The sequence below is a fragment of the Phyllostomus hastatus genome, unplaced genomic scaffold (genome assembly GCF_019186645.2).
Source record: "Phyllostomus hastatus isolate PE091 unplaced genomic scaffold, TTU_PhHast_1.1 phas_contig_29, whole genome shotgun sequence".
NCBI lineage: Eukaryota > Metazoa > Chordata > Mammalia > Chiroptera > Phyllostomidae > Phyllostomus > Phyllostomus hastatus.
In genome coordinates, this window is record NW_025333835.1 from 23597441 (window position 1) to 23669529 (window position 72089).

A 72089-nucleotide genomic window follows, 5' to 3' on the forward strand; every position below is an offset into this window, starting at 1 on the left:
ATGGAATTGTTGGCACTGCTGTGGTTTTCTTCTCGGGAATGTTTATTTTCCCTTGGTGCTTTAGAACGGCAAAGATGGTAGGAATGTAAGAATTCAAGAAACACTCGGTAGACACAACTGGTAGGCTGCATAGGATGGCATAGAGGAGAGGGGTCCGCATCACCCCCAAGCTTCTGGTGTGGGCAGTGGGGGCAATGGCAGTGAGTTACTCGGGGTGGGAGGACTGGAAAGAACAAACATGGTAGTGAGGTGGTGATGAGCTTCATTACAGAAACAATAAAAAATAAACACTTCCTTTTGCTGAGATTCTGCTTCATTCCAGGTAACGTTCTCAATGATTTAAATGGATCAGTGCTAATCCTCAGATTAAATTTTAAACTTAAGTGCATGTTCAGTGTGATGTGATTTCTGGATCATCTAATGACTACGTACAACAGGTAGTTAGATCTTCAAGTTTAAGATTCAGGAAAGGGGCCAGTGTTGACAATGGAGAGCTGGATATAGGTAATAGTGAATGACCATGAGAACCAATGCAATTACCAAGAAATATGTGTCCAAAAAAAAATCAGCCAAGAACAACCATCAGTATATAATAGAGGGAGCATGGGATTCCGGGCCAGTTGGATATTGGTTTGAATTCTAGTTGAAGTTTTGTTTTTCTGCTCATTTATCCTAATAAGAGACTCTGCTTCAAAATCAGCTCCTACTTCCTAGTTTTAACAGAATGATCCTGCCTTATCTTTCCCTACCATAATTTACTGGATCAGGGATTAAAAACCAGGCTCCTGAGGAGCTGAGCTAATCAGACTTTCTCTAGGGCATTTGGACTAAGTGACCCAGAAAACGGTGGCCTTCCACTAACTGTCAACTTCTCCTCCCCTGCTTCTGTAACCAGAACATTTTATAACCATTCCAAACAGGAATGGCTGTGAAAATATTGTTTACATGTTTGGATTCTTGAGTGTGAAATACTAGTAAGTCATCTGAATTATCTAGAAATTTCCCTTTGGTAAACTAATCAAGAGGATGCCTTCGAAGGATAAGACAAAGCAGTAAACATAATGGAGGCTGACAGAGCATGGCAGAAAAAGGATCTTGAACACAATACAATTTAGTAGAGAGGGGGCCCTGGGTAGTCATCGGAGACAGGAGAGGGCTGGGCTTCTGAGGACAGGGCCCAAAGCTTGACCCTATCCTGCCCCTCTACCGATCTCCCCATCATCTGGGTTGGGGCTGTCATCTATCTCCTGATGAAATGGAGTAACATCCTTTAGGAGCTGTCCCCACGTGGATCCACTACTCAAAAGACCATTCTTTCCTTGGCCTTTACACTGTTTTTCAGCAAATTTGCCTGATAAACTCAGAAATGTTTCTGTGACATACCAAATATGAAGGAAGTGAGGGAGAGGTGCCTCCATTGCTTTTGCCAGGAATCCCCTTTCTCCAAAGCTCAATATTCCAAACCTCCCTCAGGAAGTCTGTGTCTACAGTTGCCTTTGGCATAGTCAGAACATCATTGCTCAGTGCCTTACAACTTGCTCATTCCATTAGTTGGGTACATATGAAACATGACTCCTTTGTAATACTACCAAGTACTAAATCAACCTTCTAGGTCAATCTGCTTTCTTTCAGTCATCAGCAATATATTTAAGTTTCTTAAATTAAACATCACTTATAAAACAACTGAGTGAAAAGTGATGAAAACTAAGTGACCTTAGTTTTCAAAAGATGGCCAAAATTCATATTTTTGTATCTAAATTTTTATTTTGTTTATTTATCTTATCATATTACATACTGGGAGTCCCAGAAACCTTGTTTCTAGCATAGGGCAGGCAACTGTGGTCTACATTTCTATATTAAGGTGTGTCATTAATTTATAGAGTTTATAAAGCATTTCTACCCAGTGAGCAAGTTAGTTGCCTGCATATCATAGATTCCATTTTCTAAATGCCAACTTTTGCAATTTTCAGCCTTCTCTTTTGTGTAATAATAAACAATGAGTGATATATAATTTTTTATTAGGAAATGTGAGGGGACTTCAACATTAACTCTTCATGGAAAGCAATCTTGAAATGTGTCATCTAAGAAATCTTCAAAATTGGAATATTAAGACAGATTGCATATAGCTCTTCAGGGTGAGTGCTAATGACTTCACAAGGCTTTGTTATTCCATTTGTGAGATTGGACAATGACGGATGGAGCTAGTGAGTAAAGCGCTCTTAATAACCCTGGAAGTTCAGCTCCTTTCTTAATCCTAACTGATGTGCACAGAGTGAAATGCCTTATTATAATATTGTGTGTGTGTGTGTGTATGCCCCATAAAGGGCAAGAAAATCTGCACCCCCATGCAAGTCTTCGTTATTAAGTTTTGCTTATTTGATTGCTGCATCAATATGAACTGATGTCCATTTAGTATATGAATATTGAAAACAGATTAATACAATCAATACGGCCCATGCCCAGTATTGCCAAATGCAAAGAGACATTGGAAATAGAGAGTCTGTTTGGTTCCAGGGTAGAGTCTATAATCAGTTATTTCATTTAATCAAATTATTATTCTTTTATGTAGTAGGTGATATTCTGGGATTTCAAATATGTGTGTTTTCTTGATAAAATCTTAAAATTTGTAAGTGAAATATCTCTGTGCAAAAGCTTGGGGTCAGACAAGGTCATATAATCTATAGAATCTGAAAAGGGCAACAACTTCAAAACCCTCAGGTTATCTCCTTTGCCTAAGACAATATCTCTAGTATTTTCTACGGAGATGGGAAATTGTGCACCGAGAGATTTATTCTTTAGCTTTAGGCTTCTTTTTTTTGGCATATAAAATATAAATCTTGTTTAAGGGATATATTCTCCCACATGTACCTTAGCTTAAATAATCCTGAAGTACACTTTTAAGAATAGTTATTAATAAGTATCAGTCTACCATGTCTTTGGGTTAAGGTAGAGAGATATCACCCACTGTATGGATGGGGATGGGCTGGGACAGAGCCCAGGTTTGGTGTACCAGGTAGGGATGCAGGGAAGGCTTGGCTGGCCTGCATTTATTCACTCATTCTCTAAATATTTATGAAAGCCTGTTATGTGACAGGCATTATGCTAAGCTCTTGGGATACAAAAATAAACAAAATAAATGTCTTTCTTGTCCCTAAAAGAGCATATTGTCAAGTATATTAGTTTCCTGAGGCTGCCATAAAAAATTACTCCAACCTTGGTAACTTAAAACAGCAGAAATTTATTTTCTCACATTTATGCAGGCCAGAAAGCTGAAAGCAAGGTGTCAGCAGGGCCATGCACCCTCCGAAATCTCCAGGAAAGGATTCTTTCTAGTCTCTTCCAGCATCTAGCAGCCCCAGGCATTACTTAGCTGTGGCAGCATAAATCCAATCTCTGCCTTCATCTGCATATGGCCTTTGTTATTCTGTGGGACTCTGCCTTTCCTCGGTCTCTGTGACCTCCCTTCGCATAAGGACACCAGTCATTGTATGTAGGGATCACTCTAAATCCGGAGTGAGTTCCTCTCTAGGTCTTCAACTAATTACATCGGCAAACACCTTACTTCAAAAAAAAATCACATTCTGAGGTCCTGAGAACAGATGAATTTTTAGAGGACACCATTCAACCCACAACATGAAGGAAGCAAAGCAAACTACCCCAGCAGTTTGAACACAGGCTAATGCTGAGGGAGGAGAAATGGGCCTCAGCAGAAGGGGTGAGAAGGAGAGTGAAGAGTGTTTTAGGTGGAGAGTATTTTGAAAGACCCAAAGGAAAAGTATTCAGTGGTTCTCAAGAATTTCACTGTGGTGGTAACTCATGTATGTATACAGGGAGGGAGGAATTGGAATGGTAAAAAGTGAAGGTTTGTTTTGTTTTGTTTTGTTTTATTTTGTTTTGTTTTAAGGAGAGGCCAGCTTCAGGAAGCTTTAAGTCCTTTTTCCTGAGATGAGCAGGCAGCCTTTGCAGGATTCTATGTAGGATATCATTGCATTTCAGGAAGGTCACTGTGGCTATGTGCAGAGTGGGAGGGAGGGAGAGAGGTAAACTTGGAAATAGAAGAATTTAGGAAGGGATATACCACACTTTACACTGTCTCCCTGCTCAGCATCTGATCTCCCCTCAAAGCGTTGCATCCAGACTTGGCCAAAAGTTGGGCAAAGGGCTCAGGCTGGGACAATGACATGCTCAGTTCACATAGTTTTATCATGGAGATAAATGACAAAATATTTCAAAATATTGGTGTTCACTCAAATCACCAGAGGTACCATTTATTCCTGTGATCTCTATGCACCTTGGGTTCTTTCTCAAGCCAAATTACCCAGCCAGCCCTGTGACTCTGAGAACTACCTCAGATCCTTTCCCTACACCCACAGTCTTCCCTTGCTTGAGAGAGTTGAAGTCATTTCTATTGCTCTCAAAATGACACCCAAGTGAAACACCCTCACGGGGTCAAAGAATGGCAGTGACATAAGTTAGGACCGGGGACTGAAGTTATGTGGACAAATCTGAGTACCATTTAGGAGAGAGTACTGACACATCTTGATGATGGATTAGATAGGGACGGTTAGGGAGTGGAGTCGATGATGAAGCTCAGGGTCCCGATGAAGCACTCCGGGTGAATGGCAGCGCCATCCTATGAGACAAGACGCAACACAAGAAAGCCAGGTGGGGAATTTACAGCACACAGTGGCCAAAAAATGAATCTGAAGTGCCTGCATGACATCCAGGTTGAAGGTGACCCATCAACATTTGAATGTTGGCAAATGCCAAATGCCAAATGCCAAATGTTGGCATCAACATTTGAATATGTCCCGTGCCTTCAGGGCGGGAAGGTGGGAGAATGTGTACATCGGAGTCGTTGGTCTGCAGCAACTGGTACTTTAAGACCCTGGCTGCTACTGCCACAGTGGCAGCTCAGGAACCCTACTGACCTGGCACCTTCAGTCCTCGATAGTCCGCTCTTCGTCTATGGGGTTTCAATTACTTACTTTTCTTAGTAGTATTTTTTATGGATGCTTTAAAAATATATTAACCCTTAGATTATATTCTCTCTCTCTCCCTCCCTCCTGCTCTTTCTCTCATCTATAATCTATATAAAATCTTCACAGAATAAGCAATACAAATGCAATCAGAAAAATTCATTTTCTTTCCTCCTTTCCTGGCCAGTGTAATTTTTTCTCTGAGAATATGTCTATTATTTTCAATATTTGGCAAGGTTGAACATTCTCTACTGATTATATTGTCTCTTAATTAATGTCGAGGTTCATGAAATTTGGAAATTATTTTTCTTATTTAGTTCCAGATAGGATCTAATTCATGTTTAAAGCATTTAAGGGCATTCACAAGTTTATTGATGACAATTTTGATGCAGAGGTGTTTGCAGGTTGAAATAGACACCAGAAGAAACACAATATGACTTAAATTTTCTAATGTTGTAATTACATTGCATAAAAGGGAGGTGAAATAAGACACCAAACACAAATATGATTAGTGGTTCATTTTGCTTTCTTTGTAAATACTTTTTCATGCACAGTTACACTTACACCTGCATGCACTAAATTAATTTTTCTGAGTTGTTGAGTAAGGTGACGATGAATACCAGCTGAAAAATACTCTTCCGATTCAAGCCCAGATTGCTTTGTTATCTAGTTCAGTATCAGACAGGATATGACATAAAGCAGCATAAGTTTTCTCTTTATAATTTTGCCTTAAATCTCTAATTTTGTGAAATTTCAATTAATGTCAGAAGTATAAAACTACAGACATCGAGAATAAGTTTTCTTGTCACTCAAAGCTAGCTTTATTTGTTTCCCATATTTCTGACTGGGCTTAGTTGGTGATTATAACACTTAGCACACGAATCACTTTCTTCATCTTCAAAGAGCATTATGAACATTAGATAATTTTCCTCACAATGTTCTGCAAGGCAGGTGTTTTATTCCCACCCCATTTTACAGACCTGAAAACTGAGGGACAGAAGCCAGGTAAGTAGGTACCTTATGATCCCGAAATATTACAAAATAATAACAGCCTTTTGAATCTTAACCACCTTTTCTCTTTCAATTTTGGTTCTTTCTATGGACATTGAGCTACAAGAAAGAGATTGGGGAAAATGTAAACTCTGTGATGTTTTCAAAGGGAAGAAGAAATTTCACACCTTTTCAACTGCTGTTGAGCTGCAGGTGAATTTAACAGCTCAGGGAGTGCTAATTAGAGCCTATTATAACTTGATTGACCTGCATTGGCAGTAGCCATCCTTGTGTCCTTGCAAGATGGAGAATCGGCTTCTTCGCACAGTTCTGACTCACGGAGCTCTGTCTCCTGACTATGGAGCAGTGATAATTCAGAGGCAGCAATCAGAACTGGGATGTGTAAATCAATATTGAAAATGGAATTTCCCCTTGGTGAATGAAAAGCAACAGATCCTGTTCAATACTTCCAGCAGCCCAAATGTTTTCACATTTACTTCATGGGGATATGGAAAATGGAGGTTCATTATCTGTCCTAACTTCTTAATTAACAAAGTCAAAGAATCTAGAAGAAACAAGGTTTCTGTATTTGGCCTTCCTGGCTTTTGCTATTTACTATTTGTGAAAGAAATCAAGTAGGTATATTTACAAGGTAAATGCTTTGTACTCAAGTGGCAAAATTAGCTTTTCTGAATAGGTATATATATTTCAGTGCAAAGTGTTTTCTTTTTGCTTCATTTGACTATTTTCTTTATGATCTAAGGGGATTTTCTTCTGTCTGTGATAATTAAATTTAATATTGTTCTATATACTTGTTCTCTAACCTTTCCTCTACACTCCCACATTTCTATTTCCTATCGCACAGAAACTTGTGTAAAAAGACATTTCTGTTTCATCCACTGTCTTCCTTCTCACAAATAATTCACCCATTTCCTCTGTTACAGAACAAACAAGGGGGGGCCTGGGACGATATACTATTATTGAAAGAAGCCCCCAGGTCCGCCGCCAGAGGAAAGACATCTCTCAATGCCAGAGATTCGTGAAAAGGAAAAGAAATGTTTATTTAATGCTATACAAACTTAAAGTAGTGACCTAATGTCTTTATCAAAAATCCTAACACCCACAAACAGACACAGTCCTTCCTTTCCCCTTTGCCCAGTCCAGAATACCGTATCTCAGGAAAGGAAATAGAAGTCCATGGCTCAGGCAGTCCTCTGGTTGTTCCCAGTTAGTACTGTCTTGACTGGGAGACCTCCCTGGGTTCCTGGCACCCTCAGCTGTGTCACCGGGATCTCTACTAAAACCAGGTGGTGGTTCCCCCTTCTAAAGCTGCGGGGGTCCCCACTCTGGCAAAGGCACGTGGTCCTCTCTCCCAGGGCCACGGGAGTCCCCACTCAGCCAAAACCACGTGCTTCTCCCTTCAATGGCTGCCGTGTCTGGGTTTAAATCCCTAAGCCAATCTTCCTCTGCAGCCCCATTTCCAACTCCTCCTATACTCGGCCACATTTGCCTTCAATCTGCTGTCTTTTCCAGCTTTTCTGGTCGCCATCGTGAGTCTGGGCAGGTGTGACCCCATGTCATGGAGCCAGTCTTCTCCGAGCTCCCACATAGGTGCTGTAACTTGGGGGACCTACCCCCCAGTCACATCTTGGGGGGAGGTCCCCTTCCATCCCCCTGGCCTTGAGCATAGCCATAGCTATTTAGCATATCTAAGTGACCAGCCAAAGGCTATAGGTATGTTAAATGACCATGCCATGGATTAGCTGCAAAGCTGCCCTGCATGTTCTTGCTCTGTGTGCTCCTTCCCCCAACTCATACCTGTGGGGGAAGGGGTGAAGACACCTTAAAATCTCCTGGACACCTTGAGTTCTGGACCCCATTTCAAATGCCTATTTGGGGTCCCCCCTCTTGGCTGCACCCTGTAACACCTCTACTCTTTTGTTTAAAGAGTTCTTAAATTGAGCTGTAATTGACATACAACATGAGTTTCAGGGGTACAACATAAGGATTGGATATTTGTATATGATTTGAAATTTGTATATAAAATGAATCTAATTAATATCCATCACATCCTTTATTACTAATTTACTAAGGATCTCTAGGGTTTGGGGCTAAATATTGAATGAATATTTAGAAATTAACTCTAGAAAATCCTAACATCTTTTCAAACTGCCCTTAGTCTCACCTGCTCCAGTCTACCCTTCATTTTGCTTTGACAAATACTTTCCTTCAACCCACTGCCCTTGTAACATTCATTGAGCACTTGCCTTGTGCTGTCCCCCCCAGACAATGGCTTGAGGAGAGTGGAGCCCCTGACTTTCTCACTGACCTCTGCCCTTCCACTCTGCAGAAAGTGCCAGGTACATATCAGGTACTCAAAACATAGCTGCTAAATGACTAAATATACAAATTGTGTTTCTTGCTATCATCTTTATAGATTATTTCTTCCAAACTACCGGCCAACCTTCACAAACATGGTATTAATTCCATTCATTATTAACTGCATTCAATTCTATCAGGTACTATCAGGTTCTTGTGAACTCAAAGCAGAAGTTAGCCTGGCTTTGGGGGCAAAAGAAGAAAGAGCCCAAACAGGTGCAATCAAATACATGCCATCTTGAGGTATTTTGCATTGTTTTTCAGCCAAAGTAACTTATAGTTTCCCTTTTCACATATATTTCAGATTGATGATGTGCCTCTTTCCTACCATCTGTCCAGAGAAACCTGTAATGTACAATTTATCTCACATTTGTCTGTTGTTTTGCAGAAGATTTAATTTATTTATTGTACATCTTGTAAATTCTCATCAAAGATTTGCAGTTGAAGTATAGTTTATATGCTATTTTGAGTATTAAATTAGATAATAAATACCAAAGTCTTCTGAAAATTATAAAGCAGTATTCCAAGGTTAGTCATTAATAACATTATTATTATTTTTTATCTGCTATACAGGCCTAGTGCAGGACAGACCATGGTCTGCATATTCATTCAATTTGTTTACTGACTCAGCAACAGTATGATTAAGGTTCTTACATTTCTGGTCCTGAGTCATGAACATTTCTTCCTGACAATTTGCTTGTGTATCACTTCAAAAGGCAAGCACATTTTTCATTCAACTAAAAACTCACTCATGGGTCTCAATCCTTCACTATTCTCTCTAACCCATCAGGCTGCATTCTAATGTATTTTAACACATATACTACTTCCCCTAAAGAATAAAACGTCAATTTAAGGAAAACACACACACCAGAGTGTAGACTTGCTCCAGTGAATGAGTTAAAGCTGTGTTTGCTTTGGTATGTAAAGCAGAAGCATATGCTTTGATGTTAAGAAAGTTGTCCTAATGACTGGCAATTATGTATAACTATCATTTGACAGTAAATATTCTATAGTATTCTCATTCTTGGGGGGAAATTCTTCCTCCCAGACCCACATTTTCATGAGAGCCGGGCTGCAGCCAGCCAGAGTTCTAGGGGTTTAGGACAAGAGGAGTTTTTTTTCCATTGTTCTTCTTTTTAATTACTAAAAATACATAGCGGAAGAAGTGTATGTTATTTTCTTGTTCCCAAATTTAAAACAGTACATTCAAAAAAATCAACATCAACTAGAAAACAAGAAAATGATAACAAAATTGCATCCTGTGGTCATAGGGGATATTTTTTCACAAACTTTCTTAATAGTGTGAATTTTTTATAATAAAAATTACAATGAAAAGAAAATATAATTATCTACCCCTTTTCCTTGTTTAATCAGGCTTTGTTCTTGATTGTGACCTTCCAAAGCACAAGTCTACCATTTTTGCCCTTCCCTTTCCCATATAGTCACCGATGAACTCTTTTTTTCAGCTCGTCTAAGTTCACTCAAAGATCGCCTCATCCCCCCGTCCTCCAGAAAGATGTCAAGTAAATTTCACACAAAATACTTAGAAAGGGAAAGATGCACTTCCCTTTTTGATTTCTTATTTTTTTCTTTTTACTTGTTTCACTAACTTTGAAGTTCTTTTACTGTCTAAGATCATAGGGATAAAACTAAGGCTGTAATATGTTAAATTCTACTAACTTGCACTGAGAGAGTTAATTCAAACTCTGAAAATGCCCAGCTTATTTTCAGGGAGTAATTTATATTATGTGATTATTTGATTCTATTAAAAAGAAAGAAAAGAAAAGAAAAGAAAAAAGAATTATGGGAAGCAGTAAAAAGACAATTGTATAGGTGCATTTTATTTAATTTTTTTTTCATTCAACAATTAATACAGTATTACATAGTCTGAACTTCTTGCTTCATTAGGATTTTCTACATTATATATACCCCTGGTCGTTTTTTGTCTCACCTCTTTTTAATTGTACTGTTTTTAAAAAATGCCATTTTTTCTCTTTGCCTTCTTTGTATTTGCATTAAATTCTGTTCTACCCAAACTTGAGTCTTCTTGAAATCTTATTATCTCTTTGCTCTGCCTTACTCTCATGATTTTTGGCATAGTATTCCATACTTATTTTTTCAAATTTTTATTTTCCTATATTTATCTCCCCTCATGGCTTTCTCCCTACCAGTCCCCAATTTTCAAATAACTCACCACTGATATTACTGTATTTTAAGTCACATCTAATGTGGCAACTAATTTATCTCTCCTTTATATAATTCTTCTAATAGGATTTTATCTTTATTATCCACACTGTTAATTATTTTGGCTATCTCAAAGACTAGATTTGAATTTTAAGGTGGTTCAATATGTAATATTTCTTGGTCAAAATTCTATTCTGGTAAGCCCATATGTATCAGTGAGGGTTCAACAAGAGAAACAGAACTAGTAAGAAATAGATTACAGATAGAGATAGGCAGATAGGTAGACAGATAGATGATAGATAGATAGATAGATAGATAGATAAGAATAGATGTGTGTGCAGTGTGCAGACTGGCTAAGCAAGCCTGAAGGCTGCAGCACAAGCCGTTCGGACAGTAAGGTCATGACCAGTTAGTGCCCCAACACTGAAGCTTGGAGCCCACCGACAGGCAGTCAGCAAGGAAAGATAACCAGCAGAAAGGAACGCCGAGAGCATGTGCTAAAGCTTGCAGTTCAGGCTCAGGGAAGTTCTGAGACCTCTTTCAAAGTGCTTCACTTTATTTGAACACTGTAGTCCAGTAGTAAAAAAAAACATGTGACATAAAATAGCTATAGGAAAATAAAAATTAGAAAACAAGTTTTGGAACATTGTATCAAAATTATAATGAGAGAAGGTCAGAATAAAGAGATCTCAAAATGAAGTCAAACGCATCCTTTTAATGAATTTACAGTCAATTGACTAGGAGCTTTTAATTACATCTACAAAATCCCTTCATAACAGCACCTAGGTTAGCACGCAGTTGAATCACTGGGCATGCGCACTGCCGAGTGGCTGCTGCTTCCTTCCTGGCCTTCGGCTCTTCTGAGAGACCACCCTTCTCAGTCCACCCTAACTGGAAGCACACCAGAAAGCAAATGCCGGGGACTGTAGTCCAGCTAGGCCCAGACGACACATCACAAAACCATCACAATCCATAGGACTAAGGCTTGACTCAGTATGTTTTGTAGCTTACTCAGTGTATTTGGGGCTCTGCGATTTATCTTTAACTGTTGAAAGTTCATAAAAGTGATGGAAAAAAAATGGTCATTTGTTTGTTTTAACTAATATCTATTGAATAAGTACTTAGTATGTAAGGCATTGTTTTAACATGTGTTTTAACAGGTGTGTTAATTCAACCTTCACAGCAACCTTATGAGGTAAGATGCTGTTATTATCTGCATTTTCACGTGGGGGTTCTGAGGCACATGTAGGCTAAGTAACTTACCCAAGGTCACACAGGTTGTAAGTGACAGAGCAGGGTTTTCAACAGAGAATCTAGCTCTAGAGTGTCTAAGCTTTCCCACAGTGTGAAAGCATCAAAAATCCTGAATTTTTAAATTTTGTCACAAAACAATTGAAATGTCCTAATTTAGTTCTAATTCTTAAGACTACAGTACTTACTCAGATTATTGCTCATATAATGAGGTGTCTGGTTGGGATAAGAACTCATCTGTACTTTTCTGCTAAGCCCCTCTACTTTATTTTTCAAAGTATGGGCACTTATTATATTTTGTCACCTATCTGGGCACAGCGAGCCCACTTAGGGAAATGCTTCTTCAAAGACCAGGGCCAGCCCGTCAGCTCTCCGGTCTCCAAGGATACGTACAGCTCACACTCCTGTGGATCAGACCTGGTTCCCTGCAGGGTGGAGAGCACTTGGTATGACATAAAGTCCATCATGCCAGAGCTAGATGCAAACCTGCAATGAAGGATGAAGGAGGCATCAATAAACTAAAGGATTTTACTGAAACCACTTACTGTAAGTGCGACGGACTTAGATGGGGTGGGTGACAGTGCAAAGTACTTTGAAAAATCACTGGTTCCCACTGTTTTATCTCACTCACACTGGAGTCATTCTTGAAAATAAAAGTACTTGGTGAGGCCAAGGATTTCCTTCCATAAGGCTTGCAGCTATTAAGGAATTGAAAAATGATGATGTCATTAGGCAGAGAGACTTAAAGTAGGGGGATGAGTCCAATCGCTGTATATCATATTACAGGATATACAACAATTACTCTAATCCTTAGCACATCAATTAACAACTAACCTGTCTTTTTTTTTCCAATGGAAGCAATATTCATAGTTGATATCTTCGTTCTTAGACAGTAAAAAGCTTGCTGTAAAATAAGAGATGTTAGGGGCTTCTTATGGAATGATGGAAAAATGGAAATTAGTGTCAAAATGATGTCATGGCTTCAAAACATTGTTGGTACAAGTGCTTGACAGGCATCCTTGACACACTCTATAATGACATAGTAAGAAAGCAAAAATAATGTGACAATGACTTTCTATAGGACTTATGAAGAATGACTGGATGGCGCTGCACTCCACAAGCTGATCTCAACTAGAAGATGCATTTCCTCTGCAAGACATCAATATTTATGAGATTTATTGATTATCTTGTCATGTTTAAAATATGTGCTTAACAGTATATTTAAGGGTCAATTGGAGTCACAGGGACACATATAAGAGTGCAGCAGCATCTACAAGCAGGACAGGAGAGAGATTGTGACATCCTTTGTCAGTTCTTATTAGTTCAAGCAAATTGTCTCTCTCTCCAAGAAAATAAATCATTGCAAATCTAAAATAATTCTCACAGAGAAAACATCAGGTCAAGAGGTTTTCATAGGCAAAAATAACTAAAAATATTTTTAAAACATAATAATAAATAATATTAATCTCATATAAACTTTTCCAGTAACCCTCTTCTTTAAGATTATTAGCATTGTATTACTTGGTAATATCATGGATTATTCCTGACTTAGTCCATCAAGGACTGATGATTTGAACCATCAAATCAAACTTTCACAGCCAGCCAGCTCAACCTCTCAGAGATGAAGGGCTTACTCAATATCATAAGGCTAGTTAGTAGTAGGAATGTTACTGGTACTTCTAACAACTAGGGTGGTTCATTTTTTTTATTCCAAGTTAAATCAATTTGGACTGCATTTGGCTGAACGTATGTAGTATGTACCACGAAGTCCAGAAATAGGCAAGTGTTATGCAGATCATCAATACCCTTGAGCATCCAGGCCTCTTCCAGCTTTCCCACAGTAACATGATACTCTGGACCTTGTAACCAAGAGAAGGCTGCTGCCCCTTTAGTTATCATGTCTGTGTTCTATAGGCAGCAAGAAGGAAGGAAGAAAAAGGGCTGAACATTTTGTTAACATTTGTCAGCTCTCAGTCATCTGGCCTCCTGTAGTTTCAACTTAAAACTTTCACTTTTAAAGCTTTATGGAGGAGACATCAGGGCAGAGTGGATTTAAAATGCAGGTTGGGGCAGCCAACCAATAATGTCAACCATACTTCCTGCTAGGGCTAAATAGTGTTCCCCTCAAATTCCTGTGTTGAAGTCCTAAATCCGCACATGGCCATATCGGAGGTAGTGTCTTCAAGAAGAAGTTTAAAGTTAAATGAGACCATGTGGGTGATACCTGAACCAATAGAACTGGCACCCTTGTAAGAAAAGGAAGAGACACTAGAGCTCTTTCTGCCATGTAAGGACACAGTGAGAAGGAAGCCCTTTGCAGGCCAGGAGGAGAGCTCTCACAGGAAATCAAAGCGTATCAGGATCTTGAGCTTGGACTTTTTGGCCTCCAGAGTCATGGGAAGATAAATTTCTGGTATTTAAGCCACCTAATCAATGGTGTTTGTTATGGCAGCCCGAGTGAGCTGATACACCCACCATACACAGATCTGAGCATTCACTTATTAAATTAGTAAGAATTTAGGACACCTATAACATTGCAATCATTGAGATACATGCAAAGAATTAAGATGAATAGGACACAGGCCTTTCTAGTGGGCAGGTAGCAAGACAAATAATCAGCAGTAGCAACTGTGTGATAATTGTCCTCAGAGGTAATTACAGATTGTTATTGATACACAAGGGGAGTGAACAGAATCTTTACCTAGCAGCCCAAGAGCACAGCCTCAAACCAGGTTTCTAAAAGTAGTTGACCTCTGAACAACAGGCTCATTACTTAACCTCTCTAAACTTCAACTGTGAAAATGAGGATAAAAATTAAAGCAACTGTATATATTTGTGATCAATTTAATGAGTTGCAGCATAAAAAGGAGATAAAGAGATATGCTGCAGTACCTACCAGACATTCGGCAAATGTACAGAAAATTTATGATCACATAAACTCAATCAGAGGTTACTATATTCTTCTGTAAATATTGCAGACATTGTGGGCTGTGTTGTCTCTGTGGTGTCTAACCACCTCGACCATTGTAGTGTAAAGTCAGCCTTAGACTTTAGCTAAGTGAGCAAATTAGCGTGCTGACTTCCAATAAAACTTTATTTACAAAATAAGTAAGTAAATAATGGGCCAGATTTTACACGTGTTATCACAGAGCCATAAGTGCAAGTAATTTTGTGCATTATTATGAGAGATTTCTTTGTATTTGTCTGAGAAATGTATATTGCAACATCAACAAAAGACAATCAATCTACTGAATGGAGAGAATATTTACAAGTCATATATCTGTTAAGGGGTTTATATCCAAAATACATAGAGAACTCATAAAACTCAACAAAAAAAATTAAAAAATGGTCCAAGAATATGAATAGACTTTTTTCACGAAGAAGACATACAGCTGGCCAACAGGTACATGAGAAGATGCTCAGCACCTCTAGTCATCAGGGAGTTTCAAATACGAACTGTAAGGAGGTATCACCTCACACCTGTTAGAATGTCTATTATCAAAAAGACAAGAAACAACAAGTGTTGGTGAGGCTGTGAAAAGGGAACCCTTGTGCATTGTTGATGGGAATGTAAATTGGTACAGCCAGTATGGCAAACTATATGGAGTTCTCCAAACAATTAAAAATAAAACTATCATGTGATCCAGCAACTCTAAATTACCAGGACATGGAAACAACCTAAATGTCCATCAGTGGATGAATGGCTAAAGAAAATGTGCTCATAAATGCCATGGAATACTATTAGCCACTAAGAAAAAAAGAATGAAAACTTGCCATTTGTGACAACATGCATGGACCTTTAGGGCATTTTGTTAAGTTAAATAGGTCAGACAGAAAAAAAGATAAATACCATTTGATCTCATTTATATGTGGGATCTAACAAATAAAAGTGAAAAAAGAAGAAATTAAAAATGACCTTACAGTTACAGAGAACAGATTGGTAGCTGCCTAAGGCAGGAGCTGGGATGGTAAAGGGGGCCAAAGGGGCGGGGGAGAGAGAGAGAGAAAGGGAATGAGAGAGAGAACTCAACCTTTGCTTTCGCCTTAAAGTTGGGAAAAGTATAGAGGCATATGAATATTTTGGCATACACATGGACCACACCTGTGAATGGTCAGTCCCTCAAATGTTTTCTCTTCTAGATTTATGTCTCTGGACAAGCAAAGGCTTAGCAGCAAACTGCTAGTTAAGTGAGCCTGCTTTCCTTCTAGTTAAATTGTTGTGTTTTCACTCACAAAACAAATCCTAGTTCCTGCCACATAAGTTCAAGAACTAGAAGGGTGGGAGTGGGGTAGGGGTTTTTTTTAAAGTGTAATTTTCTTCTCAGTTTGCCTTCAGTGAGTGCTGGGCACTCTCTCGGGCACTGGTGAAACCAAGAGTGAAATGCAACCGCAGCCTTCAAGGAGCTTCCAGCCCTTTGTGGGTTCACAGGAATGTGGTGACTGTTCTCTAGGATCAGGGCAAAATGTTTTGACAGGTTTCTTGAGACAGTTTCTTGAGAAATAGTTCAAACTTTCCTCAAGAGTACCAGATAAAAGCAGTGACAATTTCACTATCCTCTTTGATGACAAAGGGTGAAGGAGGCTTTTAGTGGTGGGCTATAATTTCATCATAATTCAAATGTTGCCTGTTCAATTTTCAATCTCATAACTCCATAGTCCTTTCCCTTCAATTAGCAAAATAAATCACTGGAGGGCCAGAGCTGACAACTGAAATTTCCAACTTGTGTAATGGATCTCTTTTTCCAGAGGGAACCTTCACATACTCTTTGCACAAGTTTTAAGCTTGTTTCCCCCAGCCCTTTGAGTTGTGTGTGGTTTTGTTTGCTTGCTTTTGAAAGACTAAAGAACTGTGGATAAAGTAATATGGTGGGGAGAGACCTTGAGGTAGAATATTATTATCTTGGGAGACAAGTAGCCCCGGGATTTGCCTTGCTTTCTTTTGTATAGAAATGAAGTATCAGCGCTGAGCCGTGTTCGCGAAGAGTCCAGATGCTCCGGTTCTTTTTCCTTTTGATGTGTATTTGTGTATGAAAGCTTCATTTTCTTTGTTCCGGTGATTGAGGGAGTTTGGTCCTTTCAGTATAAAGCATTTACTTTCATTTTCCTTATTGAAACGGATATTTATCCCATAGAGAATTGTTCATATTTGTCTGTGGGTTCTCCTTTCTCTATTCACACACCTCCTGGTTATACCTTTTTTCTCTCCTTTACCAGAAGTCCGCGTGGCACGCTTCCAATTGTGTTTATCCACTCCAGCTAATTGACAGCCACATAAGTGCAAGTAATGTGAAGTATTATTGGGAGAGATTTCTGTTTGCCTCTTTAATTAAGCAGTTGTTCACAGGTGCATACAGTTACAACAAAATTAATTGATAGCTTTATATCACACGTCTTGAGCCCACTGCTATTTGATGTTTGCAAACACAACTATTAGATTTGTCTTATCTTGTATACAGAGAGTGTTTCTCATTTTCTTCTGACAGAGGTTAGGACAGCTTGCCCTAAATAGCAGAAAATCTATCGAAGCAGCAAAAATAATTTTACTAAGAAGGAAACAAAGTGAAATAGTTATTTATGGAACATTTTATCACCACTAAGAAGTACAATAGAAGCTCTTTATGTTTCTGTATGAACTGCAAGTTTCCTGAATGTCAAAAATCATTGCTACCCGAGCCAAATAGCTTCCTGTGAAGGCTACGTGTTTATCTTTCAATGATACGGAGGAGTTACACACACTTACAGCAGGGAACTGGCATTTCCTGGGATTAATTTTATTAGTAGTCATCTTTCACTCTTTTCTGCATTTTGTCTGAGTACCAACAAGGCACCTTTCCTTTTTTAGTTCCTAGTGGGGCTTCCCCCCAAGGAGACGTATAAACAGATGCACTGCCATTATGTCTCCCTTTTGCCAGAAGGAGCAGGAGGTTGGCATTAGAAAGTATCTCATTCTCATTGCCCCTCATATAGGCAGCTTGGTAGAAAGATTTAAATGCAGCCTCTGAGTGAAACTTCCTGAATTTGAGCCCTGCCCTGTTATTTATTACCTGAGTGTCATGGGCATGTTATTTATCTTCTCTGTTCCTTCACTCACTTATTATGGGTGCATGGGGATAACTAAGTTAAGTACCTCATAGAAATGTAACAATCAAATGAGTTAAAGCAGTTCAGTCCTAGAATGGTAGATGCTGAATAAATTAGAAGATTATGTGATTTAAGCAGTTTATTTTAAACTTTTTTACTCTGTTTTCTCATCGTAATTTCCTGATCTGAAGACTGACTACTTTGTTAATCATATAAAATTTATAGGCATGTTATTACTTTTGTTGTAATCTAAGGACTCCCCTAATATAGCAGGTGGCGAGACAGGTAAAAACAAACAAACAAACAAACAACCCACAAAGGGCTTACCAAGTACATGGAGTGGGTGACTCCCCATCTGCAAACGTTTAGTAGCCCCAGAAGCCCTGCTTAGTGCCAAATTATTTGTCCCATTGTCATTTCATATAAATTTTAACACTTTAAGGTGAAAGCCAGAGAAAACCAAATTAAAATATGTATGTGACCCTCAGGAGGAATTCTAACTGCACAGTTGAACTGGGGACACAGGGTAGCTTGCAATAACAGATGAGCATAGCATCATTTAGTGCAAGTGTCGATGGAATGTGATGTCAAATATGAATGATTAGATTGGGGATGGAGGGCACTTGTTTATGAAGCCTTTAGGATGGTGAACTTTGACCACTGTGGCTGATTTGATCTGAAGCATAGTTACTTGGTGAGTGTATCTAGAAGCGCATGTAGGCAAAAATCAGCATAAAATCCTATTTGAGATGAAAACACAAAAGATCATACTAAAGACACTAAATCTGTCATCAGCTCAAAGGAATAAATTTAGAGTCTGGCATGGAAGATGGAATCTAAAAGGTCAGGAGCTAGACAAACTCAGGAGTGGACTGAGAGATAAGGAACAGGGCAAACCCCAGGCAGCAGAATGTAGAACAGGCTGAGAACAAGCCTGCACGATGCCTTGAGCTTCCTCTCACCAGCGCTGTCTGCAGGGTGCGTGAGTGGGTCCAACACAGTAAAGACAGCAGGTGCACAGAAGCGTGATATCATAAATTTTTTGCTTTTGTTGATTGTGCATTGAGCACAAGTTGAGTTTCCCTCCTTGGTTTTGACTCTAGGTTTGTGAATTTATGGGAGAGAACGAGAGGCTTGAGGCAGATGACGAAGGTAGCACATACATGCTACTGCTTTTGGAAGCGCAGATTAAGTAGGAAATAGAATTTTTGATATGCCAAACTTGATGCTGATCAAGACTTAAGATAGTGACCTATTGGTGCCATCTGGAGCCATACACCTGTTAGTTCTATCCAGACCGTCTACCCTTATCACCTAAGTCCTGCCCAAATGTGGGACCCTCTTCTCCTCCACACACAATTATTAGTCTTCTTTCCAGCTGCCACCCCCATTCTGATAGGCTCTGCCTCACCTGTACTTACTACCTATACCAGTTCTTTTACCATTATGTCTGGAAAACTTCTGCGTCCTAAACATCTGTTCTCAAAATAGTTTTTCATCTCCTTGCACATGAAACTTGCTCATCTCATAGGCCACTCTTTACATTTACAACACTTTCATTTTTCCTGTGTGGCTTTCCCAGGCACTCAGTGATCAGCAATGGTCCGCCACTCCACCTGTCATGACTGTCCTAAGTAGTGTCAGTTTCCTCACAGGGAAGCAGAGCCTGCATCCTCAGTGGTTGTCAACTCCCCTAAAGACCATCATCTCTTCCGGTCAATAATCCAATCCCGTGACCACTTGAACAATTTGCTCCCGTGAGCAATTTGAACACAGAGGAAATAGCTCCATTTATGAAATCTTGAACATTTTTGTTTCTTTTGTTGACCTTAGACATATAGACAGTTAGATATTCCTGCAAGAAAGTAGGTTCATTCAAGAACAATATAGAATTGCAATTTGGAACATTTGATCTAATGAACCATGTGCAAGTCCAGACAAAAACAGAGAAGAATGTTCTTTTATAGAGGCAATGGGGGATTTCAGAAGAGCCATTGTAAGCAGTGTCCATTGGCAGAAAGTGGGAGTTTGAAGTGCAATGGTTTTTCATTGGCTGGGTTGTAATAGCCTTTCATTTTTGAGCAGTTGTGGGCAAGCATATCTTCATTCTTCCTGCTGGAACAGTAGAATATAAAACATCTTTCTGTTGGAGAAGACAGTATGTCTTTTCCCGTTGGGGGTAGTGGACCAATGAGTGGTAGCATGAAGGCTCTACCCACAGGCACTTCCAACTGCACTTTAAACAAGTTTTCTGTTCACTAATCTTCACAATTTCATATACAGTTATGAAAATAGTTTACTTAAATTTACTTCCTTAAACTTATCAGATTATTACAGCATGTGAAACTGTCTGGGATGAGAAAAAAAGACAAGAGGAAATGAGTCAAACAATAAATCAGAAGAAAAATAAAATAAAGCCACTAGCAAGGTTAGTATACAAGTACATATACCAAAAATTCTAGTTGCTAGAGGTGAACTGATTCACAAAACAAAGAAGGAAATTTGATCACAGTTCCTGTAAGAGAAACACAATTCTTATAAGGAAAACAGTGTTATTTGATCTTTATGTGTGATAAAAGTGAAAATGTCCTCAGCATCCCTAGGGTTAGCCCTGCTAATGATTGTTGTTTCTTATTATGTTTTTTATTATGTCCCCTAATGATGTCAGCACCATTCTCTTGAGAACATGCAGTAAAAGCAATCATTATCCCCAAACAATGTGTTATAAATATGCAGCTGGACTGACCCCAGAATAAAATTGATAAAACCTAGAATAATCTGTGCTTCATATATCTTTCATGAATATTATTTATTGAAACGACTCCTTGAGAAGATTTGGACACTAGAGAGTTCAAGGTTAATATTGTCTGACAAAGAGAACAAAGAAAAAAAGAAAAAATATGAGAATTCTTTGTTGCCATTTTGAAGTGGATTTATATGCTTGACGCTTGACTAACAGAGAATAGGTTTGAGATATATTTTTTGAAAACTAGCCGCGCCACCTTTGCTTGGAGGTAGGCCAAAAGAGTGACTATGAGAAGGGCTGAGATTTTCTTAAAAAAATGTTTCTACCTCTGCTTCAACAAATAGACATAGAGCCTAGAAAATTTCCCAGGACATAGTAACTAGTTCTCCACACCCACCCTCTCCCACCATGGCCATGAAACATCTCACACAAAGTGTCTATTGAACATATCTCATTTTAAACAATGTAACTTCTGGTGAACCTTCAAGATAGATTAATTGGCAAAATGTATCCATAGATAACTGAATGATTTGACCCGTTACATGGAAGTGTTGGATATAAGCCAATAGCTGCTGGAGGACATCTGCCAAAACTTATGATTTGAGTTTTGAATAGTTGATCCTATGCCACTATTTCTGACAATAATTAAAAGGCAAGATCAATTATGTGTTGAGGTCATTTCTAGTACATGACAATCAAGCCATTTCGTCAATGTAGAAAAGAACACTCCCCCACCCTCACCCCCATTCTCAATATCTAGGCATCTCATCCAAAAACATATTCAAGTCACTAAAAAACAAAGGGAAAAAAATCCAAATTATGTGGTTGTTTTCATCTCATTGAAAATCTTTTTCCATCTTTCTCAAGACATTACAATGGAAAATCTGTACGAGCAACAAAAAAAACCCAAGTTTTTATACTATGTGCTTCTGCAGCTTAACTTGCTCACTGACACTCAAAGAACAAAGAGCGGTCTGTGAAAGCTGCAAACATTCTTAGGTCTTCCCAGCTCTCTACATCCCAGGCTACAAAACCCGGGGGTCCTGCCACTGCGGGACGACACTGCTGGTGCTTTGTGAAGCGCCTGGCACATGGTGGGTGTCAGTCTTACTTAGCTGATTAAAAGATGAGCTCTGTGATAAATTGTGGATTACCCAGTCTGAAGTTCATTTATTGTTATACACAACATTATCTTGAGAAACTTAAATCTATAGTTTGTCATCAAAGAGAATATTGGAACAAAATGTAGAAGGAATTTAACATAAGTGTTTTTTTTTAATTTTGGAAAAATGGTAAATAATAGCTCTTTAAAGTACAAGATATATTTGTACATTAAGTCCAGCTGCATGGGGTCTTAGACACAAGGTGGGAGTGGGGGGAAAGCAGATAAAATGTTAAGGATAACTAGCTCTCAGTGAATATAGATCTTTAATAATTCTAAAAGCAAGAAGATTTTATCTAGAAACTTTTCTAATTTACATTTGTAACATAGATGGTTTACATTAAAAAATGTACTCAATGAACAAACAACCTGAATCTAAAAGATAAAGGAATCACATTTACACTATTATGCCAAGAAAGAGAAAGAGGAAGATTGAAATTTTGTTTCTGAGAATTTAATGCATATTTAACTCCATCAACCACATTCACTGGAATTATGTTGCAGACAACACAGTGCCAGAATCTGTACCGTTGCTCACCTGAATGAACAGATCTAGCTCCGCTACCAAGGATTTATTGTACTCAAACTTCCTGGTAAAATCTGAAGCTTTTCATACAACTTAAATTCTGTTCAAGTTTTATGGCTTTGTTTTAATGCATTATGAATTCGTTTTCACTGCCCTAACTAAGCCTCCGAGGAACTGCATTTTACTGCACCATGTAGATTCTCAAGGTGTGGAGGTGAAGATAGTTCTAAGGGAATTAATGTCCAGACCTCCAGCTTCCTCTCATACTCCTTTTCACACTGACTTGCCTGAAAAATGCCCACGAAAGAGGGCAGGTTCTTCTTTTCCATTTCTCCTTCCACCGTTACCTGCAGCAAGCTTTACAAGGGTGGGTCGCGATTCTTACGAAGGTGCGTTGTCCGCAGGTAAGAAACCCTCAGAGAGCCCAGCAAACAGGCAACAGGAAGACCCGTATTTGGGTGTGCGCTTCCAGAAGTAAAATGGCTCTAACAACTGTTGTGCTAGAGCTTCACAAGCCAGGCGAATTTGAATTGTTGACTTTGCACAAAATCTAAGGAAGATTTTGTAGTATTGTTAGTCAAAAATCATTTGAAATATTTATTGATGAGTGATAGCTACCAGATTTGTTTGTTTGTTTGTTTGTAATATACCTCGGGAGGATTTCAAAACACTGAGTAATAATTACCAAGGTCAGCTTCATGGCTGTAAAACCTATGCATTTACACAGGACTCCATGCTCAGAAGGGCCCCATGCTTGGTTTAATGCCTTTGCTGTTAATGTCTTGAAAGTTTTAATAATTTTACTTTTGAACTTGTGTTTTATAAGCCAAGTCCAATGGGATGACAAAGCATGTAACAGAGCAGAGGCGATCGGGCACAACACGCGTGTCTTCCATTTATGGCGACCCCTTTTTCATAGAGTGTTTGCAGTGTCCAATGAGCTCCGAATTCCGGTGGACCTTGTGTGGGAGTTCAGCAGAGCTCAACGCACCTGCAAGGTAAGTGTGTTACATGCACGACTGCATTGCTAGGGGCGTTGCTGGCTCCAGGAGACCATGTGACCCATTTGAACTTGCTTCAAATGCAGAAAGAAGATAATGAAGGGACATTCTAACAAATGCAAACAATGAAGGGGTTTTACCATATCTGTTCTTATTTGTGTTACTTTTCTAACTTCACCAACCACATGCTGAAGATGATGACATCGAAGGAACAGGGACAGATAAGGCAACCCATAGTTCTTCCTTTGAATTTTTCCTTACTCACCGGTAAGCCAAAGGTAGAAAATGTGTGCACATCAAAACAAAAGCATGACATAAAAACAGTTGGATTAATTTTGCAGTTTTCCTCTATTCTGGTAAGAACAGAATTTCTATGTATGTATGAGCTGCAAAACAAAAGTTGTATCATCTTGATGATTCAGCATACCAGTTAAATGCTTTTATATTTTCATATAAAACTGTCATTGTGCAAATAAACTTGAATAGTAAAAGGCATGCTAATAATTAAAATTTTTAATTTGTTTCTACTGAGAATGACATTAAATAGGAAATAAAAAGACATGAGAAGTCAAGAGAGAGAGACAGGAATAAGGGAGAAGCTTTATATTATAATAACTTCAATATCACTTTTTTTCCTGCTTTCTGAACAGTAGGTCCACATTTTTATTTCTCACTGGGCCCAACATGTTGTTCAGCTACATTAATACAACACAACATCCTTTTAGATGTATATCTTTATGTAGATGAGTAAGCAAAATTCACCATACTTTTACATACAAAAATGAAAGACTGGAATGAAGTTAATTCTGAATATCATCGCATTCTAAAAATAAAAGTTATACATGGGTGTAAGAAATTGAACCACACTGCTCTTTAACAATTGCATTTTCAATTAGAAATTCACCTTATTGTATTTACTAATTCCCTATGGAAATAGACAATCCATTTGTAATGTTTTGAAGACTATATGAAAGGTAATGACACTTCAATCCAGAAGATGTTTAAACATGGAGTGCTATGGTCACAGAAATTAAAAAGTAGTATTTATTTCAATTTTATAGACAGTTTGGGGTAAAGTACAATGGAGTGATCAAATGACTTTCAGTGTTAAAATACTTAACCTTATGAGACAGTTCACAATGTGAAAAATTTAGCTTAAAACTGCAAATATTTATACTTTTATGATTTCTATGGGTTGGGTGTCAGGTGTGGGTGGCTTAGCTAGGTGTTTCTGGCTCGGTGTCCATCACAAAGCTGTGATCAACATCCATTTCATCGCCTGTTTAAAGGCTCCACGCGGGGAAGCTCTGCTTCTAAGCTCGCTTGTGCAGGTTGGCAGCCCCGGGGCCTCTGGACTGCTGGGCAGAGGCCTCCCCTGCCAGCTGGTTGTTGGTGGGAGGCCTCCCTCAGCTCCTGGCTGGCTGGGGTTCTCTGAGGAGCAGTTGCCTTCATCAGAACAAACAAGTGAGAGGCAACGGAGGCCGGCAAGACAAAAATCACATTCTCTGTGAAACTTAATCTCAGAAGTGACATCCCATCGTTTCACTGCATTCTATTCATTACAAAAGAACCACAAGGTCCAGCCCACAGGCAAGGGAAGGGGATTATCCAAGGGTATGAGTATCAGGAAGCAGGAGCGGTTGGCAGTTATCTTAGAAGCTGCCTTTCACGACTAGACAACGAAAAGATTTTTAAGACTCTTAAATAAATAAGAAAACCTCAAGTTCAAATGTTTATATTTCCTTTTCATTTTTCTCTCTCTTATCTTCCCAAGCAAAAGTTATTTTAATGGGTATAGGAAACAAAACCAACAAATAATATCTACCAAAGTCCTCAAGGAATGGAAACTTTCTCACTTATAAAACAATGCTGTAAATAAATATTGGCATAAAAATTTTATGATGTGACATGTTATAAAATTGTAACTGTTCTAAAAATAGATAAGACACTAATAGTACTTCTTTATAAAGAAAGATAACACCCTCTTTTGGGCATATATAAGCTTATGTGTATATATATCTATGTGTATATATGTAGTAGTGTATACACTATTCTCTCTCTCTCTGAGGGGGGTTAGGGATTGAATTATGGTCCCACACTCTAAAACTGTGAATGTGACCTTATTTGGGAAAAAGGTCTTTGATGATATAATTAAGTTAAAAATCTTAGGAGAAATCATCCAGTTTAGGGTAAGCCCTAAATCCAATGACATATATCTTTATAAGAGGAGAACAGAAGGAAATTTGAGACACAGACATGGCAAGAAAGCCACATAAAGACAGACTGGAAGATCAGAAGGATGCAAGTCCAAGATCACCAAGGACTGCTGGAAGCCACTGGAAGCCAGGAGAGAGACATGGAACCAATTCTCCCTCGGTGCACCCAGAAGGAACCAACCCTTCAATACCTGGATTTTGGGTTTCTGGCTTCCAGAACTGTGAGAGAATAGAATACCTTTCTATTATTTTAAGCCACCCAGTTTGTAGTAATTTGTTATAGCAGCCCTGATAAACTTCTATAGATGTGAGAGAGATAGAGAGAAAGCCCTATATAGACAGATATTATTGGAAGCCAAATTGTTTCTGCCCTCTGTGTTTAGAGGATCTATCATAAAACTAAGACACAGAATGTCCAATGCTGATTATTTCACTAGAAATGTCATATCAAATTGTGTAGCTGAATTCAAGATCTTGTCTTCCCATACAATCACCTTTCTTCCTTCCTCCCTTCCTTCCTTCTCCATTTCTCTTCTGGTCCTTGAGACATTGCATTGCTCCCCGCCTAGCACGCGTCCCTACCCTATCAGCTCCACACTGTTCTGGGTGGCATCTTAGTTCTGAGTCCCTGCAGTGACAGATTCCGAGAGATCCACAGGTCTGGAGGCTCTGCGTTTCAACAGGGGTCTGTGCACTTGGGAATTTGCTTTCCCCCTTTCCTGATGGACTTTTAGCATATCTGCCCTCAAGTGGTAGGATCTGAAACTACAGCACGACTTGGGGAAGTCACAATGGGCATGTGGGTGAAACACATATGTAGAGTCCGTGTTAGATGTCAATGATCATAAGTGATCAATAGAATGCGAGTTGGAATTCTGAAAGAATGATGACAAAATACCTAATTTTGGTTGTTACTGAAAAAGAATATTGCACTATGCTTATGTTAACAGCTCTAATCTAAAAATCTTTGTCTAATCTAATAAAGATTTCTGTGATTTCATTTCAATTTCATGATTCTAGTATACCTTCGTGTTTAGTCCAAACTGGGATTTTAATTTTCCCAAAGCTGTAATTCCAGTAGAGAATAGTAACAGGTATTTAATAGAAGTGCAAATATAAGTATAATTCATATATTTTTATTTGTTTTTAAGTATGAGCTATCTTTTTATTCTCTGATAAAATATAAAACTATAACCATACTTTTAAAAGAATTTAAAGAATTGTTAGTATAAAACCATAATGTATTTTAACCTTAAAAAGATGTAACTGTTTGTGGGATTAAAATAGTGGCAATTTTATTAACTGAAAGTTTTAAAAGATTCCTTTAGGTTATGTAGTTATATAAGAAGGCAGATTTCACAAAGCATCATAACTACACATATGATTTCCAAAGATGATAAGTCATCTAACATTTGCCTTAATATATACACATATTTTGCTAGTACAATGTTTACTTAACACAGTTCAAGAAATAGAACAGGGAGTACAGTCATTTAATGCATAGTATGATACCATAAACTATCACATAGCATATTTATAAATACAATTTCAACTAAGCATATCTAGTTCACACATTGTTTCTTTAAAAACTTTCAGTCTTCTGCCAAAAGAGGAAGGATCTAGGGTGGAGGCTCAGTACATGTGAAAATAATACTGAATTAAGAATCACAATGCTTTACTTCAAACTGCCACTACCTGCTCAAAAATCCTTTCAGAGATTCAGCTTTGTGCTCTGTAAGATGGGAACGATACCGGCCTGATGACTGCGACCCTACTCCCTGCTGCAGGGGCCTCCCGTCTGCGTCAGACTCTGGGCTGGCAGTGCGGGGATGGACAGGACCCACGTGGTCTCTCAGCACCCAACTGCCCTAACTGGGGACCCAGCCAGGGACACTCACGGTTACTGTGCTGAGGCGAGACCAAACTGAGAAAATGTGCATGAATGTACTTTACAGCCTGTTAGCATCACAGTAACAGAAATGCTAGGTGTTTGGGGATTGATTATGGAAAAGAATATCTTAGCTCAGTACAGGACGGTACCCGTTACTACTAGCGAAGACATGTCTCTATTTCTTTCTTTGTTTAATCCTCACCCAAAGAAATTCTTCATTTCTTTCAGAGAGAGAAAAAGGGGGAGATATACGAGAGAGGGAGAGGGAGAGAGAGAGATTGGTTGCCAGGCCTCATGGGCACCCAACCGTGATCGTACAAGTTGGGACCCGGGGTTGCAGGTGCCTGCGCCCTCATAGACAGGGAGTCAGCCCACAACCTAAGTATATACCGTGACGGCGAATCGAACCGCAGCCTTTCAGTTAAGAGAGGACGCTCCGACCGAAACACACCGGCCAGGGCTAATTTCTTAACTAAATGTATTGAATTGTTTCCTGTGCTGAGGATTATGTTATCAACGTCCATACCATAGACTGTCGTGGTCATCTCTCTCTCTTCCTTAAGTAAGATCCTCCAGAATGGCACAAAGTGGAAAGGTGAAGCCGAAGAAAGATCGGACAATGATCTGTTTTATCACCACGAGTGAATTGAAAAGAGAGTCAGAAGAAACATGAGTCACACCATTGCTACTCTCTCCGGCTGTATTTGTTCGGGACCCTTCATCGGCTGCTCTCAGTGCTCAGAGCTGGGACGTGTGCGATGAACCTCTCAGCGGCATCTGCCAGAGGAGCCTTCCGGGTGCATCCGCACGGTCGTTCTTTTCACTTGTCATTTCCCTTGACCTTGAATCAAAGTCCCAGGAGCTATCAGAGTGTATTGGGTGAGGAAACCATTCTCAGTAAAACAATAATGATTAATAATAATAACCACCCCTCATTTGTAATCATTTCTTTTTGTTTTTACTGTAATAGCAACTATTGACTAGCAATAAGTACTATGTTTGGTGAACATCTTAAGACACTTGAATATTTTAATTGATCTTTTAGAAAGAATTTCTTCTACGAGTTCCAATTCCAGCTGCTGTTTCTTGGCAAATGATTTTTTTCTGAGGGTCACCAAACTCTTCTGTGAAATGGGAGCAGTGATAGCTTTTTCAAAAGGCTGTTGTGAAAAATAAATGAGAAAACGTATGTAAAAGCGTTTTGTGTATAATAAAGTGTTATGCAAATATGCTCTCCTCCACCTGATAACACCACTAACCACTCTCTCATCCTTTCTTCTCCCAGCCAACACCAGTGGACTGTTCTATACCCCAAGACCAAGGGCTTTGGGAAGCATCCATGGTTAGGGCTAGGATTTGTGCCCTTTTTTTCCAACTTTGCTGAGAAAAATGAAACCATGGGAAGGAAAATTTCTTAGACTTTACCACGTTGCCCACCAGCTGGCATCTGTAGCTACACACTCTGCTTCCTGCTGTGAACACAGACTGAACCATCTCTGCTTCTGTCCAAAGGCAGGCCCCTCGCTTGTGCCTAGATCTGACCTCTCCCCTGTTGCCCCCAATGACACTCTAGGAACCCACCCTCTTTTCATCAGTGTTTCATTTTCTACTCAATTATTCCCAATCAGTAAGTAAACATCCTAATGTAAGTTCTCTTATTATAAAAATATACCATTCTCTTGATCTTTCCTACCCTTAGCAGCCGCCCCATTTCTCTGCTCTGCTGAAGGTAAAACTCTTTGGGAAAAGTCTGTTTTTATTTTCTCCAATCACTTTCCTCCTGTTCTCTCTTTCACTCCAATCTAACACTGATCTAGTGAAACCGCTCTAGTTAATAGCCATGTTACTAATCTGGTGGTTAGTTCTCAGCTCCCTTCACTCTGAACTGTTCATGACATTTGACACAATTGATCACTCCCCCTTCTTAAAACACTTCCTTCCCTTGGTTTTCTGCACATTGTATGGGGTTTCCTTCTACTCTGCTAGTCCTTTGCCTTCTCACTAACCTTTGCTGGTTCTTTTCCCCAGACCTCTTAAGGCTGGACCACTGATAATTGGATTCTTCTCTTCCCCATCTACAACCACTTTTTTAGTCTTTCCAATTCATGGCTTTAAATGCCACCAAAGGCTTCCAAATTTCTATTTCCATTCTGCACTTCTCTCCAGAATGGCAAATCCAACTGCCCCTTGACATTTCCGCTAGGACATATAATAGACATCTGTAACTCCACAGGTCCCGTTCAGAACTTGTGATTGCCTCCTGCCCCAAATTGGTTCCTTCAGCAACCTAAACTCAAGTAATGGCACCTCCATTCTTCTAGTTGTTCAGGCCCCAAACCTTGAAGATCTCCTTCCTTTCCTTCTCTCACTCATGCCTTCCTTTGAGATCTGAAATCCTTTCAGATCTATCTTCCCAATAGTTCTAGAATTTAGTCACTCTTCACTCATGCTCTGCCACCATGCTGATTTGAACCAACATTACTTTTTGCCTGACTTGCTGTAATAATATCCTACCGGGTCTTATTTCTTTTCCCCTAGGGCTCCTACAGTGAATTCCAAACACAGAAGGCAAAATGATCTTGTCCAACACAAGTCAGATCATGTCAATCTCATGCTTCCAACCATGCCATGGCTCCCCATTTCCTACAAAGGTCAAGTTCCTCACAATGGCTAGCGAGACCTATATAGCCTGGCATTGCAGCTACTCTCTGAACTCTCTTCTGACTTTGCTTACTCTGTTCTAGTTATACTGATTTTCTTGCAGGTCTTGGTTATGCCAGGAAGCATCTCAGTTTAGAAGTAGGTTGTTCTCCTCACCTGGTTTGCTTTTCTTGCAGATAAGATTAACTTCTCATCTCCTTTCAAACTTTGCTCAGATATCCCCTTGCTAATGACGCCTATCATGATAACCACTTTGATGATTACCCACTCCACCCTCTTTGCCTTCATCTACTTTCTGTTCCTTTTTTAATTGCACTTTTCATCTTATAACATGCAATATTCATTGTGAATTTATTACACTTGTTGTTTATGGACTATTTTCCCCTATTTGAACAGAAACATGATGTGTGGCAGAATCTTTGTCTGGTTTATTCACTACCATGTATAAAAGATCTTGGAAAAGTGCCTGACATGTAGTAAGCACATAAGCACATAATTATTTTTGCATAAAAAGAAGGAAAGAAGGATTTGTTATAACACTCTACTCTATATATGAAATGGACTTCAACAGTTATTCTCAATCACATAGTTGTTAATTCCTTTAAGGACATGGGTTTTCATCTTTGTATTCCCCTGAGTAAATGATGGAGTAAAACAAGAAAAGAAGGAAGATGAATGTTTTTTGCTAATTACATAGTTGTTCTTTACTCACTATTTGGATGCTTCTAGAAGAATTAGGGAACTATATTAACACAGCCCTGAAGGGATAAAATTTAGACGTAGTCAAATAACACTACAGGATACATTTGTTAAGGCAAAAGTAAATACAGCATTGAAAATACTGAGGCATTTTTCATGATTATAAAACACTAGATTTACTTTTAAAATTTTCATCAATGTTAATAAAACAATTCAGGAACTATAGGTGAAATTTTACACAAGATGGTCATTAATTTTTACAGATATCATCTCATAATGACCTTGGAAAACTTAGTTTCCGTTGTTATTGGACAAACTTTTATAATGCAAAAGTATTATGCTATATGTCAAGTTAACTTTCGATTAAGGTTAATATTACTGAAATAACTACATCTGCTCTCCTCTCACTGTGAGGTTTATCACCTAATAAAAATGCTAAAGTTACCAAGGAAAGATGTTTAATTTGTTCTCACTGCTCAGTTGTGTGTTGCATCCTATTTTGTAGTAAATGGCATAATGTCCCAAGTGGGCTGCCATACTGTCAGATACATTATTTATACATAACATTACTGGCTAATCAATGAACAACAAATGCAGTAGCCTTTTCCTTTCTTCTTTATTTTTAAAGTGATAGCAAGAATAGAAAATATTCATCTTATGATATTACATAATCCTGGGTGATTAAAAAAGTGAAGTCTACAAATAAGAACATAATAATTAAACCATATGCCCCAAGGCATTCCAATGAAAAATAACAAATAACTAGTCAAATCTAAATATGGTTGCTTCTTTTTCTAGCAAAACATAGAGGAAGCACCTTTTACTATCAGTTGTAAATTACTGAAAAAAATATGTTTCCCCCATAGAGATGTATAAAATTTATTTTAAAAATAAATTAAAAGGCCATGAATAGTCCAATTAGAACTAGAAATTGTGTGGCAAACTGTGTGTGACATGCTGTCAAACAAAGGAGTAATAGGTGTGAATGTATAAAATACCTTTCAAATGTTATCAATAGTTAGACAATGAACCCAAATGTATTAAACTTCATCCAAATACAAACAGAACTTTAGCTCTTTTTGTAGTTCCTTCCACACTCACATTTTGTAATAAGTGAAGCAGCATAATTGGGATAAATTTGCCTCGTGTTGAGGTATTTTTCTCTTCTACTAGAAATACCATTAGAACATACAAGTTTTTCATGGGAGAGGTTATAATAGATTCTTTAGCTTTAAAAATATGTTTAATTATGGAGGGATAAATATAAAATGAACAGTAAAAACTAAATTATATAATATAAAAATAGCAATTATTTAGCTAGAAAAGTGATGATATATTGTTTGAGCTATATAAAAACAAACATATTAATAGATATCCAGCTGGAATCTCATAGCACAGGTAAACTTCTAAACTGATAAGAGTCTTGAAATGTCCAATTTCCAAGAGGAAGCTATATACCACACCAGGACATTTGATAATAATAAAAAAGACAAAGAAATACATGTGTTATAACTGATAACCAGCATTTATCAAGCTCCATTATATGCAAGGTATTGAAGTCATATATGTGCATCCTCTTAAAGTGAATTTCAAGTCTCCAGATTTAATTAGTTATAATTACCAAGGCATATTTTTTCTATGAAAATTATGATAGCATTTAGAATCTCATACTAAAAATAATACTTAAGAAAGAAGAAAAGAAGGAAGGAAAAAGAAAGATGGTTTGTTTTTACTTTAGCTCATTTCGTTGTTTTTATTAATAGAGGTTTTAGATCAATACCAAATATTCTTCTCTGTTCCAGTGATTGAATATGAATACATTATGTGCATACAAAAATAGTGATAATCTAAGTTGATACAATAGTTCATTTTGCATTAGTGTCCTAGATGGGACAATGTTAAGAAGCAATTTAAATGAAATTCATTTAAATGTCAGCTCTCATGCTTGCGATTTTTCTATAATTGGTTATTTAATTAAAATAATTCTCATAGTCATTAATTTAGACTAAAACTTGCTGTGCACTGACATGTTTTAATTACATGGTATTAACAAAATTGATATGCTTTAAAAAAGCATGGTTAAATTTTAAACAAGAATAAATTAGAAATCTCATAGATCATCCTACTTAGTGTATTTATGAGAAAGTCGGTCATTTTAAGTGTTTACTGCAAACAAAGTCACACCACTATTGTGCACATGTTGCAGTTTATACTCCGTATCCTTTGGAAAGATTTTATACACATGCAAGTCTCCCATTCTTGAATGTCTTTAACAATGTATGAACTAAATTAAAATGAACAGAAAACCACAAAACAACCCACAGATAGATGAAGAGTTAATGCTTATTTGATACAGAAGCTTATGGAGACTTTAAATACATAAGAAGATAACTTCAAATTTACATTAAAAGATTAAAAAATAAATGTTTTTATTATAACCACTTTTGTATTCCTCCTTGCAGAGACAACAGGAAATAAGTACATTGATTCAATTTTATTTTTAAAAAACTGTTTTATATTACATTTATGAGGTAACATTTGTAACCAGCCATATTCTCATTTCAGTCTTTGTCAAAGGACCAGATAAATATTTTACCCTTTTCAAGTTGCAATTACAATCTTTGTCAGAAGTATGAGAAATCAGAATTTTAGTGTTTTCTACGAATTAGAGGACTTCTGTGTTGCTTTGACCTTTTTAATATTCTTTGATTTAATTGGAAGGACAGTCTACTTCCACCCAGGATTGCCAGTCCTCTTATTCAATAAACTTCCTGACACAAAGCACCATTTTCATGGCCAGGCCTTCCTGGCTCCACAAGTAGGAGCTTTGGATTGGTTAAAACGTTGCTTTTGCCAATATTTTTCCATTTTCTCTTGGTTGGTAGAGATTTAAAAATTTTGTGTGGCCAGCGAGGTTCCCTTTCTTCATTTACATTTTGGATGGATGACAGTGGAAGAATCACATTCCAATGCAATTCCTTCACCGCCACTCCGCTTCAGTTCAGGACCATGAACTGAAAAGCCCACTGTGATACCCAGTGTGCAATACAGAGGAAGAGGGGAGGCAGTTGCTTATACCTTATTTCGGCCTGTGTTTATATAGTTTTTTTCTAATTAAATTTATTAGGGTGACATTGGTTAGTAACGTTACATAACTTTCAAGTGTACAATTCTATGATGCATCATCTGCATATTGCATTGTGTGCTCACCAGTTAAAATTCAGTCTCCTTCCATCACCATATATTTGATCCCCTTTCCCCTTTTAATCCCCTCCCTTCTCTTCTGATAACCACCGTACTATTTCATGTGCCTATGGGTTTGTTTGTTTGTTGCTTTCTGTTTTAGGTCCTACCTACGAGTGAATTCATATGGTTCTTGGCCTTTTCCATCTGGCTTACTTCACTTAGGATCATACTTTCAAGATCTATCCATGTTGTCACAAATGACAATATTTCATCTTTTCTTATGGCTAAATAGTATTCCATTGTATATAGGTGCCACATCTTCTTTACTCAATCATTCACCAAAGGACATGCAGATTGTTTCCACGCCTTGGCCAATGTGAATAAAATGCTGCAATAAGCATAGGGGTACATATATCTTTACAAATAAATGTTTTCAATTTTTTTCAATGAGATATTTAGAGAAAGGATTGCTAGGTCATATGGTAGCTCTATCTTAATTTTTTTATGAACCTCCATACTCTTTTCTGTATTGATTGCACCTGTTTATATTCCCACCAGCAGTGTATGAGTGTTCCTTTGTCTCGATATCTTCTCTAACACTTGTTATTTCTCATCTTATTGAATACATGTTTTTAAACACTGGCTCCAGTTAAGCTACCTCTGTTATTTTGGATCATTTTTACTGGTTGAGCATAGTATTGGTGGTCCTATAGACATGGGAGGAGGAAAGCTAGTAACTAATTATTTTTGGTTTGTGTAACTTAAGTTCTATTTGGATTCATCTAAGGAGGCAGAAAATAGTTTATAGAACTCATTCTGATTTCCCTATTCATTCTCACTTTCTTGTTTTTTTCTTATTTTAAAAAATCTAAAAAAAATTCTGATTCTAAAAATCATATTATAAATAGCTTGGTAAAAGAGAAAAGGATCATCTTGGTTTTTATAACACGCAGTTTTAGGGTTAGAAAAGTAAAAGTAAGTTTACTTCCCAGCAGTGTATGAGTGTATGAGAAACATATTTCTCTGTTTCTACCATGAAGTGAATTGATTCAGTTTTCAATATGATAAAAAATACCAAATTAGGCTGCTACTGCTAAGTTATTAATTCACTGATGTGTGTTTGAAAAGTGCCTGACTTCAAGTAGTTGCTCAGTAAATATCAGTTGAATAAAAGAGTCAATGACTGAATGTAATGATACTGAACACAAAATTCCAATTAGGTCCTTTAACATAGATGGAAGAATATAGTTATTTTGAAAGTCAGAAATCAACAGATGTATAGAGAAGCCCACAAAAACTTATTCTTTATAGATTTGCTTTTCCTGATTCATGGTGTGGAGATTCTGTGATTGAGGTGTGCTAACTCACTGCTCAAACATTTCCTCCCCAGATCTTTTCTGGTTCCCTAACTGGGCTGTTAAAATGTAAACAAACAAACAAACAAACAAACAAACAAAAAACCCTGATTAATCTGTTTTGTAATTCAAGCTTTTAGCACAACTGGATCTCTTAAAGCTTGGCATAGAGATCGTTTTAGTAGTTTCTTACCCTAAAATTTGCAATATCTTCATTCAAGTGAGAATCAGGAATAAGATGAATTTTTAGCTTGCCACTCTCTGAGAACCAAAATTCATAAGTTTCAAAATGGGAGAGATCTGAATCCTTTCTGTGACATCTCTGAGTTCAATGGCCTTTAGCAAATTATTTCTTTTGAAGCTTCTTTACCTTAAAAACTGTTATCTATTAAAGCCTATCTTTTAAGATCTATACTTGGTTATTATTATTATCCTCATATCTTCCATCTTCATTCAAATTCTTTTTGCCATGCTAATGCTTTCCCTATCTGCCTTTTTTTTTTGATTCAGTATGAGCAAAAACACCTAGTGGAGTGGGCTGCCTGGTTGACATGGGCAGTATTCCAAGACAAGTCCAGACAACACTGATGGTACTGTCACGTTGATATGACACACCCTCGTGAGCCATGATTAAACACATCACCTGGAAACCAACCCATGCACAAGAAACAATATTTTTTTCAAAACAGAACATTTCTTTAAATTGTGAGTCCTTGGTTTTGACTAGTTGGTGGTGATAAACAGGTATGAGAATGATGCAGAGTACTAAAAATCATTGAGAAGATCATTCATCATGGTAGAATCTGAGTATCAGGATTATGCCAGGTGGCTCTAAAATGTGAAGAAGAAATAATAAAGAGTACATGAAAACATAACAAACAGTACATGAAACAGAGTGTCTGCAGGAATATTTTAGGGGAAAAAATGAAACATTTTTCTCAAGTTCAAGAAGTCACACAGAAAAGACACACACAATTTAGCCAGATGTTTGGAACTATTGTTGAAAGAATACCAAAATATATATCTAACTTGATCCAATATTTTGTGGTGGAAATGTACACCAAATTCAAACTAAAACTAATGTTTAGTCCAGTTCTATATCACCTTATATAATAGTTGTGGCCTTATTGATAAACTAACTCTTTAGTACCTCAAATCTTACTGTAAAAAAGCCATAATAATCTGTACATTTGATATGGTGTGCATAATTATTCCTAATTTATGTTTGGTAATAAAATACTTTAATATGCTTGATTTCATAAAGTTCATAAGATGATTAAATTTAGTGCTAGTTTATGTCAATTAGAGCTGGATTGTAATATGCATTTGAGAGCCTACCTTTTTTTAAAAAAAATCCTCACCTGAGGACATGATGATTAATTTTAGAGAGAAAAGAAAGAGGGAAAGAATGAGAGAGAAAGAGGAGAAAGAGAGAGATCAGTTTCCTCCTATACAAGTTCTGACCAGAAACTGAACCTACCACCTAGGTGTTTGCCCTGACCAAGCATGGAACCCACAGTCTTTTGGTGTATGGGAGGATGCTTCAACCAACTGAGCCATCTGGCCAGGGACCAAAGGCCTATACTTTTTGTTGTCCCATTCAGTGTTCCTTTACTTACTTTCCTCTTCCCATTTATAAGTGGTAAAAAGAAACATATTAAAATGAGGTAATATAATTAACTGTAGTGGCTTTTCCTAACAAGTTCTGGATAGTCTCACTATATTGAAGGATGTCAAAATCAGGGCCGTTATATGGACAAGATTCAGTAATGCCTGTTAAATAGCTTCAATTCAATATCCCACATAAGTGACTTTTTAAAATAATCATGGGTAACCATAAAACATAGAGAGCTTCTGTAAATGAACCCAAATGATAAGCAATCTAAAGGAAAAATGAGCAAAGAATAAGAAGAACAGATTTACCAGTTATAATAAACACTGGGAAAATGTTCAGTCTCACTAGTAATCTGAGAAATTCAAAATAATGAAATAATAGTTGCTGATCCATTGAGTAGCAGAAACTAAACATATAAATACTCAGATTTGGTGAGGCTAAGGGGAAACAGGCCCTCTCATATGTTTCATCAGCACTATAGATCAAAATTTTTAAATGTGAACATGTAACAGTGGAAACTTACAACAGTGGGACATTGTAACCCACCCCTCCATCCCTTTCACGTTGTTTCTGTAAATGCTGACTTGGACTAATAAGAAGCTTGTACATGAACAAGATGTTTGTATAATGATCCTAGGAACTAACTTCAAATGATATAGACACTGACCTTCCAGCATCCCAGCTCTGGGAGATTTGCTGACCTTCATCCATGGAGCCAGGAAGAGTGAAGCCAGGATGACTAAACCAGGACGACACACACCAGGCCATCACTTGCCTTATCGGAACGGACTGTGCTCGTTGGCACGTAGAGAACTTTTCACCCCCCTCCCTTGATCTCTTTGTTCTGTTCCCCTTTCCCTCCCCTGTCCCCTTTCCTTACAAAAATCTCTGTCTCCACTGAGATATGAAGATGGGCTTCAAGATGTGAGCCCTTTATCTTCCCAGGAGACGGGCTTTCAGATGTGAGTCCCCCACCTTCCTGGGAGATGGGCTTTAAGACAAGAGTCCATCAGATATTATAACCTATTTTAGAAGGAGTTTTGGAAGGGACAATTAACTATATAAGAAACCATTCTGTGGCCCACATATTAAACACCGAAGAAGCCAACACATCTTAGAAGTATTTTCATTTTGTCATGGTATTTTATTGGTCCCCAAACTAGTAAAAAAAATGCAAAGAAAATAACCATAAAATATTAGAACTACATTAAACATAATTAAAGCTTAAGAAAATATGTTACCTATTTTATGTCTCTCTTCTTTCTTATTTTCAAAACAATGAGGTTCATATCTAGTGTAATTTTAGTTTTATAATAACCTAGTGGATTAGAAAACTGAAAATCTCTAAGTTCCAGCTTATAGACGAATATGCTACTTTTTAATAAAATTTAAAACAGTCTTCTGCCCTGGCTGGGGTGGCTCAGTTGGTTGGGTGTTGTCTGCAAAGCAAGAGTTTGCCAGTTCAGTACCTGCTCAGGGCATATGACTGGATTGTGCACTCAGTCCCCAGTCCAGGTGTGTATGGGAGGCAGCTGATTGATGTTTCTCTCCATTTTTTCCTCCCTCCCTTCTCCTCTCCCTAAAAATAAATAAATAAAATCTTAAAAAATAAAATAATCCTTAAATTTTTGTCACCTTCCTTCTAGTATTTTCTTTTAAATACAGAGAGAAAGAAAAGACATTTTGCACAGAAAGGGACATATATCACTGACATGTACACATCTTAATACATTTTAATACATTTCTAAGTGGCTTCCTTTTGCCAGACTATCTTCTAAGCTTTACTATACTTAATCTTTAAAACATGCTAATCAGTTCGATTCAATTGTTAGCCACAGTTTGTAAATCAAAAGAGAAATTAAAAGATATATTACTATGTTAAGATTTCACAGATACCAAAATACAGAATTAGGATTCGGATTTGTCAGTCTGCCACCAAACAGAATTAATCCCATCAGCACACTGATAGATGAAAAGGGACTTATTTTTCCTTGGACAAAAAGGAAGAATTAATTCTCTGATGACAAGAAGCCATCTATGAAATAAAAAAAAATCTGGTACAGGCTTTCTAAACAGAGAGAATGACACATGGAAAATATCTAAGGCAAAAATAAGCACATATTTTCTAGAAACAGCAGTAAGAAAAATTGTGCCTGGCTGGAACAGAGAACAAGTGGTATGAAGTCGAAGAGATGTTGGTCAGTGTTTTGTATTTTATCCCATGTGCTGTAATATATCTTTAAAGTTAGGATATATATTTCTCTTTAATGTGTTTTGTTGGGGGTCTCCACCTACAGGGACCCCCTGACCGCCATGGATGAGAATAAGTTTACCAAGATGCGATCTACTTGGGGAGGAAAGGTGGCTGATCTCTCAAAGGAGAAGGGTGAGGAGCTTGTTCCTCAATGGGCTTTTATTCAATTCAATTTGCATAGGAATACAGGTAAAGCTCATCAATTACTGTCAGGCAGTAATGATCACATAATACATAACATTCAAAGGACTATGAGAGCTTATTCTGAGTCAGGGTCAGATAGGTAAAGGGCCATTAAATTTTGGGGAAACAACCTCATTCTATGCTTGGACACTTATCATTTCAATTGAGGGTATTAGCAAAGCATGTTTCACATGATTTTATGCATTCTTTCTTAGGCCTGATCACCCACTAGGGAACCTGCTTTTTCCAGCACAGGGCCACACCCATCTCCAAAATTGTTTTAGGCTTAAATCAGGCAGGGGAAGTAAGGCAGCCAACAGATTAGGAGACTTCTCGAAGACAGAATGAGGACTCAGGCTATGTCAAAGGTGAGGGGTGAGGGTCTGAGGGTCCATCATCCCCTTTCTCTATAGTCCCCCAAGTCCTTCCCTGAGGGCCCCTTTGTGATCATGCCTGTCTTAGGTCATCCCTCCTTAGAGAAATCTTACCCATCATTGGCTAACCAGTCATCCACCCCGGGGCCAAGCAGGGCAAAATAAAAGGGGGCAGAGGCAGTGCCCCTACCAGGAAGTTAAGTTGTTTTTCCTTAGTGGCTTTTGGTCCCAAGGTCTTTTTACTCAGCCTTAGCTGTGAGGAGTTACAATTTCTAAAACCAGACAGGGTGGTTCCCAACAGTGTTTGAATGCTCTTTGTTTACAGTTACAACATCTGTTACAGGAGGATATAACAGCAATCTTCTCAAAGGTTTCTAATAAGATTAGTTGAACTAGTACTATGACAGACTGTGATCATATTAAATACTCAGTAAATATTAGCAATGATTATTACTTTTTAATTTGGATAAGGCTCTGAGTAAATGCTATTCCATTTTTAATTAGAAAATTTGGTGTTTATTTCCATAAAATGAAAATGAAAATAAATGCTAGCAAAAAAAAAAAAAACAAACTAGAAGTGTATAGCCCAAGTTAATGGTATATGAAAGGTTAAAAATGCATAATCTAGCAAATTTAAGAAATACAACTTAAGGAAAAAGCAGACAGTTAATTAAAACAAGCAACTATAAACAAGGAAGCTGGAAACATGAACACAAAGTATATTCCAAGTGATTAAATGGAAGTACATCAAGTTGCAATTTTAGCTATAATTAGAAACATGTAGATATCAAAAATAAAATCAGTATATTAGAAATTAATCTCTGCTTTAGAAATTTTAAGTAAACCCAGAGTACACATACACAAATATATAGATGTTGAAAACAATATTAATTTGAATTTTATAAATTAATAATATTTATTATATTAAATAAAAACAAAGGCAAAAACTATAAAAAGCAATATAAAAGTCATGAACAATACAAACATATTTGTAATTCATGGTATAGACAACACTGGGACACAGCCTCGCACAAACCGCGTTGCCTGGTGGGGCCCAGTATACTTAAACAAAGTCCTTCCAATAGACACATTAAAAAAAAAGTATTTTTTAATCAAGGGTTGAATGTAGTTTTAGAGTTGTATATTAGGTATGAAACTTTTAATCAGATTATGTGCTTGCTTCTATTTTATCTTTTCACTTCAGAAGGAAAGCTTTTATATTCACACTACTTTTCATGGAAACAAAGTTTTTCGAATACTTTACAGAATATAAGGAAGAGCTCACACATCCTCTACATTTCCTTTACTCTTTATAATGAATAGTGTTTAAAAGAAGAAATGCACAAAATGTGCCTTTAAAAGAAAATAAAATGCAAAACCAAGTACCCTGTTACGTGAGAAACCTCTCACTGAAGCCTTGGAGACTCTGAGCGGTCTCGCGCCAGCCCACCTGCCAGGACAGACCTCCTCCAGAGCCCTCCCCTTCCCAGGTTACTCCCCTCTCACTCCCCAAAGGTAGTCATCTCCAACTAGTCCCGGCTTTGTCTGAACATGCGCCGTGCTAATTCAAGCCTCTTCGTAGTGTAAGAAGGTGCTGTGCTTCTCAACCAGGGTTACCCACCTTCTACAGTGGCAGCCTAGGCAATACACCTCCTGGGCACATCTCTGCAGCAGGCCCAGCAAAGAAATGTCCCACCTTTGCTTAAGAAAGATCAGCAACACAGATACCCCTCCTAAAGAAGGTTATCTATCTCTCATTGTTAGCAAGTTCTTGGCCACACCGTAGGGTGCCTCAAATATAACTTTTTTTCTGTGGCCCTGATCATGCTAAGGACAGAGGTGTCTGTCCCCTCCTCTGAGGAGAACCGAATTGTCTTTTACCATCATCTCTTCACAGTGTTGACCATGATTGTCACCTGGGTGACTTCTGCAGCCACATCTTGCCCTTTCATGGTGGTGGCATTGCCATTATTTTCCCTTTGGAGGGGGAGAGGAGGGTGTTGATTGGGTTGTCAGTTTGCATTATGTCCTTGTGTCATGGATCTGTTTTCCATGATGTATTAAAATGGGCCCATCATTCCCACTCTGTGAAGTCACTCAGGACCCTCACTTTGCCTTGGGGTACCTTGAACATCTCTGGCAACGTCACTTTGAAATGTGATGAGCTTGTTCTTTCACTCCTATCAGCTATAAACCCATAGCCTCCACATGAAGCCCTACTGCTGAGCAGAACAGCTACCCCTCTGCTACCTGTGCAACCTGGGGCTGGCCATTGAACCTGTTGGTTCTTTTCATCCTTAGTTGTAAAAACTGAGGGTTCTACGAGTTGACATTTGAGGTAGAAGAAGGTCAAGAAGGGCTTGTCTTTGCTTTTACTCTCTCAACTGGACTGTCTTCCCTATTCTTTCCATGGGTCCAAAACTCACTTGCCCACCATGAAGGAACCTTTCCTGATTCCCCAGGCCACACAAATCACTGGCTGCCCAACTGTTGGATACGGTGGGTCAGTGCCATTTACCTAGCTGTTTTAGGCAAATCTTGCGGCATATGCTAATCTAAGAAGAAGGTTTCTCTTGCTTTCCTGTGGTCCCTAGGGCTGTACCAGTCCACAGTGTACTCCAGAGGGAGTGGCTACTTGACAAGGGCATGGGTGGGGATGGCCAGGTGTGAGGGCACAGGCAGGGTGCCTCCCTGCCCCCAGCCTGCTTTCCACAAAACCTGGAGAGCATCCAGTCACAGATTCCATTGTGACCTCATGGTTTCCATGGCAGGGTAACTGCATAAACATGGTGTTCTAGGGCACCTTCCTCTCAGTTCTCTACCAGACACTGGTCGGTTCGGTTGAGAAAGATGATGAGCAATTGGTACTTGAAACCCCAATGCAATTTGTCCACTGTCCCTTTGGAGAGCAGCAGAGCAGGTAGGCCTGGGCTGGGCATCTGCACAGGAGGCACTGGGGTACACACAATCTCACCTGGCTGCCACATGATCCTTTTGGGCTTGGCCATCGCCCCTGAGTACTACTCTAGCTATTTGTAATACCAGTGGCCTGGGACTCCTCAGGGACCCGTAGTGTTTCTGCTCACTGTTGAGGATAAGTGCAATGTCATTCCTGGGCAAGTGATTAGAAAGTTCTCATCTTTATCAATATAGCCTTCCTTTTTGGGCTATAAGATACTTCCATTTAGAGCCTTTACTGGTTTTTCTCTTAGCAAATGTCAAGTACATTCCTGTTGGCAAACGATAAATGGAGAAGTGTGAGGAAGAATTATTGAGCATGGCTCATGAACCTCTTTTTCAAACCCAGTCCCACTCACTGTGCTGTCATGTAGACACTCACAGGGGTCCCCCCACACACATCCAGACTGAGCTGCTGAGTCCTGGGGGAAGGGTGGGCTCAGTGCCTGGGAAGAACAAAGGAGCCAAAGGGGCTGATGAGTGATTCTGAGACTGGAGGGCTGAGGAAATAGCATCCCAGAGGGTTGGGCTGACATAAGCCTAGGCCTGGTACCCAGAATCGGTTCTGAATCTCCTGGTCACTCTGCCTCAGCATTAGGCTTTTTCTGATCTAGATAAAGGTACCAGGAGACTAGAGTTCAATGTGATGAAACAAAGTGGCATGAATCAGGGTTGAAAGGAGTTGCCAAAGTAGAGAGGTTCTGAAATCAGTTTATATCAAAAATTATTTTTTGTAAAACTTGGGTGGTATTTCCTAAAAGCCTCAGAAGTGACAGGTTGTAAGGAAACTTGCCCCTATTGTGGGAGAGTTGGTGGGGGGAGAGTCCTGATTACAATTATTTTCAAGTTCTGTTTCCCAGGGAATGGGGAAGATGTTGGGATCTCATGCTGCTGTCCTGGGGCCCACAGAATTGCTTTTGCAGCCCTCTCCCCTTCTCTTGGGAGCTCGTAGAAAGGACGGGTTAAGGTTATGTGTTAGATGCCAAGAAGATTATAAGGCTTCCCCAAGAACCTGGGAGAGAGTAAATGTCCTGGCAGGACTATGTACAGTGTAAGTGACTGACCAGTTCTGATTTTCTTTCCAGCAGCTGTGACTCCCATCTATCCCTTCACACCTGGTGGTTACCAGGTCCCCTACTGCCTGGTTGGTGGCAACCAGCCCTATGGGGATGCTGTTTTCACCATCTCAGCCAAGGCTAAATCACAGAAGCCTGTCCCCAAATGGGCACATAAAAGACACCATTCTGAGGAGAAATCTGTCAGAATTCGGCGACAGAAGCCGGATGGCTACTCCAGACCGAAAATTCCTCAACTGGAGTGTTACGAAAGCAGGTCAATACCACAGATGCTCACCCCAACAGCGGCTGGAGCGGAGAAGCCAGCTGGGAGACGAGGGGCCAAGAGACATCATCCTGAAGAAAGCTGTGACGAAGACCTGGGCTGTCCCAGCACCAAAATCCCAAGATTAGAGCTTTTTGACAACATGCTGACACAACAGACACTCACCCCAGCTGATGCGGGAGCAGAGGAGCCCATCCTGAGACGAGGAGCCAAGAGATACCATCCTGAAGACAACTGCGAGGAAGATCTGGGCTGTCCCAGCAACAAAGTCCCACGATTAGAGCTTCATGACAACAGGCTGACATCAGAGAAGGTCACCCCAACAGTCCACAAACTCAAAACACCATCATTCTGGGGAAAATTTTGATTTTGGGAGGAGAGTATGGAGAACATCTGAAGACGTGTTCTGCAGCATCAAGTTCTGCAACATCGTGCTCTGCAGCATCAGCGCATGTGCAGTGCAGCAGTGACTCAGAGAAACGGCACCACCCCGCAGCATGCCCGGTACAGCCTGGCAGACAACACGTGCACATCTGAAGGCAACATCACCCTCTCAGAGCACGTGCAGTAGAGCGACGGAAACCAAAAGCAGCATAAAAGCAGACGGCTTCAGACCTAGGATGAGGCATCCAGGGCGCAGGTCACTTTGTGGTATCTTAGACGTTTCACCTTGGGAGAGAAAGAACTCCACTGTGAGTCTGCCCATCTGATTCTGCCTTACAGGACACGGGGGCCTCCCGGACCCACACCTGATCTAAACCCTTGGGACTCAGGTTCATTATCCCCCAATTTTCTTGTATGATGCTATTGCTGATTGCTTCTGAGTGATTATTACTGTTATTAGGTTAGTATGGATTTAAACTGAATATTCAGTAACAAAACCTAGTGAATGGCATAGTCATCTGTGTTGACTCAATTATTCATCAGTGCCATTGTCACCTGTTGGGATGCTCCAGTCCCAAAATTCAGTGATTAGAGTATGGTGGAGCGAGGCTGACACCACAGAATCACCCCGGCAAGGTGGAAGCAGAGAAGCCAGTCCCCTGATGAGCACCCAGGAGACATCATCCTGGGGAAAATTCTGACAAAGACCTCCCTGTCCCAGCCCCAAAATTCAACAACTGGAGCTTGGTAGAAAGAGGATGAGCACCTAGAAGCTTGCTGGTGGAGGCACCCTGCAGAGAGGACAAACACTTAATGACATAAGACAGCTAAAAGGCCTCTTCCTTCACTGCCCCCCCCCCCCACTGCCCAACACGGGCAATTACAACCTGAGGCATTCTGTCTGAGCCTTCCTCAGCCAGGAGCCTCCTCCTGCACTAAACAGCCTCAGCAAGGAGCCTCAGAACCTGAGCTTTCCAGTGGAGGCTGCTCTGAACATCTCGGGCTGAAGCTGGCCTGACAGAAAACCCGAGGGTCCTCTGCTCAGTCCTCTAGAGTCCCTTCTAGGGCAGAGGAAAGAAAAGCCTGCACACTGCGAGCCAGGTAGGATCCAGCAGCAAAGAGGGTGCAGCGAGGCCTTAGCAGAGGCCTGCCCAGTCTTCCAGACGGGCCCCACCCTCAGTCATTGCCAGTGTCACCAACACAAACGAGGAGGGTTTTTGAACCTAAAAGAAGCTTCTGTGGTAACCCAGGCAGCCTTTAGTCTGGGGTCTAAACGCAGAACAGGGAGACTTAGGACATCCTGCTCCCTGGAAAGTATTCTTGAGCAGCAACCCCCTTTGCCCCCTGCAGGCTCATCTATTCCCAGCCTGTCTGTCCTCAATGGGGCCCCTTCCTGAGCAGCAAATATAACTTCTGTTAAAGCCAGTGTTTGACTTCAAATGCAGTTGTCCAATGTGGGGACCCCAAACCTCCCTGGCCCATTGAAGTACCTTCCCATGTGGGATGCCTGGTCCTGTGAGACCTTCTGGCCCTGAAAAGGACCCTTGGGTGCAGCTTCTGTGTGGCTCCTGCAATGACACTGGTGCAAACTGGGGCAGAACTTGGGCTGAAACCAAAGACCACTTCCCTGGGGGGCATGTGTACATGTGTGTATGTGTATGTACATGCTTATACATGTGTGTAGAGCTGGGACTGAGAAAGTGCTGTTTTCATCTGTGAATCCACCCCTCCAACTATCGATTTACTCAACAAATATTATTGAACACCTGTGCTTGTAGCTCGGGATATTTGGTGACTGAGGTGAATGCAGCCCCTCCCCTCAAAGCATCCACAAACAAGAGGAAGAGACAAGTCAATATAACTTCAAATAACGCTAACTGTTACAAATGAAAGTACAACAGGAGAAGAGGATAGAGTGAGGAGGGAGGCTAGGTTACACAAGGAGGTCAGAGAAGGCCACTGAGAGGAGGAGATTTCAGTGGAGCTGTGAGTCATGGGTCTTGTGAGTAACTGGAGGAAGAGGATTCCTGGAGGACAATATGGCAAATGCAAAGACCCCGAGGGAGGAAGGAGGCCAGACTGTTCCAGGACCAGCAGAAAGGGGAGGAAAGAGGAAAGAATAAAGACGCGATGGGAGAAGTAGGCACAACTCAGTCTGTAGTGGTCCTTGTCAGCCGTGGTGAGGAGTGTGGGTCTCTCTAAGTGTGATAGGGGTCCTGGGTGGGCTGAGACCAAGGCAGTGGAGTGACCTGATGTAGACGACAGAAAGATCCCTCTGACTGCTGTGTGCCACAGGGCTGAGATGCTGGCTGCTGCCAGTGGACTGTTTCAGCAGTTAAGGGGACAGTTGGCCCGAGAGAATGGGGGAGGGGAATTAGCAACAGCAGGCAAGAAAGAGCACAGGCTTTGGGCCTGTGTCCCAGCCCACCTGCCTCAGCAGCTTGTGGCCCTTGGGCCAGGCTGAAATCACCCAGCCTGTGCACAGCACACTTGCCTTCAGCGGTCACGGCAGCAAGACCGTAGATCCTCCCCCAACACACACACACCCTCCAGGCCAGGGAAGGTCCTGGTAACCTAAGAGGTTTCCCAGCCTGGATTAGAGGAAGGAGACACACGCCCTGGGGCTCCCAGAAAGTTTCCACTGTGAGTCTCAGTTAACCCACAAAAAACAGTTAATGCCTCTTCCTGCATTGACTGCCGCCTACTGTCCACCGCTGGAGATGGAAAACTTAGTGTCTTATCTCTGACACTTGCTGTGACTGAGCCTGACTCGTGGTCACCAGGAGAGTCAGATAGTTTGGTGATCACCAAGCATGAGGCAAACAGACCCAGACTCACCTAGAGATCTAGGAAAAATTAGAGATTCCCAGCACCCACATTTACATCACCACTGAATACATTTTCAGGTGGAGTCTAGATATATGCACTTTAAAAGCTTCCCATAGCTATCAGTTTATGGGAAACACAAGGGACGGGAACATGGGAATGTGGGAACACGGGAGCATGGGAAATAAAACCATGGGGTGCAATCAGCAAATTCCAAAGCATAACAGAAGGACAAATGATGTGATTTTTTTACAAATAAATTGCAAGGAAGAATTTTGTATCAAGAGAGCAGAGTAAGCAAACACTGTGCTCACCTCCCTACCCCAGCAGTATATTGAAATTACAACTAAATTACACAATAGTCTTCCTTGAGAACAGCCTGAAGACTAGCTAAACAGAAGTCCTACAGAATGAAGGATATTCAGAAGAGGCCACGTTGATAATGGCAGGAGGGTTGAAGATGAAAAAGGAGCAGGGCTTACACTCACTGGGTGGCAGTTACAAATCGGTGCAGGGGAGATATATGGAATGCAGAGGCCCTTTTTCAAAAAGCAAGGGGCCCCAGACCCACTTGATGCTCTTCAGCCCAAGGTCCCAGTGCCAGGAAGAGAAATCCCCGTAACCTCTGGCTATGAAAACTGGCAGGGACTGTAGCTGAGTGAAAGAGAGGGCTGCTTCCTGGAGTCCCAGGGGTTCCTTTGAGGGGATGGTACACAGATTGTCTCACCGACACTCACTTGCTCTGATCTCCAGTGTTGGAGCAGCAGCTTGAAAAGCGCCAGGGACATGCAGGGAGGACCTGCACTGTCTGGCTGCAGAGCAGGTCTGGAGGGGCCGCTCTCTCTCAGACAGAAGTGCAGGCAGAAACAATTGTTTTCTGTTGGCTTCCCCCCAACCCAGCTGTCACACCTATCAATGTCTTTTTTAATGTAAATGGTTTAAATGCTGCAATCAGAAGACTAGTTTCCAGCGATACACAAATGGATAAAGAAAAGATGTCACATATTTATAATGGAATGTTACTTAGCCATAAAAAGGAAGGCAATATTGCCATTTGTCACCACATGGATAGAGCTAGAGGTTGTTATGCTAAGTGCCATAAGTCAGAGAAAGATAAATACAATATAATTCACTTATATTTGGAATCTAAAACAAAAAAAATAAATGAACAAAACAAAAACCAACTCATAGATACAAAGAACTAAGTGATGATTGCCAGATGAAAGAGGGGTTAGATAGATGGATTTAAAAGTTAAAGGGATTAAGAAGTAATTAAGAAACTGTCAGTTATAAAATCAGACAAGGAGATAAAAAGTAAGTCATATAGAGCCAATAATGTAATAACTGTATATGGTGTCAGATGGGTACTAGGCTTATGGGGAAGATCACTTTGTGAGGTATGTAAACGTCTAATTATTATGTTGTATATCTGAAACTAATATGATATTGTATGTCAACTATAATTAAAAAAATAAAGAATTATTTTAAAGAATTGCAAAGAAGAATAAAGCAAGCATAGATAAGGGATATAACCATCAACACAATGTGGGGATTTCTGTCTACATTATAATTCAAATCAGTTAGTCAACAACAGTCAACAAATCAGTTAGCCAACAAACCTGAATTTAAAAATTAGGCAGTCAGGGAAATTTGAACATGATGGGTAATTTATGATAGGAAGTATTGACTTTTTGAGGTGCCATAATAGTATGGTGGTGAAATGATTTGCCTGTGTTTATTTTTATTTTATTTAGTTATAATGGACATATAAGTTTCAGGTATACAACATAATGATTTGATATTTGTATATATTGCAAACAGATCAGCACAACAAGTCTGCAACAGCAGAAAATTATATTGGTGGGAAATTGTAACCCACCCCACCATTCCTTTCACATTGTTTCTATAAATGCTGACTTGGAGAAGCTTGTACATGAACAAGATGTTTGTAGAACAATCCTGGGAACTAGCTTCAAAAGATACAGACACTGACCTTCCAGCATCCCACCTCGGGAGATTTGCTGACCTTCATCCATGGAGCCCAGATGAGTGAAGCCAGGACGACTTAACCAGGATGATACATCTGGGCCATCACTTGCCTTATCGGAATGGACCATGCCCATCTGCAGGTAGAGAACTTTTCAACCCCCTCCCTTGATCTCTTTGTCCTGCTTCCCCTCTCCCTGCTTATAAATACCTCTGCCTCCACTGAGAGGTGGGGATGGGATTTGAGACATGAGTCCCCCCTGGAAAAGGTTTTCGGCATCTGCAAACCAACCACTTCCCTTTGCATCAGAACCTGCTTCTCCGGTACCGGCTTTCACAGTGGCAGGCAGCCAGACCTGCTTTTGGTTGTACTTTAATCTAGCAGTTTAGCTTTTAGAAATTTATTCAAAGAAAAAACAATCACCTGTGTGCATAGGCATACATGTAGAAGGCTGGATATTGCAGCATTTTTAGCAATTTTATAGCCTTACAAATAAACAGAAGAAACTCTTTTTGGAAGCCTATTACATTTATATAACATCTAACATCATGAAAAAAAGAACAAATTGAGAAGATTGAAAATTAAATCTCCATTCTTGGTTTAGAATTTGAAAGATATTATAAAATGTTATACATAGTACTTTTTTAAAAATTACATTAAAAATTTCTTGTTCCTTCAAGTTTCATTTGCTAACTTCCAGGAGGCAAAAATTATATTGGTCAAATATAATTGATTATATTTCTAGGACACCTGGAATTTTTTTCTATCAGTTCTATAAATGTAGTTTTATGTGTGTAAGTATCTTCTGGATTCCTCAGCTGTGACTAACAAAAATATTTGTCTGTTTCAGCAAGCAAACTTCTCCATATCAGTCAGAAGATGACATTTTCTTCTCTTCCACTGGGAGAATAAAAAGGAATTAGTCAGAAACTAATCTATATTTTTATTTAAGAAAGATTTATTGCACATAGACACTGTCAGATACTCAGGTACATTTGGGGCTACACAGATGAAGACACAGTCTTCACAGTACAGACACATAAATAATTGTATGTATAACTGGCATAACCAGGACTATCACTTAGGTGTAAGAAGGATCCCATCTGTTGGTTTTCAAAGTTAAAATATGTTCTTACCATGATTTGTGAGAATTATTCAAAATGTTTAGTATCTCTGGGGGCTTCCAATCCAATCCATTAACAGTCCAAAGAACAGAGAGGGCTCCCTCAGTCCAAAGGTCCCAGTCCTGTTTCTGATTGCCTCTTGGAGAAGGCTAGAGAACATTCTCAGTGTCCTGGTAGGTCCCTTATTGTTGACTGCTGATACTTCTTTCTCCAACAGATGATATCACTAATGAACATCGGTGATTCTGGCCAGCTTGGCGTCATCTCCATCAACTATTGTGGGATAAGGAGGCAATGCTGGCTCCGCTGTAGACCAAGGAACAGATTTTCAAGATTCAGTAATAAGGGGTAGTCTCTGCGGCAGGGCTTCCAGGTTGCAAATTCACTGGAGGCTTACGTCCCATGGTAAACCCTGTGACCCCTGCTCCTAGGCTATACACAGATGGTTCAATGAAGAAAGATGTTCCAACCTTACATGGCCTGACACAGTTTCTCACTATAACTCCCACTAGCTCTTCTCAGCTCCCCATGTCACTTCTCCTTCAGAGTCTTTGGCGTGGCCACCTCTCCTAAACACCATGTTTCCGTCCTCCCTCTGTTCTGCTCAGACCCTCTCTCATCTCCTGTCACATAGTGATTGACCTTTTTCCCCTCTGGGGAACTGCGTGGCCGGATCTCGTATGTAGCACAGAAAAAGGAGTGGAAATACCAGTTCAGCCGTCATCTCTAGACTGAGTAACACAGGTGGAACTGCTTCTCGGTGGAGGCTGCTGCTGAAGGGTGGCACACAAGGAGAGGGGGTAGAAGCCGGAGAGACTGCAGTCTCACGCTTTGTGGAGGGAGCTCAGTCCCTCAAGCAGTTGGGACTTGAATTCACCTTTGGCACGCATTATTCTTTGGTTGTGGGGGAACTACTCAAGTGAATTTTTCAGTGACTCGAAATTAAATAAAATACATTTGAGGAAGTAACATCTATGGATTTCCTTAGTTCAGTCAAAGATTGATTTTTCTAGTTCAATGACCTAAACTGAGAACGCAGGCATGCTTAACTTCTACCCGTTGAACAAATCTGGGCTTCACTGCTATCTCCTACAGTTCTTTGGCCTAGTGGGGAAGGCAGAGAGGGCCACGCCTGTGTATGTGCTTTGAGGGGTGATGACTGAACACTGGGTCTGCTTGCCTGGACTGGGAAGTAAGGAAGGGTCCTCCAAAGAACGGGCATTTCAGCTAGGACAAAGAAGAGAGTATATATTCTATTCTGTCAGGCTGTCTGAGGCAGAGGCCCGGCAGGGCTTTGGATGGCTACATGGGTGTAGCCCATGCAACCAAACTACAGCTAGTACACTATAACTGAATTGCAGTATCTCTTTTATAATTAGGGCCCATAAGTTTTAGCTAATTTGTCAGACAATCTGGTACCAAAGGCAGAGCACCTTATATTAGAGTTGCCAGATTTAGTAAATATAAAGCAATATTTTGGGGGATAAAAATATAAAAACTATTGCATTGGATATGCATATACACTAAAAAGCAATTAATCATTTATCTGAAATTCAGATTTATCTGAGTGTCCTATACTTTTACCTGGTAAACTCAGCCTTATAAGTCTCCCCCAAAAAAGGAATTTTTGTGGTCTTTTAGATTAAGCAGACAGACAAACTCAACACTCATTTCCAACCATTCTATTTGCTGACATCTCCCAATACAATGTCAGTTCTCCAAAGGGCAAAACTATCCTCGTTCACTGCTCTATACCCAATACTGAGAAGAGTGTCAGCCACATATTAGACTCTCGGTAAATGTGAATGGACAATAAATGTAGTGCTCCTGTCAATCAATAGGAACAAACAAATACCCCAACCCAAAAATAAATGCACAAAGACCGTGAAAGGGACATTAAATTAACATATAAAAATACAGTCACTTTCACTAACAATCAAAAAATGTAAGTTAGGTTAATGAAAATATATTTCTACAGGTCAATAGCTGATATTTTAAAGACTGATAATACTCTTCATTGATAAGATGTGGGGAATGTAAAATATTTTACATTCACTTTTTATGGCTCATTAATATTTCTTTGATCCAGAAAAATTTGCTTGTAGAGTACAAAACTTTCCTATTGAAATATTTTTATCATTTTTAAATATATAGATTTTTTAAATCTTTGTCACATTTTCATAAAAGTGAAAAATAAATTATGCTGATTCCATTTTACATAAAGAGATAAAATATAAACAAAGATAGAACTAGAGATTTTGATATTTTTGTGGGGCACAGAAAGAAAAATGATTATCTCTAGAAGGCAGAAATTTGTTTTCTACATTAGATGTTCTTGAAAGGTTTAAAACTTTATAATATCTAACATCCTATAATCAGTAAGAAAATAAAAAAGACAGGGCTCTAATCTTTAAAAGGATTCATGAACCAGTTTTCACACCTCTGAAGCCTTCTCCACAGAGGGTCTGTTAGTCTTTTTTGCATTTTTTTTTTTTGGTACCCTGCAGAGATCTATATGCTGACATCTCTTTCAGGTTGTTTCATCTGTGTTCGTAAGGAGAAATACTCTCTAGCTTTTCCCTTTTTCTTGTGCTGTGCTAGTCCAGTTTGGGATAACACAGCCACATTTGTCTCTTAAAATGAGCTCCACTCCAGTCCGGCCCCGTGCTGTGCTCGACGTATCATCTAATCGCTTGAACTCTTTTACACAAAGTGCCATCTTTTTCATGCCTCTCTGCCTTTGCTTGGGATCTTCCTGCTGCCTGACAAGCCTTTTACTGTCCTCCTTCTTTTGGAAATTTCAAATTATCTTTTGAGACACAGGTTAAATGTCCTCTCATCTAAGTCCCCTCTGCCACTCCTGAGAGCTTTCTTTTCCTTCTGATCCCAACTCATTTTGTCCCAATAGCATTACTACCCAATAGCATTTACCACACGGGAGTGTGACTGTTTTTCTGCCTGTTTGTCACCCTGATCTGACTGGAGACTATTTCTCATTCAACTTAGCATGTCTAGTCCCGGTACAGTGTCTGGTTCATCACAGTTTCTCTATCTCAATAGAGTTCATTGTAATGATGTGAAGATACTCAGGCCCACCTGAGAGTTTATGAGTTAAAAGAAAAAAAGTTCACCACTTCCTTGCTCATCCCTTTGAATGATTATTTAATTTTCTAGATTGATAAGGTCAGCAGGTACTGTGTTATAACAAAGAGTGAGGTGGGCCTTAATGTCATTTCTCCTCAGCCCTGCTGTTCCTCAAGACCCAGAGAAGTTTTCCTGTCCCTGCTGAGATGTGATAAAATGTCTTTCATCCTTCAGTTCTGCCTTGTTACGTTCAATCTTGCAGCTCCGTTTGTTTATTCTCAGGGCTGCCCTTTTCCATAGCAGGAATGTTTCACGGCTCTTGGTTCTCAGGCCAGTATCCCTGTGCATGCCCCTTCAAGCTGGCTTCCAACCAAGAAGCGACGGGTGTATAAAGCCAGGTTGGTGTAATGAAAATTGTCATAATGAATACAAGACCTGAGCAGCATCATGGTTCTTCCTACTGAAATTTTTGTTTCTTAAAGCTTCATTGTTTTTACTGATTGTCTTTTTGAGTTTCTGTATGATTTACCTCATTCTTGGCTTTAATCTTTCCATACCTGAAACTGTAAAGCAGGGTGCCAGCCTGAACCTTAAGTTTAACTGTACTGTAGCTGGGACACTCAGAAGCACCTTTGTCATCTGAGTGTTTAGCAAAGAAGAATGAAGAGGAGTCTTGTCACTCACCTAAGGACAGTTGTAAGGGCTGTGCAGGAAACCGTGAGGCCTGACTGATACTGGTTCACACAAACCCTACACATTAACCTGTAATCCCCACAGACAGGAGGGTCCTTGGCAGAAGGAGATATTTCGTGTGGGTGTCCGTGAGACGTGAGGATAACATAAAAGCTGCTTTGTGCCTGGGATGCCATATGGCGTGCGGTGGGCGGCCGGGCTGCTGGAAGCAGGGCACCTCTTCTTGTGTTTGCAGCGTGGGGAGTGCCGGGAACCAGCATTCTCGGCACTGACCCCAGTTCCACGCAGCCAAGCAAGTAGCAATAGGTTCCTTTATATTTATTTATTAAAATATTATAGTGAAAAAGGATGTCTATTCACTGTGAAAATAATGGAAAATACAGAACAAACTCTAATGAAGAACCTAACAGCCCCTCATAATTCCATGACACAGACACAGCTAAACACATACACGATTAGATTGATTTTATGTATGATTTTCGGTTTGCCATGCAACTTAACATCACAGAACTACTTTTTCAAGGGCTACTGTAAGCCTCGTCTTCTTGAAAAACTTAGCCTGTGGCCCCCTCACCTCCGCCCCACATAGGGTCACTGTAACCACCCTTCTCCCACAATTGTACACTCATCTATCAAGAAATATGTAACAATTTAGTCAATTTTTTTATACATGTGTCTTCCTTTTACATATTGGAAGCATTTTCAATACAAGTACCTAGCCCAGGGTCTGGCACATTTTAGACTTTGATTAAATAAGCTGAATAAGCACATGAATCAGTAATAATTATTTTAGCTACTGGATAAATATCTCTTTGTAGACATGATATTAATGGGTTGATAATATTTTATCATCTGGCTCTAACAAAGAATTCATTATTCTCCATTCATTGGAATAATGATATATCAAATTATTTTTATAAATAACATAGACAGGAGATTTTTTGTGAATTGACATCTTTCTACATTTTTTTCTGAATGTATCATAGAAGAGGAATTACTGGATTAATAGGCATAAATATTACCCATAATGGAATTGTTTTCCAAAAAGTCTGTTTCGTTTAGCTCTCTTGGGAATGTGTGGTGTGCTGCTGTTTCTCCTGGCCCTTGATGACATTGTTTTATATTTTTAAATATATAATGCAACATATTTTTACACATTCATGTTAATATGATTACAATGTAATGCATTTATACACATTTATATATAATGTTTTAATGATATATACATACATATTAAATAGTCACCACATTATTTTACATTTTATTTTTTGACTGCATATTTAAGTTACTAAATTTTAGAAACTAGTGTTTATTTTCAAATCATTATCAGTTTTGAAGGTAACAGTATTGAACATAGTCAATTATACATGTATGTATGTGTACATACCTGTATGTGTATATATATCATACCACAATTGTCCCTCAGTATCCATGGGGTATTGGTTCCAAGACCCTTGCAAGTACCTAAACTTGTGAATACTCAAACACCTTGCATAAAAGGATGTAGTATTTGTATATAACCTATGCACTCCTCCTGTATACTTTAAGTAATTTCTAGATTATTTATTATACCTAATGCAATGTAAATACCATGTAAATAATTGTTACACTATGTTCTTTAGAAAATAAAGAAAAAAAGTAAGTCTGTACATGTTCTGTGCAGACATAACCATTGTACATTACACTCACATACAAATAAATTGAATGTACATAGTACACGTCAGCAACAACACAATTTTTTCCCAAATATTTTTGACCCACAGTTGGTTGAACCCAGAGACAGAGCCAGTGAATACAAAAGACTGACTGTATTAAGAATATTGCTGAGTTCCTGATGTGTGTAAATAGGAACATTATGATTAACAAACCAGATAAAGGCCAAGATATAATTAAGTTACATATATATTATGATCGAATCCACGTGATACCTGTTCTTATCCTGCTTCTCACCAGACCGTTCTCCTTCCGACCGGAGTTCTTCCGCCATGTTGTGCCTGTGTTGGCTAATTTGTACGCTGTTGTGATTTGTCGGCTCTTGAGAGTTTCTGAAGCATATTTTCTCTCTGCTATTTAGAGAATATTCATGTTTTTCCTTACTGTTTGACTGCCATGGTGGAAGTGTGGTGTTTGGAAGAGCAAGGTTTTAATTTCATTTCCTTTTATTTTCATTAGTGAAAATGAAACAACTTCGACAGAACATTGGGCATTAGTCTTTTTCTTAAAAGCTGTGGATTGTCATTAACTGACAAAATATTCTGCTGCCAAGATCTTGCAAGTATTGTATTTGTTGTCTGATGCCAAGCATCCTCTTTAAATGCTAATGAACAAAGTATGGCATGCATTCTGTTCTTGATAGATTATGCCTATACCTTCTGTGGTCAACAGAAGGGGAATTCCCAGCCCATATGATTTCCATTCTGGCACACTCATCTCCTCAGCGCTTACAAGCCAGTTAGCATTGAGATATATTACTCAATCTTACTCTTACAATGAATAGAACAGCCACAGTTCAGCTGCATCTACGAAACCTGAAGAAGCAATGCTCTGAAGCAACTTCCCCTGACATTTTTTTACCCCATTAAGGTAAATAGAGTAAAGGTTTCACTTCACATCTAAACTTTCTTTGGCTAAACCTAAGTAGCCAGATTATGGAAAGTTTTGAACATCTTCCAACTAGGGTAACCTTTCTCCCACAGGCATTTTGAGCTATCAAAGAATCTGAAGACGATGTGGTGACATGATTTAGGGAAAATTTGGAGGGAAGGGAGGACAGTGAAAAGATTGTGATTCCAAAGCAAATAATAGGCTTATACAATTGTTCAGGCCTGTACAAAAACAGTATGATGTGGATTCATCAGTGAGGAGAGAGTCTGAGGAACACACGGTGAGGCAGAGTGGCCCGCAGGCTTCGGGGCCGGAGTTTTGGAGTGTTGTCAGGGCTATACCTTCTATCTCTGTGTTAATGTTATAAATAAATCTATCCAAATCTCTGTTTTTATTCGATTTATCACCTGTGAAATGGTTACAATACTAGGACGGAAGATTTAAAACTGTTGCAAAGGTAACATGAGATAGTGGACTAAGCCTTCTAATATAATACCTGGCATGTGGTATGTATTTAAAAATCTGTATTAGTTTTCTCTTGCCACATGACAAATTACCACAAATTTAGCAGCTCAGGATATACATTTTTTCAAGGTCTGTCCAGAAAAAGCCCAGCCATTGTTAATATAATGAGAATGCTTTGTATGACATTGATGTAACCTGACAGCCAAGGAGAATGGACTGGAATGCACATGTGTGAACAATGATGATTTCAGTCTACTAGACAGTGGGGGCAGTAGACACCGCTGAATGAGCATGTGTACTGTGTGGCTATTGCATTCAAAATTACTGAGAGAGTAGAGCAATGAATCTGCATCAGATTTTGCATTAAACTTGAATGTTTCTATGTAGAAACTATTCAGATGATTAAGAAAGCTGCAGCTATGGGCAACTGGTGATTGGCTGCTTCACCGCAACAATGTGCCTGCTCATGCATCACATCTCATGTAGAGTGTGTTGGTGAAACATCACATCACTCAGGTGACTCAGCTCCTACAGCCCGGATTTGGTGCCCTGTGACTTCTGGCTTTTCCCATAACTAAAATCACCTTTGAAAGGGAAGACATTTCACATAGTCAGTGAGATTCCAAAAAATACGACAAGACAGTTGATGGAGACTGGGAGAACCGTGTGAGGTCCCAAAGTGCATACTTTGAAGGGGACTGAGGTGTCATTGTCATACACACAATTTTCCTGTCTCTTGTATCTTTTTCAATAAATGTGTATATATACCCACAAAGACACACACTGGTATTAGTCCAGTACTCTTTGTTGCAAGACACCGAAACCTAACCTAAACTAGATTAAACAAAGTAACATTTCAAAAGGGAGGATTCATTGGAAGTATTCTGGAATGTTCACAGGATCCAAGAAAGGACTGCAGGGATCTGGGGAGCCCTGGTGACCGTAGGAACCTGAACAGACATCATTATCTCTGGAGACATCCTGCCTCAGCATACAAGGAGACTCCGTTTCATTACGTGTCAGCTTTGCCTTTCTCTTGGCATTAAATTTACTCTCTCATGCTTCTCATTGAAACCTGGGAATTGCCTGCTTTCAGGTTTACAACCTTGCACTTTCTCTGTGAAGGATACAGACTCTTCCCCACTCTCTCCAGAAGAAACATATTCGAAAAAGACTCCAACTGGTTTGTGGCAGATTATCTGACTGCTCAGAGACCAGTAACTTTGATCAGGTCAATGAATGTAGCCAAGGTAATGAACCCAAGCCCATGGCTGGCGTTGGGTGAGGGGAAGTGACTAATTCTCAGAAAATGGGTTGGGCTCAAATCAGAGCTGGGAAGATGGAAGTCTGATAGAGTGATTTTCCCCCCAGTAAAATATTACAATAATTATCAAATGTAAAGTTGAAAGAATTACACAGTAAACACTCATATACCCATCTTCTAAACTTTGATTGTTAACGTTACTGTTTGTTTTACCACATATCATTTTATTTTTGATCCAATTAAAATATGTTGCAGACATCAGAATATATCACTCGAAACACTGCATCATGGCTATCATTAATTAGAGTTTGGTAGAGTGAGTTTGAAGTTAAACATCAAAGCATAAGCAGTCCACTGGAGAAATCTAAATGGATAAGCTTTATCAGATAATTATTCCTCATTAACCTGGCTACCAACCTAATCGAAGTGACAAAAGTTAAAGCTTATTTTTGATATTTTATTAATATCAAATTTTGTTTTCAGTATTCAAATAATATTATGAACAAAGGGAAAAATAATATAGTAGGCCCTCACTGCTCATTGAAATGACAGTTTAATCCACATACTTGTCTAAGTAAGAAAGTTGAGAGTCCTATATCTCTCCTTAACCCCTATTATCCAGCTGTTTGCCAGTCAGCCAGCTTATTCCATTCTCTACCTACCCTATTCCGCTGCCCCCTGCCCTGTCCCTACTGTCTTCACCTCCCCCCCTTGATTTCTACCCCTCTCTTTCTCACCTTGTTCTCTGCCCTGTGTAACTCCTTTCAGTCAACAAATCTTTATAATGCCACCAGAGTTACCTTTCTAAACACAGGTCTTAATGTGGTGGACAAAACCCAGTAATGACCAGTCATTTTGTAAACGTTCCCCTCAATATCCCAAACAACTGTAGGGAATATTTGTATCATTCACCTTGTAGCTGTTGCCAATTGGTTGCTTTGGATGTCTGTTGATGTTGAATATTTCTAGTAAACGAGTGCCTTGAGTTGGCCCTGGGTCAGGCTGATGTCACTACACAACTTGGAGGGTTTTTACAGAATGATGACCTCATGTAAGTGAGAAATTATTGAATATGTTTAAACCCATGTTAGGATGGAAAGTGTCTCATAATGGTCCTGTTACGTGTAATTCAAAACTGATGAAAAAGTCAACTGGTAAACAAATGACAATAGAAAATGCATTCCTACTGGAATTCTATGCCTGATCCACATATGTATGGCGATAAGCCTTTATGTATGTATAAAGCTAAGAAGGTCAAGAAATAGTTTTGAAAGCATCTATACTCTTATTAAAAGATACTTTTAAAAATTATGGCCAAGTACACATCACATAAAATTTACCTTCTTAACCATATTTAAGTGTACATTTCAGTAGTGTTATGTGCATTCACACTATTGTACAGCCAATCTCAGAAATCTTGCAAAACTAAAACTCTATACACATTAAACAATGATCCAATGCCTCTTCCCCAGCCTCTGGCAACAACCATTCTAAAAAAAGATTACATATATAAATGTATATACTTTTTAAATTAGATTTAATTCCATACTTATACACTAGAATGCCCTAATTAGAGAGAGTGCCCATTAAATGATCACTATTAAACAGGATCACTTTTATTTGGGTACAAGTAAATACTGTATATTAACTTCTAACAAAGTAATAGGCAAGCTTTGCAAATTTAAAACACAAATTCTGAATTTTGTAGAAGATGAGAATTTGAATTAGCATAGACTTAATGATACATGGTTTTTGATATTCATGAACCAAATGTTTTCTTTTTCCATGTTTTTTGGTTTTCATGAACTCTGCATTTATAGACTTATTTTTAAACAAAGTTAAAAATCTTTTAGTTGCGATTATATACATGTACAATTTCTAGAGCTTTATAGTACAAATTTTGTTCATTTGAAATGCCATTTAGATATTAGAAATAAGTTATTTAGATGTAGAAGAAAAATGTTTATATGTTCCCAAAGAATTTGTTATTATAAGAGCTTTTCCATGACTTTAATCTATCTTTCCTAATATACCTTACAATAAAATCCAATTTTCATAATTTCAACAGGAAAAGATATCACACTTTATTAATGAAATTGAAATTCATTGTATGTCTACAAATGAGAGAAAAAAGCTTATAAAACTACATGCATACTTTTAAAAATCAATTTATGTGGATTTCTCTGACAATCAAAGGTACAACATAAATATGTTATTGTCTACTTTTTCTTTGTTTTAGGATTTTATTAATTTTTTAGAGAGAGGGGAAGGGAGGGAGAGAAACACCAATGTGTTAGAGAAACATCAATTAGTTGCCTCTCCCATGCCCCCCAACCAGGGACCTGGCCCACAGCTCAGGCACGTGCTGTGACTGGGAATTGAGCCTGTGACCTTTGGGTTTGCAGACCAGTGCTCAATCCGCTGAGCCACACCAACCAGGGCAAATACTTTATTGTCTAAATTTGAGGGTGTAGTAACCACTGTTACCAAGGATGTACCGTGTTGTCTTGGAAACAACATGGATTTTTAAGTCAGAAAACCATGACCTTGCAAGTATAAAATTCATAAACTTGGACAAGTAATTTACCCCTCTGAACTTGTTTTTATGTTAAAAACTGAGTCAATCATACTTACTGGATAGGACTGTTAAAAAGATTTAAAGTTCCAGGGTAACACACCAGACATACTGATAAGCATATAGAACTTCCACAAAAAAAAAAATGCATTAGTTCCTTTCCCTTGGTTTCCTGTAAAAAAAATCAAAGGCAGTAGTTGTCTTTTAAAAGGACTAATAATTGAATATGTCCAAAGGCAAAATATAGTAGATTTAGAACTTGGTGCATATGAAAATCAAACATAGACTCTAGAATGTAGTCTGACACCAACTAGTTCAGTCACCATGGCTGTAGGCCCCTGGTTGTTAAAACTGTGAATACTTTGTCTTTCCATTTCAGTTACTGGAATACCACAAAAAGAAGGAAGAGGACTAGAATAACAAAAAACTTACCAGAGCTAGCGTGAGCCAAGATGGCACTGAATCTGACCTGCAGGAGACCCTGAACTTCAGCACACCCTGATTACATGACATCAGCATGCTAACTGATGCAGGGCTGGCACCATGACAAGTCCAACTTGAACCATAAGGAAAGCAAAGGGATGGTGCCCCAGTTCTGAGAAGAGACCCACCCATTCTCAGAAAACTAGGCATATGCCTCCCCCTAATTATGTTGCCTTCATCATCTCCCCAAGGCTTCTCTAGAATCAGAAGATGATCTGTGAGGTTAACTCCTGATTTCCACTTCTTCATTCTCTGGCCATTGAACGGCTCAGCTTCGGTTTGGTTTTTGGCTCAGAGACTCTGAGTGGAGAAAACAACTGAGAAGGACCAAGGATACTTCTGGGGCCAAGTGCTCACAGAAGGATTACCAAGACCCCTACTAGCTAAACTAGTAAAAGTATGACAAAGTACAGAAACTGTAAGGACAGGCAGATGGGTTCCAGACCTATGTCTCTATGAGGTAGTTTGTAACAGAGAAAAATGGAACTTTTCATAGGCTATGGGCTTTTTCAATATATGAAACATTTCATATATTGAAATTTTTTCATAATAAAATGAAAGTTTTGGGAATGAGGCTCCTTTTTCAGCAATAAATTTGTTTTCCTTTTGTCACAAGACAATTCTAGAAGACCTAAATAACTGGAAAAGTTTAATTTTTTTTATTGGAGAATGATAGAAGATTGGTGGGTGGGTGTGTGTTTTCTCTTTCAATAGGCTTAAATTAAATGATACTTTTCCTCCTCACCCCATAAATGTCCTCCTCATTTGCTCTGCAGGCTCTTTAATTGAGTTTTTAATATCTCAAATTCACTAAAGCATTGTTTTTCATACTTCTACAAAGACTGACAAAACTGATTAAAAAAAAGGATACAAATTCTATCTATGATATTGCTTCAATTAATTCCTTTCCCCAATTTTTTTCTTTACAGATGGCTTGTTAAACATAAGACAGGTATGACTTTTAAGATACAAGCTTCTCCACAGACTTCTATATGTATATGGAATGAGGTGAAGTATCAGACGATAATCAGTACGTTTATAAGCATTATTTCTGTATTGAAAAAAGGTTAATTTGAAAGTCATTCCTCCATTCAAGAAGAATAATTTTCTCTAGTCTTCTGACTATTTATAGAAAGACCTTTACATGTGCAAACTAATTAATAAATGGGATCAATTTCAAGGTATTTTTTCTGGTTCATCACCACTTAATCATTCAATTTAAAAAACATTTTAAAGGCCAAGTCTAAAATAGATTTGCACCCACGCCCCCAGTGTGAATTTTTCATTCTTTAAAACATGCAGTAGGTACTGTATAATGACCTTTTCTCTGTTTGGAACAGGGATTAGAATAATACATTTGACCCTTCACAGTCACCTGGGAGAGATGTTAGTCTCCATGTTCAATAAACTGAAATATGTCTCAAGTGTCTCAAGGTGAAGGCCATGACTTTAAACTATTTAACACAGAGTATCATATCAATTCACTGAAATTCCCAGGCTTTTAAAAAAGTCATTGGATTGAATTTTATATATTTTATCAGAGCACTTTTTCCCCCTTCATACAAATAAAGCAAATATTTTACATTGCAAATAAAGCGAGTTAACCTAGATGCATTGTGCATTATAATAAAATTTATAGCTGCATAAATAGCAGTGTAAACTTACAGAAAGACTAGTAATTATAGTGCCATTGATGGTCTTTGTTGCTTTAATTCTGAGGCAGCCAGAATGATTAAACTGAATCTTAATCGACTTCTCCATTAAAAATGCTGGCAGAGGAGCTCCTTTAACCTTTCCCATTGATTGAACACAACAATCACCATTCAATTATAATGCAAGAGGACATTTGTTATAATGCAGAAAAGATGCATGAGCCATTTCCTTTTACTCAAGACAATCAATGAGATGACTCCTACTTCTACAAAGGTGAGAATGCTCTACCTGGGAGTCAGATAAAGTCAAAACCAAACCAAACAGAAACCTCCCCACTGCACAGAGGAACAGGAGATTACTGATGAAACTAATCTGGAATGGATTCATTAAGAAGAAATGTATTTTCATTACTATTTACAATAGCCACATCTATCTGTGATGCATTGTTTTTCTTCCTAGAGTTTCAAAGTCCTTAAATTACCATGATCAAAGTTTTAATGGTGAATTAATGAGGGTGGTTATTGGGCCTTTTCTATGTGTTCTCAGAGCCTGCTTAACAATACAAATCAAGGCAATACCAGTAATTGAAGTCACTGAATTTTAGACTAGGAAGGAGCCTTCAAAATTAACTGATTTTTAAAGGTCAGATGGCTACTTGTAACAAACCCTGCACTAGGATTATTCATTCAACAGTTACTGCATTCGTCACTTCTGAAGTATAGTTCATTTTCAGTTGTGCTTTTTACCTGATTCCATACTTGTATACAAGACTCAGGTAATGTACTGATGTCATATAACCTACAACATATAACTGACTCTGCAAGTTTAGCTCTGCTGCTCCATCTACATAGTGGTACTAAATTAAAGATGGCCATGGGTTCTTTGCTATTTCTCTCATTGTGTAACTGGAAAAGACCCCAGTGTTCAGGCTGCCTGTCACTACCAAATCCAATAAGCAATGACAGCGATTGAATCTTTTACGGGCGCTTTATTCAGATGTCCTGTGATCCGAGAAGATGGCAGGTTCATACCCTAACAAACCATCTTGCCTTCTCTTTCCTGGCCAGATCTTTTATAAAGGGGGTGGGGGAGGACAAGCAAGGTGCGGTGAGGACTTTGAAATGTGGGGAGGATTAGGTGAGCGAAGCTGCAGCCTTCCTGTTCTGGGCAGTTCCCAAGGGGGGGGGGGGGTAACACAAAAGGCCTGGGATGCCTCCAACTTGTCCCCAGGCAGTAATCTCTAGCCAATGCCCCAGGAGGTCGGCTGCTTTTCCCAGGAGCCAGGATGGGCCTTATCTCTAGCTTCTGAAACAAAAGCTTAACATACACATTACTTGCGAGACTTACAGCATTTTACCTTAAGCTAAAGTTTTCCAAGTCTTGAGTTCCCTATCAATTGAGTATAATGAGGTGGAGTATAAGTCCCCACCCCCTAAATCTAGGCTAACTCAGTGACTTGACCAAAAAAATGGTACAAGTCACATTCTGGAACATCAAATGCTAGGTCATAAAATTGATGGCAAAATGGCACCAAGTGTTAGACTGGTGACGTCAGACTGGACTTGGTTCAACAACCTCGGAACTTGAGTTCTGGCTAGGATAGAGTTCATAGCCAAGACTCAAACTATACAAGAAAGCTTATATAGAAAGTTGCAGAGGTAGAAGAAGTGAGCTGTAGAAGAAATGGGCTCAGGAAACAAGCTACAGAGGCAAAAGAAGGGCCCTTGGGGCTTAGGAAAAAGAAAACAAAGTTCACTCAAAATGAAGTCAGGTGAGTGTGCTCTACAGAGAGTGAGCAGGTTCTAGATTTTTACTCTTGAAGGGTTTTGTCAGGAGGCCTCAGGGGATCTCAGTAGAATATTCATCAGCTTTCTGGGTGTGCCCCGTAGTCTCCACTGGGTGTCTCCACTGATTGGTTGGCACCAGATCAGAGGATCATTAGTCAATGCAGCTGGTCCTAATGCCAGCCGTGGCATTACTTGTCTGGTTGTGCTGCTTTTCTGGGCATGGAGCTGAAACACAACTGAGGCCTAGATGTTTCTGATGCAAGGCAAAACCTCATTGTCCTGAGGGCTTAATGCTTAATGGCTCTTCTTTGGCTCCCGTATTTGGTCCCCCTTTAAGGGGCCTAACCCACCTGACTAGCAACATGCCAGGGGAGGAAATGTTGGGGAGGATCCAAACCACATGACTGGTGATATGAAAGGTCAGGGGGTCTAAACCACAGGAACAGCAATATGCTAGGGGAAGAAAGGTTACCCTGTGGGCAAAGTCTTTGTTTTCCTAGTTTTGCCCATTGCTAGGCACCTGAAGCTTTCTACCCTGGTGACCATTTGTCTGTGGCCTATTGGCCTTGCTCTGCTCATGCCTGCCTAGCTGTCCACTACGATAAGAAGTATTGCAATTGTTGTCCATGCTTCTTGGAATACTTGCTGTGGGGGAAGTTAAATGCCATGTAAGAAGTGTAACCACCTAGAGACTATTATTTATGGAGGAAAAAAAGGCGAAGCCCTTTTGGAGAGGGAGAAGCCATATGGAGAGAGAGAAACCCAAATACCTTAACCATTCAAGCTATTCCAGACCAGGAACAAGACGTGAATGAAGAAGGCATCTCGCACATGATAGGGAGAAGCACTGAAAGAACCAGCCGACATCAGAATTAAAGCCTTCGACATATGGCTCCAGTCAAGTCACACAACTGACCAAGACGGCCTTAATGTTTCCTCAGCTTGACTAAACTTTAGACAGGCTTCTTCCTAACTACAAGCCACTCACCTCCCTTTTCTTTGAGCTCTTACTTTACAAAACTTACAACTGTAAATTCTGTCGAGATGTACATCTCCTAGCTTCTTGCCAACTCCAGCATTCCTTTCTCTAGAACCAAGGGGCCATTCTTTAGAAATGTAAGCATCAAGAATGGTAGACTTCCTATCTTCCAATCCCTGTAATGAGGGAATTGCCTGAGGTAGCAAGCAGAGAAGGCCTATTCGTATTGGTCAACCTCCCTTTTAAGGTTATCCAACATTTAAAAAATATTTTTAAAAATTTATTTATTTTTAGAGTGAGGTGAAGGGAGGGAGAATAAGAGGGAAAGGAACATCAATTAGTTGCCTCTCCTATGCACACCAGTCGGGTGCCAAACCTGCAACCCAGGCATATGCTCTAACCAGAATCAAACTGGTGGTCTTTTGCTTTGTGGAATGACATCCAACCAACTTAGTCTCACAAGTCAGGGCTGTCCAGCATTTTTGTTAGCTCACCCAGCATTTAAAAATCCTCCCACCTTTTGTTTTCATGGAGCTGAGGTCAGTTCCTCTCCCTTATTGCAATAGTCTTAAATGAAGTCCCCTTGCCTATTTAGTTCTGCCCGATGCAATTTTTCTCTGACACAGCCAACTCAGTTGTTTGCCCCCCACCCCATTTGAGGCCTTGGTCATCCAGGAGCAGGGAATTAGTCATTCCCGCAGTGCTTTTCCCTAATTGCAGACCCACAAAACCACATGCACAATAAAATGTGTGTTTTATGTCAATTAAAATGTTGACATAATTTGTTATACAGCAGCAGATAACTGGAAATTATTTTCCTCTCTTTCTCTCTATAGATAGATGTCTATTTAGATATAGATGGCTATAGAACATATAACAACTAAAGTTCATGAGCCTCGATTTCTAACTGCATTCAGTGGGAGCTGGAAGTCTAAAGTTTATGCTACTGCTTTATTCTAGAGCGTGTGCTAGGGGTTCAGTGCATTTCATTACTTAGGAAAACATGTATGACTCTTTATTTTGAGTGCTTTCAATATGTGTCTAATGCTTAAAACTAAAAGATTGTTAAATGCATAATAATTATTTGGGTGTACTTAAACAGCTGTTTATAGGTAGCCAGCCCCATAACCTCAGACTGCCTTTTAAAAAGTCACTTTGAATGTACAACTGATAGCAATTAGGATGTTTTAAAGTAAATAAGTTATAGTCTATTGAAATGATCAAAGAACATGGGGACATAAGGTGAAAAAAAAGCAAAACAATCTTTCCTCTAAAAAAGACCTGGGTTTGCTGGGTTTGAAATAACAGTGTTTACAAATTAAGGGCAACCTGAGTTTCAAATTCTAGGTTCAAAACAATAAATAATAAAACTTTCAAAGAAGACATAATTTATTAGGTTGAAAACATCCCTTTGTACTTCCAAATTAACATGTAATTTTTTTGGTGAGAAGAATATCAATTTCTATTGAAGAAAATCCTAGAACTTTATTGCTTAATGAAACACCAGCCTGATTTGACTAGAGTGACCAGTTACATCCGGGAAACTTGTCATATGCATGGAGTCAGTTCATGCTCGCTGACAAAGACCTTCGGGAGAGTATATCAGGGATCACTTTAAAGTCACGTTCCACAATTCTGAGCATAAGATTAAAGTATTTTGTCTGAGGACATTTTTGCTGAATCAGCTGGCTTTGCCCTGAAAATTATAACATTTCATGTATAAATCTCTCAAGTGTGGCTTTTATTGGTTTACTTATTTTTCATATACTACATATTTATATTATACATTATCAGTAATTCTCAGGGTCATAAAGTAAAAACTGTTTTATTATGTTTTCTGAAAATATGTTGACTACAGAATACAGATAGCCCATATATCACTTTCGGGAGCAGAAGTTTTTACCAACAGAACACCCAAACTCCTGCTATTATGGGGGCCCACAGCTCCACAGTGGTTGCGAATGACCTGTGTGTGCAGAATGACTATCTCAGCTGGAACACCCTGCAGAGACTGCATACTTTGTGAGACACAGGGGGGATCGGGAACCACTCGGGCAGACTCTGGGTGCAGGGACTTCATGGCAGTGCTGTACAGTGAGTGGGAGGTGAACTGATATGCTCCTTCCTGTGAGCTTAAAGGTTTGCCCCTAAGCTGAGAAAACAGAGCAAGCTTTGTCTGGTGGAATAGGTTCTGACTGTATCACTGGGTGGTACAGAAGACTTTGATGGGTGATTGCTCCAAGAATTCAAGTCCTTCCAAAGTCAACCTGCTTGCTTCACTTTCTACTGATGGCGGCTATGACTATACAGAAGGGCCATGTAATGACAAGGTTGTATGTTTGGCTTCCCAGTATTACTTACTTACATTTTGCTTATTGATTGATGAGAAAGAGAGAGAGACATCAATTTGTTGTTCCACTTATTTATGCATTCATTGGTTGATTCTGTATGTGTTTGACTGCAGGATACTTCAGGATGGAACCCACAACCCTGGCATATCAGGATCATGCTCTAACCAGCTGAGCAGCCTAGTCAGGGCTTACTGAGTTTTATATATATCATAAAATTTATAAATTCTGGTTGCCAACTCACCATGTGCCTTTTTAAATTATAGAGTGACAGGTGTCATAGTGGATGGGATTTAGATGAGGCTTAAAAATAACTCTTTGCTCATCAAGAAAAATGACTGTTTTAAAAACATATTGAAATCTGTTTCTCTGAAGGGTTTTATCTAGGGTTAGCTGGCCTTTTTCCTAAGGGAGCTGAAATGACTCTGACAAACAAGTATTTCATCGCTCTCTACAGGCACACAAAAAATAAATTCCAGCCAGACGAGTGTTTTGTGGGTTCTAAGTGGTCACCAGGAAGCTGGTGTTCAAGCTTCAGAATCAAATGCCTGGCACTTGCTAATAACTTCAAGATAATCTTTTTTTTTAAGATTTTATTTATTTATTTTTAGAGAGGGAAGGGAGGGAGAAAGAGAGAGAGAGAAACATCAATGTGTGGTTGCTGGGGGTTATGGCCTGCAACGTAGGCATGTGCCCTGACTGGGAATCGAACTTGAGACACTTTGGTTCACAGCCCACACTCAATCCACTGAGCTATGCTAGCCAGGAAAATAATCTTTTTTAGAAAATACTTATAATTCAAATGTATATTGTTTTGTTTTGGTTAATATTGTCATTTTTCCAAAAATCAAATTTCCCATGTAAGGAAAACATAGTCCATCTAATCTCTTGATATGGTAGGTGTATTTGGAAGCTGTGCATCCTGGGTCTGAGAGGATATTAACTAAGTTACTTCACGCACTTACACATTCATGTATTAAACTAACATTTATTATGTCAGAAAGGGCAAGGTCTCAGAATAGCATTTAATCACCAGTTGAAGGTGTACCCAGTATAAAAGAAGAATATCAATTGAACAAGGGAAAAAAGCCTATCTTGAAGATCGGAAAAGGTTTCTTAAGAAAAGTGACTTAGGGAGTGAAAAAGGAATTCATCAGATTAAAAGGTAGGAATTGACTAAATGAGTTGCTAGATTCAGGGGAGGAAGCCCATTGGGGGATGTTGGAAGAGTAAACCCAGGCAAGTCCTGGTTTGGTTTTTTTTTTATGAATTAAGATTTATATATTTTTCTGTCTCACAGTAGAGATTATTCACATAGTAATTAAGGTTTTCTAGAAAAAGGTAAAGAACTTCTCCGTAAGTCCATCTGAGCTGTTGCAGGGACACAGAGAAGTAATGGTGTTTACATTCGCATCAGTCCTGGCATTCTGGGTTAGCCTCAGAAACATATCCAAGTCAGAGCCAACCTTTTAAACGATTTGATTAAGGAAGCTCTGCTCACCTTTAGCCTAGTCAGGAGCTAAGATATGACATAGGACACAGAAGAACCTTAGCCAGATCCTTCCTGCTAGCTCAGTGTTTGGGCGTGAGGGGACTCCATCCCTTCTCCTGGCTTGACCAGACACGTGGGAGTCTAACCTTGTGTTTGCAGCTCTAGGAAGAGGCAAAGCATGAGCAGGAGTCATGTTTCTTTTCACGATTTTAAGCAGCTAACCCCCCAACCCCCGGTCTGATGAGCAGAGAGAGCTGGACTCGGAGCCTTGCCCTTGGCTGGGCTAACGACCTCAACCACCCTCTGTCACGTCCTCCCTTCAGAGGCCAGCCCTGGACAGGTCAGCTGGGCCCTCAGGGTTAATTGAAAAAGAGTTCAGAGGTCAAAACTGCTGGACTACGCTAAAGAGGGACTTTATCACAGAATTTCACAAAACTCTGATATGTTAATGTGAGAAGAAAGTTTTAAAGAGCAAACTGTAATAATAGCTAGACTACAACCAAAAAAAAATAGAGAAGAAACTATAATGAAAGAAAGTTTATCACTACAGATATCCCAAACATTCAAAGGATGATTAGGAAATAGTATCAAAAACTCAATGCAGGTAAACTTAACAACTTTACTTTTTCCTCACACTCCTCTGGAACTGAGGCCAAGACTGGAAATTTCCTCAGTCTTTCTCTATTGTGTGACTTCTTCCCCCTCCCCTTAGTTTATACTCAATATGTCATACTTGAAGTGTTCTCACTTTCTTCAGGATTGAGTTAATTGGTAACTTAGAGAATTTAAAAATTAGGTACTTATCATTTTTAGGGCTAATAGAGATCTCTTGAGATGCAAGAAAAAAAAGAGCCCATGTTATTTCCCCTTTATTCCTGAAGGATGTTTTTCTTTCTGGATGTAGAATGCTGAATCATAATTCTTTTATTCTAGTTGTTAAAAATTTTGTGCACTTCTTCCTGGTCTCCATGGGTTCCATGAAAAAAATATGTTAAATTTCTAATTATTTCCCCCCTAAAGATAGTATCTGTTCTCTCTTGGTTCTTCAAGATAGTTTTCTTTATCTTCAGTTTTCAAAAGATTGACTATGATGTTTCTTAGTATAAATTTCTTTGAAGTGATAAAATCCTTTCACTGGAAAAATTGCTATGGTTTATTTTCTAAGGATAAAGAAAAAGAATGAATATTAGGAGGCAACTGGTTATTTCTATAACATACTCTGTTTTATGACCATGTTTGCATCATTGTTCAGAAATACTGTATTTACATGGTTTCAAGTTTCCTATTCTACTGTAGATAAAATATTAAGAGATTATGCAACCTAAAATACTTTCAAACACTTCTTCAAAGTTCTTTTACACTTTGCTAGATTAAAAAAAAGCCCCACCAATTCCTCAATCCTCCAGGTACTAACGTGCTTTGCTGTTAAGTTTAAATTGTAATGTTCTTGTGCCCTTACACTAAGTCTCTGGGCCAGGCCAGCTGCTCGGGGCAGTAGAATGAGGCAGAGATAAAGCATGCCAGTTCTGAACCAAGGCTGAAGTCTTTTGTGTTTCTGTGTCTCCTCTTGGGTTCTGCTGTCATAACAACATGCTCTAGCTAAACTGCTAACAGAAGATACACATATGGAGCAGAGTTTAGTCCCTCAAATCCTGGAGTTGAGACCAGCCTGGATACATCCATGGCCCAGGGATCCCCAAAGAAGTGAGAAACCCCAGCCAAGATCAGGGGAGCCTAATAGACTCCCAACTGATTCCCGACAACATGACAGCAGCATTATTTTTTTTCTTTTTTAATTATATTTTATTGATTATGCTATTTAAGTTGTCCTGATTTTTCCTCCTTTGCCCCCTCCACCCAACAACCCTCCTCCCTCGGGCATTCCTTATACCATTGTTCATGTCCATGGGTCATGCATCTAAGTTTTTCAGCTACTCCAGTTCCTACACTGTACTTTACATCCCCATGGCTATCCTGTAACTACTATTTGTACTTTTTTATCCCCTCACCTCTTCACCCATCCCCCACACACCCCTCTCATTTAGCAACCATCAAAACACTCTTTAGATCCATGATTCTGTCTCTCTTCTTCCTGTTTTTTTTTAAGATTCAATTATTGATAGTTTTGTATTTTTTGCCATTTTATTGTCCATAGTTTTGATCTTCTTTTTCTTAAATAAGTCCCTTTAACATTTCATAATACAATGGTTTCATGATGATGAACTCCTTTAGTTTTTCTTCTCCAGGAAGCTCTTTATGCTGTTTATCTGCCCTTTGATTATAAATGAGAGCTTTGTTGGGTAGAGCAA